Genomic DNA, 54503 nt, shown 5'->3' on the forward strand with positions numbered 1-54503 from the left:
AAGTAGTTGGACCGTACCACACCACCTGTCCTTCGTGGAGAAATTCTTCCGGAAACACACCTTTGACCACATGGCTATCAAGCAGTGGTCAGCACGTAATGTCCTTGAGGCCCTGAGAGAAAAGGAGACGGCAGATCCTGTCGGATGGTTCCCTGAGCAGACTGTCAATGTCATTTGGCAGAATGCCTCATCACCAGAACTCACACACAAGCACCAAGACCTGGCTTGGCTGGTGGTGAGAAGGGCACTCCCCATCAGATCCTTTATGCACGCTCGAGGTCTCAACCTCACCGCACGCTGCCCTCGAAGCGGCTGCGGGGCTGATGAGACGGTCGCACACCTCCTTGTGGAATGTGCCTTTGCAAAGAAGGTCTGGAACGAGATGCAGTGGTATTTGTCGCGGTTCGTCTCGGGCAGCTCAATGACGCAGGACTCTGTGCTCTACGGGCTGTTTCCGGGAACGCACACCGAGACAAATATCAACTGCTGCTGGAGGGTCATCAACTCGGTGAAGGACGCACTTTGGTCCGCCCGAAACTTGCTGATCTTCCAGCTGAAAGAATTGTCCTCGACCGAGTGTTGCAGACTGGCACATTCCAAGGTCCAGGACTACGTGCTCAGGGACGTGCTCAAGCTTGGGGCAGCCGCCGCCAAGGCACAATGGGGAAAGGCCACCATGTAAAGCGTCGCAACCGAGGCAGACCGAGGGCCGGGTAACTGCAGAATACCCTCGGCCTGCGTAACTGTGTGCCAACCTGAAAAATAACGGCACACAGTAAACTCTGACACATGTATATAGTTTTAAGAAATGAAATGTAACGAAATGTAATGTTTTGTAAATAAGCACTGTGTTGTACTGTAAAAATGATTCTTTTTTGCACTGTTCATGACTTTTGGATCTGTAATTTTGCAATGTTTTATCGGAGAGTTTTTCTTTGTGAATAAAGTATATTTTTGAAATTAAAAAAAAATGAGGCAAAAAGGAAAAAGGCTTCTCGGCCTTTTGGCTAAGATCAAGTGTATGGTCGGCAGCCCATTGTCGGCCGCACTTGGTCGAGGTCATTGGGTTACACTGAAGCTTCATATGTTTCATATGAAGCAATTTTTAAAAGCGGCATCTCGGCCTTTTGGTTAAGATGCAAATGAGCTCAAGTCTTGGAGGAGGAACCTCCCCCTTCTCCAATCAGCTTGGCTCATGTAGATCAGGCCCAGGACAGGGTGGTTTGGTCGCTCGCCCTGTCTTGTCAACCTGGATCTGAAATGTCTCAACTTGTTGAGACTCTGAATTGGATTTGATTTGATTGAATTGGAAAAGTATTAAAAAATGAGGCAAATGTGGAACCGAGTAAGAAGAGTCTCAGTGAACAGGGAATTGAGTAGAGATGTTGCAGGATTGTGTTATTGACCATGTCAATGGCTGGAGTGAGATCGGGGAGCAGGAGGAGAGACAATGTTCAAGATTCACTGTCAATGGGAGGGACATTTCTAAACTGTTGCATTCTGGGTCCCTGCTTCTGATGAAAACTTGGTTAGATTCGATGACCGGCACTCTACCACCTCACCCACATGGAATCGGAGCAGGCGAGGGTCCAACAACTCTCCGTTGACCTCGGGCGGAAATTTCCGGTCTCGTCTGACCAAACTTGTAAAATCCCGCCCAATGTTTCAGGTCTGGGAATACGAAGATGGATTTCACGGATTAGGAAAGCTCATGGATCCCACCATCAGACTCACCATGGACTACTCTCCGGAATCGTTTGCATTCTTGGACACACGCATCTCCATTAAGGACGGTCACCTCAGCACCTCACTGTACCGCAAGCCCACGGATAACCTCACGATGCTCCACTTCTCCAGCTTCCACCCTAAACACGTTAAAGAAGCCATCCCCTATGGACAAGCCCTCCGTATACACAGGATCTGCTCGGATGAGGAGGATCGCAACAGACACCTCCAGACGCTGAAAGATGCCCTCATAAGAACAGGATATGGCGCTCGACTCATTGATCGATAGTTCCAACGTGCCACAGCGAAAAACCGCACCGACCTCCTCAGAAGACAAACACGGGACACAATGGACAGAGTACCCTTCGTTGTTCAGTACTTCCCCGGAGCGGAGAAGCTACGGCATCTCCTCCGGAGCCTTCAACATGTCATTGATGAAGATGAACATCTCGCCAAGGCCATCCCCACACCCCCACTTCTTGCCTTCAAACAACCGCACAACCTCAAACAGACCATTGTCCGCAGCAAACTACCCAGCCTTTAGGAGAACAGTGACCATGACACCACACAACCCTGCCACAGCAACCTCTGCAAGACGTGCCGGATCATCGACACAGATGCCATCATCTCACGTGAGAACACCATCCACCAGGTACATGGTACATACTCTTGCAACTCGGCCAACGTTGTCTACCTGATACGCTGCAAGAAAGGATGTCCCGAGGCATGGTACATTGGGGAAACTATGCAGACGCTGCGACAACGGATGAATGAACACCGCTCGACAATCACCAGGCAAGACTGTTCTCTTCCTGTTGGGCAGCACTTCAGTGATCACGGGCATTCGGCCTCTGATATTCGGGTAAGCGTTCTCCAAGGCGGCCTTCGCGACACCCAACGGCGCAGAGTCGCTGAGCAGAAACTGATAGCCAAGTTCCGCACACACGAGGATGGCCTCAACCGGGATATTGGGTTCATGTCCCACTATTTGTAACCCCCACAGAGTTTCACTGGCTGTCTTGTCTGGAGACAATACACATCTTTTTTGCCTGTCTTGATGCTCTCTCCACTCACGTTGTTTTGTTTCTTAAAGACTTGATTAGTTGTAAGTATTCGCATTCCAACCATTATTCATGTAAATTGAGTTTGTGTCTTTATATGCTCTGTTTGTGAACAGAATTCCCACTCACCTGAAGAAGGGGCTTGCAGCTCCGAAAGCTTGTGTGGCTTTTGCTACCAAATAAACCTGTTGGACTTTAACCTGGTGTTGTTAAACTTCTTACTGTGTTTACCCCAGTCCAACGCCGGCATCTCCACATCATATTGTAGCAAGGACAGAGGGTGAGGGGTGAGTATTATTGGGAAGATTTTTATGAAAGTGGATATGTAAAGGAATTAGACATAGCATGAGGAGAGTGAACCATGGACAATGTGAGGCAGGTGGAACACAGGAAAGAAAGATGTGAGAGAACAGTTTAGGGTGATGGGCGGTGGGAGAGGGGTCAATGGAAGAGGAGGAGGGTCCAATAGAGAAACAGTCTCACTAAATAAAACAGCAGCTCTTGTGGAATTTACAGCAAACCCCAAAGACAGATGGAGTTCATCTCGGGAGAGAGGTTCTGTCCAGAAGCTGCACCGTATCAGAGTAAAACTCAGAGGGCAGCACTACAGTGAAATATTGTCCAAACAGTCTTGACTTTAAAATGTTTCCTTCAATTTACAGAGATTGAATGAAAGACCAGAGACACCAAAATGAAGGTTACTGGGGGTGAAATTGGAATTTGGGGGAGACACAAACTCAGTGAAATTGCAGTTTTCCATTGTTCGATAACTTGTCAGATATTCTGTCCAAGGAGGTGAATATCGGGCAGAGCGCAGAGAAGTGACTGATTCGCCAACTTTACAGCAATATCCAAGTTCTGTGTCACCAAATAGCTGTAAATAACTGAAACCAGATCAGAGAAAGTGGCTCAGAGTCTAGATTGAAGTGAGTGATAGCGGGTGACCCGGCAAATATTTATCTCTCAAACAACATCACAGAAATAAATGATTTAGCCGTTATCACATTGTGCAGAGACTGAGTGATTCCCACAGTGCAACAATGAATGTGATCAGTTTTGGTGAGTTATCCATGGATAACAGCACGGGAGCATAAAAGGCAGGATATATAAATGTTGTTCTTTGTTTTTGTTGTCTCTTCTAACAGTTTATATTCAGAATGCGAATGAGTTATCCTGCTTGCAGCTGATCACCCCTCACCTTTCCAGACACATTCACAACACTTTATTTTCCCCCCTCCCCACTCCCCCCCCCCCCTCACCTACCCTGACATACCACCACACACTTTACTTACCTCCATGGTCAATTTGCCTGAACTCCTTCCGTCGCCATCTCCATCATGGCTCATTGAGCACGTTTACAACATTGCAAATCTGTGGGTAACTCGCCAGCGATGTCGCGCTGCAGTCCACCTTTCTATCTTTCACCCCGCCAGTGGATTAGACATTTCACAACATTCGTGGGACCGGCTATATTCACAGCCGGGTGTCCCTGGTGAGGGAGCATGCAGTGTCCATGGACACCATTGAAGCCTTCCACGTTCATTGGGCACCGCAAGGGCTGGGGTGTGTTATTGACCCTTTTAATCACCTTTTGATTTGATGTTTTAAGTTTCATTTTTTATATTATTTATTAGTGTCACAAGTAGGCTTACATTAACACTGCAATGAAATTAATGTGAAAATCCCCTGTGAAAATCGCCACATTCCGGCGCCTGCTTGGGTACACTGAGGGAGAATTTAGCATAGCCAATATACCTAACCAGCACGTCTTTCAGACTGTGGGAGGAAACCGGAGCACCCGGAGGAAACCCATGCAGACATAGAACATAGAATAGTACAGCAAAGTACAGGCCCTTCGGCCCCCGATGTTGTGCCGAACCTTTTCCGAAACCAAGATCAAGCTATCCCACTCCCTAAAATTCTGGTGTGCTCCATGTGCATATCCAATAGCCGCTTGAAAGTTCCTAAAGTGTCCGACTCCACTGTCACAGCAGGCAGTCCATTCCACACCCCAACCACTCTCTGAGTAAAGAACTTACCTCATACATCCTTCCGATATCTTCCACCACAAACCCTATAGTTATGCCCCCCAGTAACAGCTACATCCACCAGAGGAAATAGTCTCTGAACGTCCATTCTATCTATCGCCCTCATCATCTTATAAACCTCTATTAAGTCACCTCTCAACCTCCTCCACTCTAAAGAGAAAAGCCCTCACTCCCTCAACCTTTCTTCATAAGACCTACCCTCCAAACGAGGCAGCATCCTGGTAAATCTCCTTTGCACTCTTTCCAGTGCTTCCACATCCTTCTTATAGTGAGGTGACCAGAACTGCACACAATATTCCAAATGTGGTCTCACCAAGGTCCTGTACAGTTGCAGCATAACCCCACGACTCTGAAACTCAACCCCCCTGTTAATAAACGCTAACACACTATAGGCCTTCTTCACGGCTCTATCCACTTGAGTGGCAACCTTCAGAGATCTGTGTATATGAACCCCAAGATCTCCCTGTTCCTCCACATTCCTCAGAACCCTACCTTTGACCCTGTAATCCGCATTCAAATTTGTCCTACCAAAATGAATCATCTCGCACTTATCAGGGTTGAACTCCATCTGCCATTTTTTGGCCCAGCTCTGCATCCTATCAATGTCTCTTTGCAGCCTACAACAGCCCTCCACCTCATCCACTACTCCACCAATCTTGGTGTCATCTGCAAATTTACTGATCCACCCTTCAGCCCCCTCCTCCAAGTCATTTATAAAAATCACAAATAGCAAGGGACCCAGCACTGATCCTTGTGGTACACCGCTGGTAACTTGTCTCCAGTCTGAACATTTTCCATCCACCACCACCCTCTGTCCTCTATGAGATACAGTAAGAGTTTTAACAACACCAGGTTAAAGTCCAACAGGTTTATTTCGTAGAAAATGCTATTAGCTTTCGGAGCGCTGTTCCTGAGCAGCTGATATATCTCATCTGGCCCAGGGGACTTATCGACCTTCAGGTTTTTCAAAATTGCTAACACATCTTCCCTCAGAACATCTGCCTCCTCCAGCCTCTCATCCTCAAAAACATGGCCCCTCTCCTTGGTGAACACTGAAGAAAAGTATTCATTCATCGCCCCTCCTATCTCTTCTGACTCCATGCACAAGTTCCCACTACTGTCCTTGACCGGCCCTAACCTCACCCTGGTCATTGTTTTATTCCTCACATAAGAGTAAAAAGCCTTGGGGTTTTCCTTGATCAGACCCGCCAAGGACTTCTCATGCCCCCTCCTAGCTCTCCGAAGCCCTTTTTCAGCTCATTCTTTGCTAACTTGTAACCCTCAATGGACCCAACTGAACCTTGTTTTCTCATCCTTACATACGCTTCCTTCTTCCTCTTGTCAAGACATTCAACCTCTTTTGTGAACCATGGTTCCCTCACTCGGCCATTTCCTCCCTGCCTGACAGGGACATACCTATCAAGGACACGCAGTATTTGTTCCTTGAACAAGCTCCACTTTTCATTTGTGCCTTTCCCTGACAGTTTCTGTTCCCACCTTGTGCTCCCTAATTCTTGCCTAATCGCATCATAATTACCCCACCCCCAATTATAAACCTTGCCCTGCCGTACGGCCCTATCCCTCTCCATTGCAATAACGAAAGGCACCAAATTGTGGTCGCTATCTCCTAAGTGCTCTCCCACAACCAAATCTAACACTTGGCCCGGTTCATTTCCCAGTACCAAATCCAATGTGGCCTCACCTCTTGTCGGCCGATCCACATATTGTGTCAGGAAACCCTCCTGCACACACTGCACAAAAACTGCCCCATCCGAACTATTTGACCTACAAAGGCCTCGAACAAGACGTTTTCCTCGGACTCGAATAAGAACTTACCCCAGTCTTACTCTTCTCCGAATAGGAAGTTGCCCATGATAACTGACAGGAGCCGCCCCGAAAACAAGATAGATATTCCCAATTAACTGGCTGCCCCTCAGTTAACTCCCCGCTTCAATTACCATCGGCACGGCCCAACCCTCGGCCGGTGGCAATGCTCGAGAATTCAAAATATCGATGGGAGACGTAAAGACTCGGATAAAGCACTCGCCGGAGTGTTTCAAAATAGCAGATTAGAATTGACTTGTCCAAACCAGAGGCGGAACACCAAGACTGACAGTGATCCTGTTTATTTCCTGAGTTCTCCAATCACTTGACTCCACCATTACTGAACTGAAATAGTTCTATTAGAACGACACCACCTTGATGTCAATCATATTCTTGTAGCTGAAATCAAAGCCAGTTAAATGTTGCAGCAAATATCAAAGCTTACACATTGAAGTAAAATCATACTGCTTGTATATGTTCTCCATAATTGTAGATTTCAGTGTGAGCTTTCCAGTTAATCTTTCCCAGGTGCATGGGAAGTTTCAACAACGGGATTGAATGAAATCAGTTTTTGAAGGGGAATTGATTAGGTCGCAGTAGCAGAATGCATTAAAATCATTGGATGATCCAGCACAGGGGGAGACCATTCGGCTCAGAGTGTCCGGACCTTCAGAGACAGTCCCCACTTCTTGGGCCGTTTTTAATGGGGAATTCTTTCCTGCAGCACCGGGATTCTGTCAGCAGGTGGCAGCGGTGCGCTTTGTAACAATGAAAGACTTGAGTCCACACAGAGTCTGAATCCATCCCAGAAACTGACTGCACCCGCAATGAATCACTCAGAGCAGCAGCACCACCCGTCACAGTTAAATCCCACAGAATGTTCCCCGATAACGGCACTCTTTCATCATCTTCATTAATCCTGCAAATAAAATGACACTATAAATTCACAATGAACAGTGCAGATATTCTCTCCGGTAAATACTGCAGCCGATGAAGCAGATTGCGTTGTTCTGCAAGGTGCCGAATTTCGTGTGTATTGTTGGAGCTGCACTTTACCAGGCAAATGGAGAATATCACTTCACAATCCTGACTTGTGCCTTTTATAGGGGGCAAATTTTGGCAGATGAGTTCCCTACTGCAGAATTCCCAGCCTCTGATCTTGTCCAGCAGTTTTTATATGATCCGTCCAGCTAAGTTTCTGGTCAATGCCACCACAGGTTGTTAATGGTGAGGGACTCAGCGCCGGCGATGCTGCTGAATAACAAGAGGCGCTGGTTAGCTTCTCTCTTGTTGAACGATGGCGTTTGAGTGACGCGAATGTTACTGACAACTTATCATCCCAAGTCAGGATGTGGCCCAGACACAGACTGTTTCAGTACCTGAGGAGGTGTGAATGGTACTGAGCACTGTGCAATCATCAGTGAACATCCCCACTTCAAACCTAATGTCGGAGAGAAGCTCAGTGAAACTCTCCGCCTGGTGTCTGGAAGCCATGGGGAGTTTCAGCGCTTTCTCATTCAAATTGCTGAGGTCACATTTCTGTGGGTGAATCTCGCCCCGGTTCTCTTCAGCTCCCTGCTGTGTTACTGTATTTACTCTGCAGTGAGTGAAGGTTATATATCAGACGTTAACCGACACAATCCTCAATAAAAACATAAAATACAGGAAGCACTCAACAGATCAGGCAGCATCAATCGAGAGAGCAACAGAATTCACTTTTCAAGTCGATGGTCTTTCATCGGAACTGGAATATTTTACAGAGTAAACAATTTCTCAGCAAGGACAGTGTCAGGGAAAAGGGCGGAGAGGAACAACAGGGAGAGGTCTATGAAATGGTGGAAGACAGGAGAGGTTAAATGTCTGAAGGTGTAACGGTACAAAGTCTAAGAGAATGGGGAATGGGACTGGTTCCAGAGCAGTGTTAATGGTTACAGCAGAATGGTAACGGTGGTTCGAGTCTGAAGTTCCTGAATTCAATGCTGAGGCGGAAAGGCTGGAAAGGGCAGAATGGCAATATTCCTAATTCCTGTCAGGAACAACTAACACTGCATTACCAGAGCTGTGCATAAGCGGCTGTTGGAAAGAGAGCCGTGTCGATGTCCTTTTAGCAACAGTTAATCAGTTAAAGGTGAACTCAGTAAATGAGGAATAATAATTATAGAAGAACGAACTTTAGATGGAACATATCGAGATCACAGTCGATTTTATTGTGTTCAGTGACTCTGTGATCCTCTGGGGTGTCTGAATGAAATCCGTGGAGAGTTCAGTGTCCAACATTTCATCCGGCAGAATGAATCCCATTGAGACATTCATCAGATGAACAGACAAACCATGAGTGCAGTAGATTGGAGTTGACTTGCACAAGGCAGAGTCTTGATACCAGGCCTGCAGCGATCCTGTTCAGTTCCTGAGTTCTCCAAACACTTGTGCTCCACGATTACTGTTGTTAAATCCCCCTGTCAGCACAACAATTTATACTTAAATAGTTTGCATTGCGGGTTTCTAAGCCAACTAAATATAGCAGCACGTATTGAGTTTTTGCAGAATTTTAATGCGTAAATCCTTCTCACAGAATGGTGAATATTAATGTGACAATCTCCTGATAATCTTTCTCACAAATAGTCAGGGACCATCTCACCAAACAATGGGATTTACTGAATGGGATTTGTTAATCTGGATTTGATCAGATCCAAGTTTATGAATAAATAACAATCCCAGTCTGATACAACACAGAAAGAGGCCATTCTGTCCATCGAATCTGTGAATCTTCAGAGACAGTCCCCATTTCTTGGGCCGTTTTTCATGGGGAATTTTCCCTGCAGCACTGTGATTCCGTCAGCAGGTGGCAGCGGCGCGCTTTGTAACGATGAAAGACTTGAGTTCACAGAGTCTCAACCCATCCCAGAAACTTACTGCACCCGCAATGAATTACTCACAAGAACAGGAACAGCCGTCAAGTACAGAGATTGTCACAAATGACAGAAACTTCCCACATTTTTTTTGGCTGGAAATGAATGTCAGTAAATTCCACTGGGCTCCGCACCTTGTCACCCTGGAAAGTTACAATGTTCCCAATATCTACCCCCAGAGAGAATTCACATTTTCCGACACTTTAATGTATAAAATTGCTGCATGATTTCACTCATGAATGTCTCCGGTCAGATTTTAACGATGAAAACAGAACTCCCCCCAGTGCTGATGATGGGTGAGAGAATTTCCCAAAATCGAGGAGAATTCCATCCGGCGGGAGGATTGTCGCCAATGACACAAACGTCCCAGATTTTCCATGTGTTGAAATGAATGTCAGTAAATTCCGCTGGGCTGTGTAAGGGGTTTCCATGTCCCCCAGGACAGATTGCCCTTTCTGTTCTCCACACAGGAGCTTTTTAACACCCAGGCAGTAACAATAAAACCCAATGTTCAACACTGTCAGATATATGAAACATTTTACACCAGAATCAGACAATATCTCTGCAATAAAACAAGATATTGATTTCCAATCCACATCGATCTCTCTACCTCCATCCGCCATTTTCCCAGCTTTATAAAAATGCCTGTTAATGAATCTGATCCACCGGAAAACTTCACAGCCTGTGGTTTTTCTTGCTGGAATAGCGCGAGTGTTGGGGGAAACTCTTCAAATTCAATCCCAATAGGATGTCGTTTCACCCCCTCCCATTTCCCATTGGTCTGTCCCACAGTCCTGCCCCCTCACCCTGTGATGTGTTTCCTCTTTCTCAGGGACTGGGAGGGCAGCACTGTCAATGTTTCAACTCTCACTCCCTCAACCACTCGATGTGACAGCGAGTTCCACATTCTCACCACTCTCTGTGTGAAGAAACTTCGTGAGAGTTTTAACAACACCAGGTTAAAGTCCAACAGGTTTATTTGGTACCAAATACCATTCGCTTTCGGAGCGCTGCTCCTTCGTCAGATGGAGTGGAAATCTGCTCTCAAACAGGGCACAGAGACCCAAAATCAAGTCTAACTGTGCTTACCCCAGTCGAACGCCGGCATCTCCACATCATGAACAAGAACAACAAAGAACAAAGAACAATACAGTACAGGAACAGGCCCTTCGGCCCTCCAAGCCCGCGCCGCTCCCTGGTCCAAACGAGACCATTCTTTTGTATCCCTCCATTCCCACTCCGTTCATATGGCTGTCCAGATAAGTCTTAAACGTTCCCAGTGTGTCCGCCGCCACCACCTTGCCTGGCAGCGCATTCCAGGCCCCCACCACCCTCTGTGTAAAATATGTCCTTCTGATATCTGTGTTAAACCTCCCCCCCTTCACCTTGAACCTATGACCCCTCGTGAACGTCACCACCGACCTGGGGAAAAGCTTCCCACTGTTTACCCTATCTATGCCTTTCATAATTTTATACACCTCTATTAGGTCACCCCTCATCCTCCGTCTTTCCAGTGAGAACAACCCCAGTTTACCCAATCTCTCCTCATAACTAAGCCCTTCCATACCAGGCAACATCCTGGTAAACCTCCTCTGCACTCTCTCTAAAGCCTCCATGTCCTTCTGGTAGTGTGCGACCAGAACTGGGTGCAGTATTCCAAATGCGGCCAAACCAATGTTCTATACAACTGCACCATCAGACCCCAACTTTTATACTCTATGCTCCGTCCTGTAAAGGCAAGCATGCCATATGCCTTCTTCACCACCTTCTCCACCTGTGATGTCACTTTCAACGATCTGTGGACTTGCACACCCAGGTCCCTCTGCGTATCGACACCCTTTATGGTTCTGCCATTTATCGTATAGCTCCTCCCTACATTATTTCTACCAAAATGCATCACTTTGCATTTATCAGGATTGAACTCCATCTGCCATTTCTTTGCCCAAATTTCCAGCCTATCTATATCCTTCTGTAGCTTCTGACAATGCTCCTCACTATCTGCAAGTCCTGCCAATTTTGTTTCATTCGCAAACTTACTTATCACCCCAGTTACACCTTCTTCCAGATCGTTTATATAAATCACAAACAGCAGAGGTCCCAATACTGAGCCCTGCGGAACACCACTAGTCACAGGCTTCCAGCCGGAAAAAGACCCACTACCACCCTCTGTCTTCTGTGACCAAGCCAGTTCTCCAGCCATCTAGCCACCTCCCCCTTTATCCCATGAGATCCAACCTTTTGCACCAGCCTACCATGAGGGACTTTGTCAAACGCTTTACTAAAGTCCATATAGACGACATCCACGGCCCTTCCCTCGTCAACCATTTTGGTCACTTCTTCAAAAAACTCCACCAGGTTAGTGAGGCATGACCTCCCTCTCACAAAACCATGCTGACTATCGTTAATGAGTTTATTCCTTTCTAAATGCGCATACATCCTATTTCTAAGGATCTTCTCCAACAACTTTCCCACCATGGACGTCAAGCTCACCGGCCTATAATTACCCGGATTATCCTTCCTACCCTTCTTAAATAATGGGACCACATTAGCTATCCTCCAATCCTCTGGGGCCTCACCTGCGTCCAGTGACGAGACAAAGATTTGCATCAGAGGCCCAGCGATTTCATCTCTTGTCTCCCTGAGCAGCCTTGGATAGATTCCATCAGGCCCTGGGGATTTGTCAGTCTTTATATTCTCTAACAAACCTAACACTTCCTCCTTTGCAATGGAGATTTTCTCCAACGGTTCAACACTCCCCTCCGAGACACTCCCAGTCAATACATCCCTCTCCTTTGTGAATACCGACACAAAGTATTCATTTAGGATCTCCCCTACTTCTTTGGGCTCCAAGCATAATTCCCCACTTTTGTCCCTGAGAGTTCCGATTTTTTCCCTGACAACCCTTTTGTTCCTAACGTATGAATAAAATGCCTTGGGATTCTCCTTAATCCTGTCTGCCAAGAACATTTCGTGACTCCTTTTTGCTCTTCTAATTCCCCGTTTGAGTTCTTTCCTACTTTCTTCGTACTCCTCGAGAGCTCCCTCCATTTTTAGTTGCCTGGACCTAACATACGCCTCTCTTTTCTTTTTGACCAGTCCCTCAATTTCCCTGGTTATCCACGGTTCTCGAATCCTACCCTTCCTATCCTTTTTTACAGGCACATGCCTGTCCTGCAGCCCTAACAACTGTTCCTTAAAAGACTCCCACATGCCAGATGTGGATTTACCCTCAAACAGCCTCTCCCAATCAAGAGCTGCCAATTTCTGCCTAATCCCACTAAAGTTAGCCTTCCCCCAATCCAACACCTTACCCTTGGGACACCACTCATCCTTTTCCATCACTATCCTAAAGCTAACAGAATTGTGGTCACTATTTGCCACATGTTCCCCTACCGAAACTTTGAAGACCTGACCGGGCTCATTCCCCAGTACCAGGTCCAGTATAGCCCCCTCTCTAGTCGGGCTATCTACATATTGTTCCAAAGAACCCTCCTGTACACATTTTACAAATTCCTCCCCATTCAGAGTCCCTGCTCTCAGCGATTTCCAGTCTATACCAGGGAAATTGAAGTCTCCCACTACAACAACCCTATTCTTCCTGCACCTATCCAGTATCTCCTGACATATCCGTTCTTCCACTTCCCTTGGGCTGTTGGGGGGCCTGTAGTACACCCCCAACATAGTGACTGCGCCCTTCCTGTTTCTAAGCTCCACCCAGAGTGACTCGTTACACGGCCCCTCTGAATTGTCCTCCCTCTGCACCGCTGTAATATGCTCTCCAACTAATACTGCTACTCCCCCACCTCTTTTGGCCCCTCCTCTGTCTCGCCTAAAACACTTGTACCCCGGAATATTCAGCTGCCAGTCCTGTCCCTCTTTCAACCAAGTCTCCGTCACCGCAACCACATCCAAATTCCTCGTGAGCATTCAGGCCCTAAGTTCGTCTGTCTTACCTGCTACGCTCCTTGCATTGAAGTATAAGCACTCCAGACCTCCAGGCCCAGTGAGGTCATCCTCCCCCAGAGTGCTCTTCTTCTTTGCCAGCCTTGTCCCAGCCCCAAGCTCGTCCCCAGCCTCTACACTTGTAGACCTAATATTTTGATCCCCACCCCCCTGCCATACTCGTTTAAACCCCCCCGAACTGCACTAGCAAAACTCCCAGCCAGGATATTCGTGCCCTTCCAACTTAGTTGTGACCCGTCCTTCTTGTACAGGTGCCATCCTCTCCTGAAAACTTCCTATTGATCTAGGAAAATGAAGCCCTCCCTCCTGGACCAGTCCTTTAGCCAAGCATTGGGCGACACGGTAGCACAGTGGTTAGCACTGCTGCTTCACAGCTCCAGGGACCTGGGTTCGATTCCCAGCTTGGGTCGCTGTCTGTGTGGAGTTTGCACATTCTCCTCGTGTCTGCGTGGGTTTCCTCCGGGTGCTCCGGTTTCCTCCCACAGTCCAAAGATGTGCGGGTTAGGTTGATTGGCCATGCTAAAATTGCCCTTAGTGTCCTGGGATGCGTAGGTTAGAGGGATTAGTGGGTAAATATGTAGGGATATGGGGGTAGGGCCTGGGTGGGATTGTGGTCGGTGCAGACTCGATGGGCCGAATGGCCTCTTTCTGTGCTGTAGGGTTTCTAAGTTCTAAGTTCATTCAATTGTACTAACTCCCTATTCTTTGCCTCACTGGCACGATGCATTGGGAGCAGCCCAGAGATGGCCACCCTGGAGGCCCTACTTTTTAGCCTATTTCCCAACTCCCTGAATTGCTCTCGTAGGATCCCCCTGCTCTTCCTATCTACGTCATTTGCACCAATGTGTACAATGACATCCATTTGTTTATCTTCCCCTTTTAATATGCCTCCTATCCGCTCGGAGACATCCATGACCCCAGCACCAGGTAGGCAGACTACCATCCTGGAGTCCCGTTTGCACCCACAGAATCACCTGTCTGTGCCTCTAACCGATGCATCCCCCACCACTATTGCTCTCCTAACCCCTCTCTTTCCTTTCCGCGCCACAGAGCCTGACTGTGTGCCAGTGACCTGGTCACTGTGGCTTGCCCCTGGAGAGTCATCCTCCCCCACACTATCCAAAACAATATACTTGTTTTGGAGTGGGACAACCACAGGTGACCCCTCCTCTAATTGCTCACTCCCCTCCCCTCTCACACCTGTCGCCGAGCCCTTCCTATTATGAGAGACAGCCACTGGAATACTCTCTGGTACGTTACCCTTCTGACCTTTACTCCTCCTAACTGTGACCCATGTGTCTTCCTCCCGATGCCCGGGTGTAACTCGTTGCCTATAACTCATGTCAATTATTGTCTCATTCTCCCTGACGAGACCAAGGTCAGCAATCTGCAGCTCCAGTTCCGTGACACGGTCCCTCAGGAGCTGCAGTTCCACGCACCTGGCACAAATGTGAACCTCTGGGAGGCTAGGTGTTTCCAGGAACTCCCACATCCCACACTGGAAGCACCGAACTGGCCTATCACTCATAGTTACCCTTATCCTATATAGGTTTGGATAAAAATAACTTTCCTTGCCTCGCCCTGTCTTCTGAAGCCCTGTGAGCCAAAGCCCTTATAGCTCACACTCTGCTTCCCACACACTCTGCTGCCCGCTCCCGACGCTGCCCGCTGTATAGTGCGGCCTGCTTTTTATGCTCCAGTCGAACAAAGAGGTCGAACCCCCCAGGTAACTGACTTTTATACTAAGAACTCAACCTCCCAGAATCCCCTTCAGCTGACCTCACTTCCTTTAATTTAAAACCTTGAAAAAAACCCGCGAAACAAACAAGGAATACAATTAAATGAATAAATGAAGAAACTCCGCCGAATATTGGAGGAGAGATTCCACTTCAAATGTTCCCTCATCAGTTAAAAGCAAATTACTGCGGATGCTGGAATCTGACGAAGGGACATCCAGACTCGAAACGTTTGCTCTGTTCTCGCTCCACAGATGCTGTCAGACCTGCTGAGATTTTCCAGCATTTTCTGTTTTTGCTCCGTCATCAGTTGATGTTTCTCTGGGTCCGGGTCCCCGGGAGGGATTCATAAATATATATGAAACTGAAAGTTATTATTTCTAGATAATAAACCAAACTTCACAGATCGAACCCGCGAAATATCTTCCCGAAACCTGCTGTGTAAAATATCTCCTTGACATTTATGGGATTTGATGTTTGAATGTGAGCGGCTGCAGTGATGAACACAATTCAGTTTCTAGATCTGGATCTCACACCGAGTTTCACCAGAGTGGTTTTAATCGGCAGTGGGTTCAGACTGGAGAAAAATGCAATGGAATCTCGATCCCTCCCATCTCCACCTCTTCTCCCCATTCTATCTCTCCATCTGTCTCTCTCTCTTTCCATTGGCAACATCCCCGGGAGCCCAACCCGCCCCCGACAGAGTTCAATGATTCCCCTCCGTTATCCTTTAAACCCCGCCAGTTTTTATCTCTGGTGTGAAAGTGGAGAGGACATGGCCCACTCTGTAATAATAATTCCCTGAGTGATACAGTGAACTTTATCGGGAAATAGCTGAACTGAGGATGTGCGGCAGGAACACCGAAACTGAAAGCGGTTTGAATCAGGAAGTGCTGAGAGTGAACATGGCTTCCAGACAACAGCTCCAGAGTTTGACCGAGGAGACAATTTGTCCCATTTGTCTCGATATCTTCACAGATCCGGTAACACTGGATTGTGGACACAACTTCTGCCGCTCCTGTATCACCCAGTGTTGGGAAAAGAAGGAGATAAACCCCTGCCCGGAATGTCGAGAGGAGTTTCCGGAAAGAAACCTCAGGATAAATCGGGCCTTAGCGAATCTGGCCGAGAAAACTCGACAACTAAAGCTGAATCCGAAAGAGAAGGAAAGTAAACTTCACTGTGAGAAACATCAGGAAGAACTGAAGCTGTTTTGTGAAACTGACAAGAAATTGATCTGTTACACTTGTGTCGTTTCGCGGGAACACAGAGAGCACCGCTTCCTGCCTTTCGATGAAGCTGTTGAAATCTACAAGGTAAAAGGGAAATATTATTTACCTGATAGTTTTATCACATTTTCAACATCCAGCACTTTCATTCTGTGATTTTTCTCTCCCAATCCCAGGATCAGCTCAAATCTTCCTTAGTTTCTCTCACAGAGAAAAAATCGGTGGTTCTGGAAACGGAACAGAAACAGAAAGGGAAGATTTCTGAAGTTAGGGTAAGGTCTCCCTGTGCTGATTTTCTGGGATCTCGGTTAGTTTTGTTCCCTTTATCGCGGGACATTAATTATGTTTGGAAGGTTTGCTAAGGTTACTGGGGACGGTTTAAACTAGAATGGTTGGGGGGTGGGAATCAAAATGTGGTGACTGGGAGAGAGGAGGTTCGAGTAAAAATAAGAGGTGCTGGTCGGCAGTGTGAGAGGGAGGATAGGCAGGGGAAGGGGAGCTCTCAGACCGAAGGGTTGAGGTGTGTTTATTTTAACGCAAGGAGTATAGTGAACAAAATGGATGAGCTTAGAGCGTGGATCGCTGCTTGGAAGTGTGATGTGGTGGCCATTACAGAGACTTGGTTATCTCAGGGTCAGGACTGGGTACTTCAAGTACTGGGTTTCAGATGATTCAAGAGGGACAGGGAAGGAGGCAAAAGAGGTGGGGGAGTGGCACTGTTGATCAGGGATAGTGTGACAGCTGTAGAAAAGATGGATGCCACAGAAGGATTGTCTACGGAATCTCTGTGGGTGGAGGCTAGGAACAGGAAGGGATCGGTAACTTTACTGGGTGTTTTCTATAGGCCGCCCAATAGTAGCAGAGATGTGGAGGAGCAGATTGGGAAGCAGGTTCTGGAGAGATGTGATAATCATGATGTGGAGATGCCGGATAATCATGATGTGATAATAACAGAGTGGTCGTGATGGGAGATTTTAATTTCCCAAATATCGATTGGAATATCCCTAGGGTAAGGGGTTTAGATGGAGAGGAGTTTGTTAGGTGTGTTCAGGAGAGCTTCCTGGCACAGTATGTGGATAAGCCTACAAGAGGATAGGCTGTGCTTGATTTGATATTAGCGAATGAACCTGGGCAGGTGTCAGATCTATCAGTGGGAGAGCATTTTGGGAATAGTGATCATAACTCTATCTCCTTTACACTACCATTGGAAAGAGATAGGATCAGCCGAGCTAGGAAAGTGTTTATCTGGAGTAAGGGCAACTATGATGCTATTAGGCAGGAAATTAGAGGCATAAATTGGAAGGAGGTTTTCTCAGGGAAATGTATGGAAGAAATGTGGCAAATTTTCAAGGGAAATTTGTCTGGAGCTCTGCACGGCAATGTTCCGGTGCGACAGGGGAGTTATGGTAGGTTACAGGAACCGTGGTGCACGAAAGTTGTAACGGATTTAGTCAGGAAGAAAAGAAAAGCTGACAAAAGGTTCAGGGAGCTAGGTAATGTTAGAAATCTAGACTAGTAGGAAGGAACAAAAGAGGGAAATTAGAAGAGCCAGGAGGGGACAAGAGAAGGCCTTGGTAGACAGGATAAAGGAAAACCCCAAGGCATTCTACAAGTATGTGAAGAGCAAGAGGATAAGATGTGAAGGAGTAGGACCAATCAAATGTGACGGTGGGAAAGTCTGCATTGAACCGGTTGAAATAGCAGAGGTACTCGATGAATACTTTGCTTCAGTATTCACAGTGGAAAAGGATCTTGGTAGTTGCAGTGCAGACTTGCAGTGGACTGAGAAGATTGAGCATGTGGGCATTAGGAAAGAGGGTGTGTTGGAGCTGTTGAAAAGCATCAAGTTAGATAAATCGCCGGTACCGGATGGGATGTACCCCAGGTTACTGTGGGAGGCGAGGGAAGAGATTGCTGATCCTCTGGCGATGATCTTTACATCATCAATGGAGATAGGAGAGGTTCCGGAGGATTGGAGGATGGTGGATGTGGTTCCACGATTCAAGAAAGGGAGAAGAGATAGCCCAGGAAATTATAGACCGGTGAGTCTAACCTCAGTGGTAGGTAAGTTGATGGAGAAGATCCTGAGAGGCAGGATTTATGAACATTTGGAAAGGAATAGTATGATCAGAAGTAGACAGCACGGCTTTGTCCGAGGCAGATCATGCCGTACGAGTCTGATTGAGTTATTTGAAGATGTGACTAGACACTTAGATGGGGGAAGAGCGGAAGATGTGGTCTATATGGATTTCAGTAAGGCGTTTGATAAGGTGCCCCATGCAAGGCTTATGAAGAAAGTGATGGGGCATGGGATACAAGAGGACGTTGCTTTGTGGTTTCAGAACTGGCTTGCCCACAGAAGGCAAATAGTGGTTGTAGATGGGTCTTTTTCAGAGTGGAGGTCGGTCACCAGTGGGGTGCCCCAGGGATCTGTTCTGAGACCCTGGCTCTTTGTGATTTTTATAAATGACCTGGATGAGGAAGTGGAAGGATGGGTTGGCAAGTTTGCTGATGACACAAAGGTTGGAGGTGTTGTGGATAGTGTAGAGTGATGGCAGCAGTTGCAACAAGACATAGATAAGATGCAGGACTGGGCGGAGAAGTGGCAGATGGACTTCAACCCAGATAAGTGTGTGGTGGTTCATTTTGGCAGGTCGAATAGGATGGAAGAATATAATATTAAGGATAAGACGCTTGGCAGTATGGAAAAGCAGAGGGATCTTGGGGTCCGGGTTCATAGGACGCTCAAAGCGGCGTCGCAGGTGGAGGCTGTGGTTAAGAAGGTGTATGGAATACTGGCCTTCATCAATAGAGGAATTGAGTTTAGAAATTCGGAGCTAATGTTGCAGCTGTATAGGACCCTGGTTAGACCCCAACTGGAGTACTGTACCCAGTTCTGGTCGCCTCATTCCAGAAAGGATGTGGAAGCCATAGAAGGGTGCAGAGGAGATTTACGAGGATGTTGCTGGGATTAAGTGGTGTGCTTTATGAGGATAGGTTGAGAGAGCTAGGTCTATTCTCCTTGGAGAGGCGAAGGATGAGAGGTGGCCCGATAAAGGTGTAGAAGATGTTGAGAGGTATTGATAGAGTGGATTCTCAGAGGCTTTTACCCAGGGCTGAAATGGTTGTCACGAGAGGCCACAGGTTTAGGGTGCTGGGGAGTAGGTATAGAGGAGATGTTCGGGGTAAGTTTTTCACTCAGAGGGTGGTGGGTGTGTGGAATCGGCTGCCGGTAGTGGTGGTGGAAGCGGATTCGATTGAGTCTTTTAAGAGACTTTTGGATAGGTTCATGGAGGTTAGTAAGATAGAGGGTTATAGATGAGCCAAGAAGGCAAGGAAATTGTTTGGCGCAACTTGTGGGCCGAAGGGTCCATTTGTGCTGTAGCTTTTCTATGTTCTCTGTTCTATGTTTCACGTTTCATTCGGTAGGAACAGTCGAGCAGTCTGCAGACCCACATCACATCCGAGTTCACTAAAATGCACCAGATTCTCACTGAGAAAGAGCAGCGTTTACTCAAAGATCTCAGGGAAGAAGAGGAGAGGATTCTAAAACCAATGGAAAGAAACCTTCGAGAGATTCAGGAGAATTTAAATTCTATTGAGGGGAAACTCTCAAAGATACAGAAACAGATGGAGCAAAAAGACGAGCTGATATTTCTGAAGGTGAGGGAATATATTGCGGCTCAGTTCAGGGAAACTTCACACAGTCACTAAATAACTGATGATAACTGTGAAATTAATATAGAATTTACTGAAAAATACTAACCGAATTGAACAGAATTTTGTGTCCCTTCCTGAACCGTTTTCCTGTAGTCTCAGATCTAACGGGCTCCCACACTGTCTGCAGATTCCCGGGAATACCTGTGACCTCCTGAGAATGAGTTTTCTTGATCTTCACACTTGCTTTGTGATTATTTCCGTGTTTAATTTACTCCTGGAGCTCCCATTGTAATCCAGTTCCAGTTCCATGTTGTGAGTGTGTGGGTGTGTCTGGTACGGTGTGTGAGAGTCACTGGGGCCGATTCTCCCAAAACAATTCGAAGTGCCGAATTTGCATAAAAACTGGAGTAACTCCCGCTGGGTCTTTTGTAGTGGGATTTTCAAAATGAATCGCCCAGGGGGCCAGGCTGGCACTGCCCAAGGTGCACACCCCGACCTCCTGTGGGGGCCTCCATGGCCTCTGTTCCTTCTGGTGGGGTCGGGCCGCCTGCTCCCCGTTCGTGGGAGCTGTTGTAAAACCTGCTGGGGTGAACCACTCCTGGCAGGGGGAGACACAATAGCGGGTCCGGAGACTCTAATCCCGGACCCACTAATTAGATGTAAATAGGAACTTAAATATGGAAATCAGCTCGGCGGAGTTGATGACGCCACAAATCTTCGTCTGGGAGATGCGTGGAGGCCGTGGCGCCGAGCGGGGAGCCCGCTAAACAACCTCCACTGATGTCCCCCAGCCTGTTGCATTGCTGGAGCATCGCAGTGGGCTGGAGAATAACCCCCACTGTCTGTCAGCAGGACTGATATCCAGTTCCAGTTCCATGTTGTGAGTGTGTGGGTGTGTCTGGTACGGTGTGTGAGGGACACTGTGTCTGTGAGTGGGACTGATGTTCAATTCCAGTTTATTTGACTCTCCACAATCTTCCTTCCAAAATGCATCACTTTACATTTCCGTGTGAAATCTCATCTGCTCTGAGTCTGCTCATTTCACCAGCCTGTCTAACTGCTCCTGAAATCTGTCACTGTCACCCTCACTGTTCCTGATTCATTTCTTTCAGGAGGAAGCTTGTCGGAAGAGAAGGTAGGACATGTTCTTTACTGAAACTCTGCAGTTTGTTAAATAAACTCAGTGAAGTGTTATTATGTATTTATTTATTGGTTGTTGTCACAACTTTAAATGGTTGGTCATTAGTTCCCAAGACACCACACACTGCAGGAAATGATAAGCTCCGCGTATACACACTGACGAGAGCTTTATGATAACTCACTTTATTACAGTGATTTTACAGAACTGTTCTACAATATTGTAATAAATAACCGGGAAGTGTAAATAATACAATCTGGTTCCCAGGCCGGAAGTGATCACTTGCCCGATGTTGGCTGTTTGTGTCTGTGACCTTCCCACTGACCCTGAGAGAACCGCATGGTCCATGTTTCCAAGGAGTGGGTCACCCATGTCCCTGCATGGAGCCTGACCAACCTGAGAAAGTCTCACGTTAAAGGGGGAACGGATTCTAATTTTACACTAAATACAAACTGGCTCTGTGTCGTTAACAACTACAACACTTGTATTTATATCGTGCCTTTCTTGGAAATTAATATCCTAAGGAGTTTCACAGGAGCGTTATAAAGTAAATTGACACAGAGCCAAATAAGGAAATATTAATCTGGATGACGGAGATGGATTTCAGAGAGTGTCTTAAAGGAAGAAAGAGAATTAGAAAGATAGAGAGGATCAGTGAGGGAATTCCAGAGCTCAGGACCTTGGCAGCTGAAGGTTCAGCTCTCAATGGGGGAGTGACTGAAATCAGAGATGTTCAAGGGGCCAGAAGTAGAGGAGAACAGGATTCTGGGAGGGATGTGGGGCCCAGGGATTGCAGAATTGGATATTCAGCTTTGGGATGTTTCCAGCCTTTGTGTTTGTTCTACAAACTTTGTTTATAATACAGCAAGTGGACAGGCTCAATGTTTATCATTTCCTGCAGTGTGTGATGGCTGTTATCAGGTTTTGAACCTTTTTCAAGACATGGCTGTTTCCATTCTCTGCCCTTGAATTTAAAAGTTATTCCTTTCTCAGTTAGAGAAACTAGATTAACATTTCACTTTGTACATTTTCTCAATCATCAAAAATGCTGAAAACTTGACCATTTAAATAAGTTCTAAAATCTTCTAACAAAGACAAATTCATAGCATCATTTTTACCATTTACAGTATTAGTGATGACGATCAGGTACTCTCAGTATCTGCTGCCGCCCTCTCTATCAGGAAGTACAAAGACCTTTTACAGTACAGAGCATGGAGAGAAATGATAAACTTCATTAACCCCGGTAAATCTCTCACATTAATTTTATTGATTATCAATTCAGTTGTAAATATATTGAATGGGCTCCAAAGATCCAGATTAAATACTCACATTTCCAGTTGTTAATACCTGGAGTCTCCCCATTCTCATATTTCTCTTTCTGTGGGTTCCTCTGGGTAAGTGTCTGAAGCCATCAGCACTGTGTGTCAAAGCAGTGAAGGGATCTGTATAGCCAGAGGAATAGAGCACCAATCTCAGGATGTGAAATGGAATTTCTCTCGGAGACTGGACTGCTCCCTTCTGTCATTCTGGGAAACATTTTTTTATCATCATTTCTCAGGAAGACACACAGACATTAGAGAGCAAGTGATAAATGACAGATAATCTGTTTGGTGGAATTGGACACATTAATCAAGAGGAGGGGCTGCAGAAACTGCGAGTCTGCACTGGATAAGAGAGGGAGTGTGGTGATCTTATTGAAATGTTCAAGGTTTGGAATAAAAGGGAGATTATAAACATCCACGTGTTTGACACGGTCACAGAGACTAGATCAAAGTAGGTATAGCTTTTAAATCTAGAATAGGGAGGGTGACAGGGCAGTTTGGATTGAGTGAGGTTGAGTTTTTGAGTGACTCCATTGAGGCAGTGAACCAGTGAACCCACCGCTCACTCTGTGAATTTGATCAGAGGCTCAATCCATTCTGAGGGCTGATCTTCAGAACAGTATCACTGTCCAGTTTCCCACTGGTTTGCAGTGTGGGAAAATGTACTGTCGTTCCTGAAGAGGGAACAGGGGACAAGAAATCCTCATGAATACACAGTGGGGGTGAGAGAGAGAAAGGAGCAGCAAGCAGCAGTGAGAAAAATAACTCACCTCCTGGTCACAGAGAAATCATCAAAAGCTCCCTTCATTCCTGCAGTGTGAGCCTAAACACTTCAGAACCAGTGGAATAATTTTGAGGAACAGTCAGTGTTTGAATGTAGAAAATGAGAAAACCAATTTGCAAACAACAAGATCACAGGAACAGCATTGTGATAATGATGAAGTTTTCTGTTTTGATGATGTAATTTCCGGTATAAATATTAGGCAGGAAACAGAGCAAATAAACTCCTTACTTCATTTCCAATGGGGTTTCCAGTGGTCCCTTTCAGACCAGGGATTAAACCATTGTATAGATTGTTCTTCTGGGTGGGGCATCACCATGCAATGGAAGATCAAGATTGTATTGAGTCTCCAGTTATATCAAATGTCTCCAGTTTGTACAGACAATGTGACTTCGCCTTATGTTTAGTGTAGGGACACTGGATACCTATTTTGCTGCTACATTATTGTGGGGGTTTCATCTCTGCAATTCTTTACATTCTGATCAGTCATCTAACCTGCCATTCATCTTTGCTCAGTTATAAGCTTTTTCCATCAATTTGAGCCTTTCCTTAACTTCTTTAGTGAACCACAGATGGTGGATCTTCCCATTGGGGATTTTCTTTCCAGTAGGAATATATTTATTCTGAATATTCTGAAATATCGTCTTAAATATCTGCCATTGCTTCTCTATCGATATATCCCCAAGCCTGGGGACCCAGTTCACTACAACTAGCTTAGCTTTCATGACCAGATCGTTGCTCCTATTAGAAACATAGAAACATAGAAAAATACAGCACAAACAGGCCCTTCAGCCCACAGGTTGTGCCGAACACGTCCCTAGCTTCTAGGCCTACCTGTAACCCTCCATCCTATTAAGCTCCACGTACTCATCCAGGAGTCTCTGAAAAGACCCTATTGAGTTCGCCTCCACCACCACTGACGTCAGCCGATTCCACTCGCCCACCACCCTCTGTGTTAAAAAATTACCCCTAACATCTCCCCTGTACCTAACCCCCAGCACCTTAAACCTGTGCCCTCACGTAGCAGAAATTTCCACCCTGGGAAAAAGCCTCTGAGAGTCCACCCGATCTTTGCCTCTCAACATCTTATACACCTCTATTAAGTCTCCTCTCATCCTTCGCCTCTCCAAGGAGAAAAATCCGAGCTCCCTCAGCCTATCCTCATAAGGCATGCCACTCAATCCAGGCAACATCCTTGTAAATCTCCTCTGCACCCTTTCAATCTTTTCCACATCCTTCCTATAGTGAGGCGACCAGAACTGAGCACAGTACTCCAAGTGGGGTCTGACGAGGGTCTTATATAGCTGCATCATTATCCCCGGACTCCTCAACTCAATCCCTCGATTGATAAAGGCCAGCACACCATACGCATTCTTAACCACCTCCTCCACCTGCGGGGCCGATTTTAGAGTCCTATGGACCCGGACCCCAAGGTCCTTCCGATCCTCTACAATACTAAGAATCTTTCCCTTTATATTGTACTCCTTCATCCCATTTGACCTACCAAAATGGACCACGACGCATTTATCTGGGTTGAAGTCCATCTGCCACTTGTCCGCCCAGTCTTACATCCTATCTCTGTCCCTCTGTAACTTCTGACATCCTACCAGACTATCCACAACCCCACCAACCTTCGTGTCGTCGGCAAACTTACCAACCCATCCCTCCGCTTCCTCATCCAGGTCATTTATGAAAATGCCAAACAGCAAGGGTCCCAGAACAGATCCCTGGGGCACACAACTAGTGACCGACCTCCATTTAGAAAAAGATCCATCTAGACCCACTCTGCCTCCTTTGGGCAAGCCAGTTCTGGATCCACAGGGCAGCAGCCCCTTGGATCCCATGCCCTCTCACTTTCTCTAGAAGCCTTGCAGGGGGGACCTTATCGAACACCTTGCTAAAATCCATATAAACCACATCTACCGCCTTCCCTTCATCAATGTGTTCAGTCACATTTTCGAAGAACTCCAGCAGGCTCGTAAGGCACGATCTGCCCTTGACAAAGCCATGCTGAGTATTCTTGAGCATACTAAACCTCTCTAAATGCTCATATATCCTGTCCGTCAGGATCTTCTCCATCAGTTTACCAACCACTGAGGTTAGACTCACCGGTCGGTAATTACCTGGGCTATCCCTATTCCCCTTCTTGAAAATAGGAACAACATCCCCAATCCTCCGGCACTTCTCCCGTCTCCATCGACGATGCAAAGATCATTGCCAGAGGCTCTGCAATCTCTTCCCTCACCTCCCACAGTAACCTGGGGTACATCCCATCCGGACCCGGCGACTTATCTGTCTTGATGCCATTCAAAAATTCCAGCACAACCTCTTTCTTAAAGTCCACATACTCAATCCTTTCAGTCCACCGCACGCCCACAGTACATCCACCCAGGTCCTTCACCTCTGTGAAAACCGAGGCAAAATACTCATTGAGCACCTCTGCCATTTCAACTGGTTCCGTACAGACTTTCCCGCCTTCACCTTTTATAGGCCCTATTCCATCACGTCTCATCCTTTTACTCTTCACATATTTATAGAACGCCTTAGGGTTCTCCTTAATCCTACCTGCCTGGGCCTTCTCGTGACCCCTTCTGGCTCTCCTAATTTCCTTCTTTAGTCCCTTCCTACAAGCCATATACCGTTCTAAATCCCTATCTTCGCCAAGCTCTCGAGCCTTTTGAACGCTTTCCTTTTCTTCTCGACTAGAAATTCAAGTTTCAAATACCGATCTTAGATCCTCTCTTTTCCCTTTCAAACTGGATTTCAAATTCAATCATATTGTAGTTGCTGCTACCTAGTGCTGCCTTCACTCTGAATTCACTCATTATTCCTTCACAGTGCACAAAGACAAGTCTAATATAACCTACTCTCTGGTTAGTTCCAGAACGTTCTGCTGTGAGAAACTTTCTCGAAAGAATTCATTGAACTCCCCATCCAGGAAACTACAGCCTGATTTCTCTGGTATATATTTAGATTAAAATCGCCCATGATTATTACTGTCTCTTTATCTGTGACCCACATTGTGGCTACTGTTGTGAGGATTGTCGACCACTCCCACTATTGACTTATTTCCCCTCCTATTCCTCATCTCCAAACCAATTTTATATTCGGATCTCCTGAACCAAGGTCATCTCCAGCTTTTGCACCAATGAGGTCCTTGATAAGCAGTGCTACCCCTCCACCTTTCCCGAGCTTTCTATCCTTCTTGAATGTCATTAAATGTTATCCTTTCGTCCTGCAGCAATGTCTCTGTAAAGTTATCAGATCATATTCATTTACTTCAATGTGTGTTATCAATTTGTTTACTTTGTTATGAATGTTGTGTACATTCACATGCACAGCTTTTAGTTTTAACGTTTTATTACCTTTGTACCATCTAGTCTTGATTATTGGTGTATTCTAAGGTTTTATCTCTTTGTCCATTCCTGCTATTCTATGATCCTCATTTCCCATATTATTATGATGGTTTCTTGCCTTGAATCTACCCCTGGATTTACCACATGTACGCAATTTGGATCCTTCACCCTCCGAGTTTAGTTTAAAGCTCTCTTTACTTCCCGAGTTATGCAATTTGTTGGAACACTCATTCTAGCAGTTCAGTGTAGACCGTCCCAACAATCAGGCAGTGTGCGGGGCGGCAAGGTAGCACTGGTCAGCACTGCTGCTTCACAGCGCCAGGGACCTGGGTTCGATTCCTGGATTGGGTCACTGTCTGTGCGGAGTTTGCACGTTCTCCCTGTGTTAGCGTGGGTTTCCTCCGGGTGCTCCGGTTTCCTCCCACATTCTGAAAGATTCGGTGCATTGACCTGAACAGGTGCCAGTCTGTGGCGACATGGGGAATTTCACAGTAACTTCATTGCAGTGTCAATGTAAGCGTTACTTGTGACTAATAAATAAACTTTAACTTGACTACCGTCCGGTGGCTCTGACATCCATCATTATGAAATGCTTTGAAAGGTTAGTCATGGCACAAATCAATTCTGGCCTCCCAGATTGCCTGGATCCATGATAGTTCACTTATCACTGCAACAGGTCCACAGCAGACGCCATCTCCCTGGCCCTGCACTCAAACCTGGATCACCTCGATAACAAAGACACCGATGTCAGACTCCTATTCATTGACTACAGCTCAGCCTTCAACACCATTATTCCGACAAAACTCATCTCCAAACTCCGTGGCCTTTGGCTTGGCTCCTTGCTCTGCGACTGGATCCTAGACTTCCTTTCGTACAGGCTGCAATCAGTAAGGATAGGGAACGACATCTCCTCAATGATCATCCTCAACTCCAGTCCTCCACAAGGCTGTTCTCAGCCCCCTACGATACTCCCTATACACTTATGACCACGTGGCCAAATTCCCCTCCAGCTCGATTTTCAAGTTTGCTGATGACACGACCATAGTGGGTCAGATCTCAAACAACGATGAGACGGGCTACAGGAAAGAGAGAATCTGGTAAAATGGTGTGACGACAATAATCTCCCTCAATGTCAGTACAACGAACGAGAGTCATCGACTTCAGGAAACGTAATAGAGGACATGCCTCTGTCTACAACAACAGTGAGGAAGTGGGAATGGTCCAGAGCTTCAGGTTTCAAGGTGTTCAGATCACCAACAACCTGTCCTGGTCCCTCCATGCCAATGCTATAGTTAAGAAAGTCCACCAACGTCTCTACTTTCTCAGGAGGCTTCGGAAATTCGGCATGACTGCCATAACTCTCACGACCTTTTTGGTATGGCTCCTGCTCTACCAAGACCGCAAGAAACTACAAAGGGTTGTAAATGTAGCCTCATCCATCACGCAAACCAGATCCCCATCCATTGACTCCGTCGACACTTCCCGCTGCCTCAGTAAAAGCAGTAAGAGTTTTAACAACACCAGGTTTAAGTCCAAGAGGTTTATTTGGTAGCAAATACCATTAGCTTTCGGAACGCTGCTCCTTCGTCAGATGGAGTGGAAATGTCGAAGGAGCAGCACTCCGAAAGCAAATGGCATTTGCTACCAAATAAACCTGTTGGCTTTTCACCTGGTGTTGTTAAAACTCTTACTGTGTTCACCCCAGTCCAACGCCGGCATCTCCACATCAGTAAAAGCAGCCAGCATAATCAAGGACCCCATGCACCACAGACATACTCTCTTCCACCTTCTTCCGTCGGGAAGAAGATACAAAAGTCTGAGAACACGTACCAACCAACTCAAGAACAGCTTCTTCCTTGCTGCCATCAGACTTTTGAATGGTGCTTTCATATATTAAGCTGAGCTTTCTCTTCACCCTATCTGTAACTGCAACACTATATTCTGCATCCTACCCTTTCCTTCTCTCATATGTACTCTATGAACAATATGTTTCATCTGTGCAGCCTGCAAGAAACAATATTTTTCACAGTATAAATGTGACAATAATAAATCGAATCAAAACAACCCCACTATCCCCAATACTGGTGCCAATGCCCATGATCCAGACACCAGCCTTTGAGCATTCATCTTTGTCATCTCATTTTCCCTCTGCCAGTTTACATGTAGCTCAGGTAATGATCCAGAGATTATTACCTTTGAGGTTCTGCATCTTAATTGGTACCGAGCCTCTCATGGTGACGATGCCCTTTACAGATATCCCAAATATCCCTGCTTGCGTGACCACTTCCCTCCAACCTCAGTGTTCCCACCCAGCCCACAATATCACCCTGATTGAACATTAGTGGAGTGGACCAGGACAATGTTCTTTGCTTGTCCTGTCTATGTCTTTGGTACCTACACAGACCATGCCAACTGGATCCTCCCACTTACAATGAAAATTCTTCTCCAGCTCTGAGCACATGCTCACTTTTGCTGCAGAGAACAGTATCTGTGTCCCACACTATATTGTCCCCTACTGCCACCACATTCCTGTTTGTTATCCCCCACTTGATAGGCTTCCTGTATCATGGTGCCATGGTTACACTGCTCATTCACTTTGCAGCCTTTGCTTTCATCCACACAGAGTGTAAGCACCTCAAACCTTTTCAACAACTGCAAAGTCTGAAGCTCCTCCATTACTCTCTGCTCAGTCCCTTTACCTGTCTCACTCTCGGTCACATCCTCCTGTCCGTCACTGCTGACCAAAACAGATGACCCGATTCTAAGAGGTGTGACCATATTCCGGAACAAATTGTCCAGGTATTTCTCCCATTCCCTCACATTGTGCAGTGTCTGCAGTTCAGCCTCTAACTCACTAATTCTGATCTGGAAGTCCTCCAGCTGCTAACACTTTCTGCAGATGTGTTTGTCATGGAACACCTGGACGTCCAAAATCTCACATTCCTCAGCTGCAACACAACACCAGTCTTGCATTGTTCCTCATGTTATCCAGTTAAATTTAATTAAATTCCTCACTTAATTAACTTAGAATAATTCCAATGATAATCACATTTCTTTCCCCTGTGCATTTCATTCCCGCATGAACCTAATTCGCTGCTCACTCAGTCTCCATCCCAGTCCAGTGCAGTCACCTGTCTCATGCACCTATTACTGGCCATGCATTTTGAAAGGTCAGTCTTACTTGTAGACCCTATGATGAGTCGCTTGCTAGTTTTACTTCCTGCTGCACTGATTAACACTCATGAACCAACTGCTTTCAGGTGATTGACAGATAACTGCCACTCCAGATTGTTCTCTCATTAACATAGAAACTCGAAGCAGGAGTAGGCCATTTGGCCCTTTGAACGTGCTCAGCTTTTTATTTTGATGTGGAGATGCCGGCGTTGGACTGGGGTGAGCACAGTAAGAAGTCTCACAACACCAGGTTAAAGTCCAACAGGTTTATTTGGCAGCACAAGCTTTTGGAGCCCCAAGCTTTGACCATGTCTGGTCATCAAATTCAATATCCTGATCCTCCTTCTCCCCAAGTCTCTTGATCCATCAGCCCCAAGAGCTATATCTCATTTCTTCTTGAAATCACACAACATTTTGACCTCAACTACATTCAGTGGTCGTGAATCCCACAGATTCACCACCCTTTGGGTCAATAAATTTCTCCTCACCTCAGTTCTAAAACGTTTACCCCTTGTCTTCAAATTATGACCCCTCATTCCGGACTCCTCCACGATTGGGAACATTCTTTATGAATCTACCCTGTCTGACCCTGTTAGAATTTTATAAGTTTCTATGAGATCCCCTCTCACCCTTCCAAACACCAGTGAATATAATCCTAAACGACTTAGTCTCTCCTCATATGGCAGACCTTCCATCGCAGGAATCAGCCTGGTAAACCTTCGCTGGACTCCCTCGAAAGCAAGGACATCCTTCCTCAGATAAGAACACCAAAACTGCACACAATACTCCAGGTGTGGCATCACCAATGCCCTATACAATTGCAGCAAAACATCCCTATTCCGATACTCAAATCCTCTGGCTCTGAAGGCCAACATATCAAAGAACAAAGAAAATTACCCCACAGGAACAGGCCCATCGGCCCTCAAGACTGCGCCGACCATGCGGCCCGACTGAACTAAAACCCCCGACCCTTCCTGGGACCATATCTCTGCATTCCCACACGATTCATGTATTTGTCCAAATGCCCCTTAAAAGCCACTATCACATCTGCTTCCACTACCTCCCCGGCAGAGAGTTCCAGGCACCCACGACCCTCTGTGTAAAAAATGTGCCTCGTACATCTCCAATAAACTTTGCCCCTTGCTTCTTAAACCTGTGCCCCCTAGTAATTGACTCTTCCACCCGGGGAAAAAGCTTCTGGTGATCCACTCTGTCCATCCCCCTCATAATCTATCAGGTCGCCCCTCAACCTCCGTCATTCCAGTGAGAACAAACCAAGTTCCTCGAATCTCTCCTCATAGCTAATGCCCTCCATACCAGGCAACATCCTGGTACATCTTTTCTGTACCCTCTCCAAAGCCTCTACATCTTTCTGGTAGTGTGGCGACCAGAATTGAACACTATATTCCAAGTGTAGCCTAACTAAGGCTCAATGAAACTGCAACATGACTAGCCAATTTTTAAACTCAATGCCCCGGCCAATGAAGGCAAGCATGCACCTGTACACCCAGATCCCTCTGCCTATCAATACTCTTAAGGGTTTTGCCATTTACTGCATATTTCCTATTTGTATTAGACCTTCCAAAATGCATTACCTCACTTTTGTCCGGATTAAACTCCATCTGCCATCTCTCCGCCCAAGTCTCCAACTGATCTATATAAAAACATAAAAACGAGGAGCAGGAGTAGGCCATCTGGCCCCTCGAGCCTGCTCAACCATTCAATAAGATCATGGCTGATCTTTTTGTAGACTCAGTTCCATTTACCCACCCGCTCACCATAACCCTTAATCCTTTACTGTTCAAAAATGTATCTATCCTTGCCTTAAAAACATTCAATGAGGTAGCCTCAACTGCTTCACTGGGCAGGGAATTCCACAGATTCACAACCTTTTGAGTGAAGAAGTTCCTCCTCAACTCAGTCCTAAATCTCTTCCCCTTATTTTGAGGCTATGTCCCCAAGTACTGGTTTCACCCACCAGTGGAAACAACTTCCCTGCTTCTATCTTATCTATTCCCTTTCTAATCTTATATGTTTCTATAAGATCTCCCCTCATTCTTCTGAATTCCAATGAGTATAGCCCCAGTCTACTCAGTCTCTCCTCATAAGCCAACCCTCTCAACTCCAGAATCAACCGAGTGAATCTCCTCTGCACCCCCTCCAGTGCCAGTATATCCTTTCTCAAGTAAGGAGACCAAAACTGTACACAGTACTCCAGGTGTGGCCTCACCAGCACCTTTTACAGCTGCAACATAACCTCGCTGTTTTTAAACTCCATCCCTCTCGCAATGAAGGACAAAATTCCATTTGCCTTCTTAATTACCTGCTGCACATACAAACCAACTCCTTGAGATTCCTACACAAGGACACCCAGGTCCCTTTGCACAGCAGCATGCTGCAATTTTTTACCATTTAAATAATAGTCCATTTTACTGTTATTCCTACCAAAATGGATGACTTCACATTTACCAACATTGTACTCCACCTGCCAGACCCTCGCCCACTCACTTAGACTATCTATATCCTTTTGCAGACTTTCAACGTCCTCTGCACACTTTGCTCTGCCACCCATCTTAGTGTCATCTGCGAATTTTGACACACGACACTTGGTCCCCAACTCCTAATCATCTATGTAAATCATAAACAATTGCGGTCCCAACACTGATCCCTGAGGCACACCACTAGTCACTGATCGCCAACCAGAAAAACACCCATTTACCCCCACTCTTTGCTTTCTGTTCGCTAACCAATCCTCTATCCATGCTAATACATTACCCGTAACACCGTGCATCTTTATCTTATGTAACAGTCTTTGGCACGGCACCTTGCCAACTGCCTTCTGGAAATCCAGAGACACCACATCCACAGATTCCCCATTGTCCACTGGACATGTAATGTTCTCAAAGAATTCCACCAAATTAGTCAAACATGACGTTCCCTTCGTGAACATATGCTGCGTCTTACCAATGGGACAATTTATATCCAGATGTCTCGCTATTTCTTCCTTGATGATAGATTCAAACATTTTCCCTGCTGCAAAAGTGAAGCTGACCGGCCTATAGTCATCTGCCTTTTGTCTACCTCCTTCTTTAAACAATGGCGTCACATTTGCTGTTTTCCAATCTGCGGAAACCACCCCAGAGTCCAGCGAATTTTGGTAAATTACCACTCGTGCATTTGCTATTTCTCCCGCCATCTCTTTTAGTACCCTGGGATGGATTCCATCAGGACCAGGAGACTTGTCTACCTTTAGCCCCATTAACTTGCCCAACACTACCTCTTTTGTGATAATGATAGTTTCTAGGTTCTCACCTGCCATAGCCTTCCTGTCATCAATCTTTGGCATGGTATTTGTGTCTTCCACTGTGAAGACCGACACAAAATACCTGTTCAATGCCTCAGCCATTTTCTCATTTCCAGTTACTAGATCCCCCCTCTCATCCTCCAAAGGACCAATGTTTACTTTAGCCACTCTTTTTCGTTTTATATATTTGTAGAAACTTTTGCTCTCTGTTTTTATATTCTGAGCTAGTTTACTCTCATAATCCATCTTACTTTTCTTTATCGCTTTTTTCGTGGCTTTCTGCTGACCTTTAAAGATTTCCCAATACTCTGGGCTCCAACTAATCTTTGCCACTTTGGATGCATTTTCTTTCAATTTGATACCCTCCTTGATTTCTTTCGTATCCATGGCTGATTATCTCTTTTTCTATAGTCCCTCCTTATCACTGGTACATACTTTTGCTGAGCACTGTGAAAGATTGTTTTGAAAGTCCTCCACTGTTCCTCAATTGTCCCACCATAAAGTTTTTGCTCCCAGTCTACCTTACCCAACTCCTCCCTCATCCCTTTGTAGCCTCCTTTGTTTAAGCACAAGACACTGGTATTGGATTTTACCTTCTCACGCCCCATCTGTATTTTAAATTCAACCATACTGTGACCGCTTCTTCCGAGAGGATCCCTAACTGAAAGATCATTAATTATTCCCGTCTCATTACACAGGACCAAATCTAGGATAGCTTGCTCCCTTGTCGGTTCCATTACATACTGTTCAAGGAAGCTATCGCGGATACATTCTATGAACTCCTCCTCAAGGCTGCCTTGACCGACCTGGTTTGACCAATTGATATGTAGATTATAATCCCCCGTGATAATTGCTGTACCATTTTTACATGCATCAGTTATTTCTTTGTTTATCCTGCTGTATCCTCTGATGGTCCTCACCACTATCTGCAGATCCACCAACCTTTGTGTCGTCCGGAAACTTACTAATCAAACCAGTTACATTTGGCTTCTTTACTGCCTGCTGTACCTGCACGCTTACATTCAGCAACTAATGTACGAGGACACCAAGGTCTCACTGAGTATCCGCCTCTCTCAATTTACACCCACTCAAGTAATAATCTGAATTCCTATTAGTGCTACCAGAGTGGATAACTGCGCATTTATCCACATTATACTGCATCTGCCATGCATATGCCCACACACTCAGCCTGTCCAAATCATGCTGAAGCATCTCTTCATCCTCCTCACAGCTGGGCCTACATTCATTTTTGTGAATCTTTTTCACTTTACAAACCGATAGAAACTTTTACAGTCAGTTTTTATGTTCCATGCTAGCTAACTTTCACACTCTATTTTTCCCTTCTTAATCAATCCCTTAGTCCTCCTTTGCTGAATTTTAAACTGCACCAAATCCTCAGGCCTATTGCTTTTTCTTGCCAATTTGTATGCATCTTCCTTGAATCTGATAATATCTCGAATTTCCCTTGTAAGCCATGGTTTCGGCACAATTCCCTTACCATCTCTTGCACCAAACAGGAATAAACAACTTCTGGAGTTCACCTATTTGTTCTTTAAATGCTTGCCATTGCCTGTCCACTGTCTTTACTTTCAGTAATGTTCCCCAGTCGATCATGGCCAATTCATGCCTCATACCATCATAGTTACCTTTATTGAGATTCAGGACCCTGGTCTCAGAATCAACGACATCACTATCCACCTTGACAAAGAATTCAACCATATTATGGTCACTCGTCCCCAAGGGCTCTCTCACAACTAGATTGCCAACTAATCCTTTCTCATTGCACAACACCCAGTCCAAGGTGGCCTGTTCCCTTGTTGGTTCTGCAAGTTATACAAGCCAGTATAACTGATTGAAGGAAATCAGGAAGGCTTATGGAATGTTGGGCCTTATTTCAAGCGGGATGGAGTATAAGAGAAGGGAAATGATCTGATTTTGATTCTGAATCTATAGTTAAAAATGAGAAGGTGTGACCAGAACTTACCATGTGAATTTAATTTGCTACTCACACAATCATTGTCTTCATGAGACCGCTAGAAATAAAAACAGGAGTCGGCCATTCAGCCCCTCAAGCCTGCTCTGCCATTCAATAGGATCCTGGCTGAGCCGACATTCCTCACATCCACTTTCCTGCCCTTTCCCCAAAGCCTTTGCTTCTATTCCTGATCAAGAATCTATCTATCTCAGCCTTATATATACACAAGGACCCTGTCCCCACCGCTCTCTGTGGCAAGGTGTTCCAAAGACTCACACCCTCATCTCAACTTTCCCGCCTTAACACCATAACCCTTGATTCCCTCTCTGATTAATAATCTGTCTCTCTCAGCCTTGAACATGCTGATCGACCCAGAATCTACAACTCTCTGCAGTTAAGAATTCCAGAGATTCATTACCCTCTGAGAGAAGAAATTCCTCTTCATCTTCATCTTAAGCTGATGCCTCTTTTTCTGAGACTATGCCCTCTGGTCCAAGACTCTCCCATGAGGGGGAACATCCTCTCAGCATTTACCCTGTCAGGCCCCTTAATAATCCTCTATGTTTCATTGAGATTACATTTCATTCTTCTAAATTCCAACGAGTCGAGTCCCAAATTGTTTTAACTTTCCTCATGGCAATCCCTCCGTACCGGGGATCATCCTAGTGAGCTTTCCCTGAACTGCCTCCAATGGAATAATGACGTTCCTCAAATAAGGGGAACCAAAACTGCTCACAGTGCACCAGATATGGTCTCACTGGTACCTTGTACAGTAGCAGCAAGATGTCCCTACTCTTATACTCCATCCCCTCTGAAATAAGGCCCAATATTCCATTAGCCTTCCTGATTTCCTGCTGCCGCTGTGTGCTAGCTTTCTGTGTTTCGTGCACAAGAACCCGCAAGTCCCTTTGTGTTACAACTTTCTTCCATTTTTCTCCATTTAAATAATACTCTGTTCATTTGTTCTCCCTTCCAAATTGAACAACTTCACATTTTCCCACATTCTACTCCATTTGCCAACTTTTTGCTCACTTACTTAACCTATCAAGATCTCTCTGCAAACTGTTTCCCTCTCGCAACTTGCCTTTTCACCTATTTTTGTCATCTGCAAAATTGTCTACATTTGCTTCCTTCGTCCAAGTCACAGTAAGAAGTCTCACAACACCAGGTTAAAGTCCAACAGGTTTGTTTGGTATCACAAGCTTTCGGAGCATTGCTCCTTCATCAGGTTCATACAGTCCATTTGCTCCCTTCATCCACGTAATTTATATATATTCTAAACAGTTGCTTTCCCAGCACTGATCCCTGTGGAACCTCACTAGTTAGAGGTTGCCAACCTGAAAATGAACCCCTTATCCCCAATTGCTGTTCCATGCCCCTTTGACAATTCTCGATCCATGCCATATACTACTTCCAACACCACGGACTTAACCATCTTATAACTTAACCTCCTGTGAGGTATGTTGTCAAATGCCTTCTGGAAGTCAAAATACAACATATCTACTGGTTCCCCTCTATCCACACTGCTTTAGACCTTCTCAAAAAACTCTAATAAATTATTCGGACATGATTTCCCTTTCATGAATCCGTGCTGACTCAGCCTGATTAGATTATGACTTTATAACTGTGCCCCTATTACATCCTTAATTGATTCCAACATTTTTCCAACAATAGATTCCTCGGGTGGATGGAGCTATTACAAGGGGGCATAACTATAGGGTTCATGGTGGGAGATATAGAAAGGATATCAGAGGTAGGTTCTTTACGCAGAGAGTGGTTGGGGTGTGGAATGGACTGCCTGCAGTGATAATGGAGTCAGACACTTTAGGAACATTTAAGCGGTTATTGGATCGGCACATGGAGCACACCAGGATGATAGGGAGTGGGATAGCTTGATCTTGGTTTCAGATAAAGCTCGGCACAACATCGTGGGCCAAAGGGCCTGTTCTGTGCTGTACTGTTCTATGAATCTATGAATAGATGTTAGGTTAATCGGCCGATAGTTACCTGCTTTTTGCCTCCTTCGCTCTTTGTATAGCGGTGTCACATTTGCAGTTTTCCAATCCTCCGATACTTCTCCAGAATCAGAAAGGATTTTTGGAAAATGACAACCAATGAATCCACTAACTGTGTAGCTACTTCTTTTAGGATCACTCCGGTGTAGTCACCTTCCTCCTCAGACACCCCTTATGGACAGCCCAAACATCTCTGGTTCCCTGACCCCAAACCCCCACCTCTCTCTCTCGCCCAGTCCACAATGTCACCCTGATTGAACAACACTCGCTGACTGGACCAGGATGGCTTTCTGAGCCCAGCAATAGTGAGAATGTTTGTGGACACTATGGGTATGCAAGAGCTCCCCAAAGAGCTGGAACTATCACAGACAATGGGTCTGGTAAAGGACAGGCATTTATCCAAAGATCAGTGTTAAATTTACAAGTTGTGTTTTGGTCTTGGGATACCTTGACAATATCACAGCTGACCTGTCATTTCTACAGGAGTGTGGGATGCCACACCTCAGCACTTACAGTCCATGGTCATGATGGTGGTCTGATTGATCTGATCAGGAGGACATGATTCCTGTTCCTGCAGCCTGGATATTCTGCTGTGGAGAGGGAACTTCACCATCTCTGATGTTGTGGAGGTGATGGGCAGTCACCTCCTCATATCAGATGTATTGTACAAGAATGCTCCGCTCTGGTTATTCACTGTGTACACCCCAGCTCAAAACAGCAAGTGACCGGCCATCCTTCAGCAGCTCACACTGCTGCTGGTGAATTCCAGGCCGGTCACTCTGGACAGTGACATGAACATCATCGATATAGCTGGACGATCCAGCAGTGCCAACAGCAAACTGTGTGTCACATCCAGTCTCATGATGAAAATTGTAAAAGACCCCAAGCTGCACAATGTCTTTAGCAGCCCAGTAGACAGAGTGCCGCACAGATTCACCCACTCGAGGCCAGACGGATCTGCCCATTCCAGGATAGAATTCCTGTTTTATCCCAAATGTTCACAGTGAGATCGAATGGTGTCAGGCAGGTGTAGAGATTCTGCTTTCGTTATATAGGACATTAATGGGACCATATCTGGAGCACAGTGAAAGGGTGGAGATCCTTGGAAGCCCTCTTTGATGTAGATTGTGAATAGCTGAGACCCAAGCACTGATCATTGTGTTTTCCCACTAGTAACAGGCTGCTCACCTCAAAATGAGCATTTATCCCTACTCTCTCTTTTCAGTGTGTTAATCAGTTTCCATGTACATATACTGGCATGTACTGCATGCTAGTACATTCCACCAAATTTCATCTGCTTTAAAGTTATTTACTAACCTTTTGTGTGGGATCTTATTAAAAGCTTTCTGAAAATTTAAGTACACCAGGTCCACCTTATCTATTCTGCTTTTACATTCTTCAAAATCTCCAACCAGTTTGTGAAACTGATTCCCTTTCATAAATCCCCATTGACTGCGCCCAAATTCACCATTATTTTCTCAGTGTTCAGTTATTACATCATTTGTTACAGATCCTAGCATTTTCCCTCTGACTAATGTCGGGCTAACAAGTTTTTCATTCCCCATATTCTCTCCCTTCTTTCTGAAACATTGGAGTTACATTTGCACCTTCCAATCTGCAGGAACAATTCCAGAGTCTGTAGAATTTTGAAAGATAACCACCAATGCATCTACTTTCTCTCCAGTCACTACTTTCAGCATCTGAGATAGAGACCACCAGGTCTGGGGAAATTTATCTACTTCGAATTTCATTCATTTCTCTATTTCTACTATTCTTATAAGCATCAGAGCATCTTGTAGTTCCTCATTAATGCCAGTCACCTGATCCTCCATTATTTATGGGAGGTTTTTAATGGTGATCATTGACATTTGGACAGATTATTGAGAAAGTCTGTGTGTTCTGTCTTGGTCATGTCATCTAACATGAGGTTTCAGGTGTGTCTGAGACCAATGCCTGGAGCTGTGAGGTAGCAGCCTAACCAACTGTTACCACCACCACTGTGCCACCTCTAAAATGATTGTGTTTCTTTCAAATTATGGAATCTTATGACTTTATCCTCTTAGTGAGTCATTAGGATTTCCTGTTAATTCATGCTAACCTCGTTCATTATTTATGTGTAAGTTATATAGTATTAATTGTTCGCTTCATTGATTCTTTAATACAAAAATTATTCCTCACTTCACCACTTACTCTAATTCAAGGTCCTGGGGAGTCAGAGCCTATCCCGACAGGCACTGGGAGTTAAGCAGGGTACACCCAGAACGGGACACCAATCCATCGCAGGGCATACACTCACACACAAAAACTAAGGGGCAATTTAACATGGCCAATCCACCTACCCGCACACCTTTGGAGTGGGGAGGAAACCGGAGCATCCGGAGGAAATCCACGCAGACACAAGGAGAACGTGCAAACTCAACACAGACAGTGACCCAAGGCTGGAATTGAACCCATGTCCCTGGAGCTGTGAGGCAGCAGTGCGAACCATTATGCCTTGGTGCTGCCTCTAAAATTATTGTATTTCTTTCAAATTATGGAATCTTATGGCTTTATACCCTTCTTTAGTAACTGGGATTTCAAATTTGCTCTGTGCACCAAAAAATATTGATTGTTCCTATTCTGAATCGAACAAAATATGGAGCCTCATCCAATATTGTAACAAATTTGGGGTCTGTTCTGGTATCACACCGAGAAACTGCAGAACTCTCGGGTCGAGAGGGATCTGGATGTCCTGGTGTAGAAATCACAAAACGTTAGTCTGCATGTACAGCAAGTAATTAGGAATATAAATGGGATGTCGGTGTTTATTGTAAGGAGAATCAAGTATAAAAATTGTGCCTGCAGGGGTACAGGGCCTTAGTGAGGCTGCATTTGGAGTAATGTGCACTATTTTGATCTCCTTACATAAGATCATAAGACACAAGAACAGAGGTAGGCCATTCGGCTCATTGAGTCTGCTCTGCCATTCAATGAGATCAGGACTGGTCTGATGTGATAATCCTCCAACTCCATTTTCCCACCTTATTTCCATAACCCTGATTCCATTATTGATTAAAAACCTGTCTATCTCAGCCCTAAAGATATGTCCCAGCCTCTACAGCTCTCTGCGGTAAAGAGTTCCAAGGATTCACTACCTCTGAGAGAAGAAATTCCTCCTCATCTCTGTCTTAAATGGACAACCCTTTGCTCTGAGAATATGCCCTTTGGTCCTGGACTCTCCCACAAAGGGAAACAACCTGTCAGCATCCAAGCTGTCAAGCCCCCTGAGAATCCTATCTGTATCATTCTTCTAAACTCCAATGAGTACAGGCCCATCCGACTTAGCCTCGATTGATAAACATATCCCTCCATATTTGGAATCAATCTAATGAACTTTCTCTGGACTGCCTCTAATGCTGGTATGTCTTTTCTGAGGTAAGGGGATGAAAACTGTATTCCAGGTGTGGTCTAACTGGTCACTTGGACAGTTTTAGCAAGACCTCCCTATTTTCATACTCCATTCCTTTTTAATAAAGGTCAATATTCCATTTGTCTTCCCTAATATTGCTGAACTTGCATGCCAGCTTTTTGTGATCTTTGCACAAGGATCCCAAATCCCACTGTGCTGCAGCTTTCTGCAGTCTTTCTCTATTCAAATAATATCCAGCTCCTTTATCTTCCCACCAATGTGCATAACTTCACATTTTCCTGCATTATTTTTCATCTGCCAAGCTTTCACGCACACACTAATTTTTTTAAAATCCCTCTGTAGACTCTGTCATCCTCACCACTTGCCTTCCCACCTATTGTTGTGTCATCCTCAAACTTAGCAATAATACATTCACTTCCCTCATCCAAATGATTAATATAGATAATCCAAGAAATTACCATTGAATTAGAGACTGATTCTTGGGATGAAGGCGGTTATGTTATCATGAAAGCCTGAGCAGGTTTGGCCGATACCCATTGGAGTTTAGGAGAATGAGAGGTGATCTTATTGAAACATAGAAGACACTGAGGGGACTCGACAGGATTGATGCTGAGTGGATGTTTCGCTTGCGATGGCGTCTTGTACAATGGACAGTTTGAAAATGAGCAATCTCCCATTTAATACAGAAATGAGATTTTGTTTTCTGTCAGAGGGTGATTTGTGTTGGAATTCTCTACCCCAGTGAGCAGTGGAGGCCGGAGCACTGACAATATCCAATCAGATCAGTCATGATCTTGTTGAGTGGCAGAGCAGGCTCGAGGGGCCGAATGGCCTACTCCTGTTCCGAATTCTTTTGTCCTTAGAATTGATTTTTTGTGTGATATCTTACAGACTCGCATTGTGTACAATCTGTACAGTGACATCTACACGATGCTTCACAGAGATATCACCTCCCACCCGCTCTCTCCAGCTTTCTCTCCTCCACTTCTGTCCCCTCTCCCTCTCTCCTCAACCTTGACCTTCCCTCCCACTCTTCTTCTCAGTCTGTCTTCCCTCTCTCAAATTCTCCTTCCCCAACCCCACTGTCTCTCCCTCCTTCCTCTCCCTGTCCCTTATGCTCTCCTCTACTCACATAACCTCCCTTCTCCCCGCTAACTTCTTTCCACCAACATTCTCTCTCCCCTTTCTCCCTCTCTCACTCACCTCCCGCTCTCCGTTTGTCTCTCCCTGTTTAATTCCTCTCTTCTTCTTACCTTGGGTGGCACGGTGGCACAGTGGTTAGCATTGCTGCCTCTCAGGACCCGGTTTCGACTCCTGGCTTGGGTCACTGTCTGTGCGGAGTCTACACGTTCTCCCCCACGTCTGCGTGGGTTTCCTCCAGGTGTTCCAGTTTCCTCCCACAGTCCGAAGACGTGCTGGTTAGCCGTGCTAAATTCTCCTTCAGTGTACAGGCGCCGAAGTGTGGTGATTTTCACACCAACTCCATTGCAGTGTTAATTTAAGCCTACTTGTGACAATAATAAACTTGAAACTCAATCTGTCCCGCAATCTCTCTCCCATTCCCCACAACTGGGCGGCACGGTAGCACAGTGGTTAGCACTGCTGCTTCACAGCTCCAGGGTCCCGGGTTCGATTCCCGGCTCGGGTCAATGTCTGTGTGGAGTTTGCACATTCTCCTCGTGTCTGCGTGGGTTTCCTCCGGGTGCTCCGGTTTCCTCCCACAGTCCAAAGATGTGCGGGTTAGGTTGATTGGCCAGGTTAAAAATTGTCCCTTAGAGTCCTGGGATGCGTAGGTTAGAGGGATTAGCGGGTAAAATATGTGGGGTAGGGCCTGGGTGGGATTGTGGTCGGTGCAGACTCGATGGGCCGAATGGCCTCCTTCTGCACTGTAGGGTTTCTATGAACCATCCCATCTCTCTGCCAGGCACTCACTTGTCCCTCCTGCTCCCTGACCCTGCTCCCCACCCACTCTCCCTCAGCACCTTCCCACTCTCCCCCATCTACGCAAAATTTCTCTCCACCTCACCTCCTATCCCCTTCCCTCATCATTCTGCAATACTTCTCCCCCTCACTCTCCTCTCTTCAGACGCTCTCCCCTTTCCCTCTCTCCCACATTCTTCCCTGCCCCTCCTGCTTTATTTCCCATCCTGTCTTTCACACGGAAGGGTCTGTTTATTTCTTCAGAATAAACTTGAGCACGACTGGTCCAAAGTAAATACTCCTTTATTTAAGCGTCTTTTATAAGCATTTTACAGAAAGCGAAATAAAGATTACTTTCGTATAAGCAGTCTCCAGCTGCACCAACAACTTGTTTCTGTGACCATGAGTAAGCTTCTGTACATTGTACTTTCAGAGAATACATCTAAGTCTCCAGGCTAGACCCAGAATTTCAAGCTGATGTGACCAAATTAGCTGAAGTTAGCTTAAAGCACAGCACAATTAGTTACATTAGGCAGAAATACCTTAAAATGAAGCCTTTTAACTGGGCAAACTATCTAGAAGATCCCACACAACATTCTCTCTTCTCTCCGACTCTCTCTCACACCATCCTATTCTTCCTCCCACGCTCTTGCTCTCATTAACTATCCTCGTTTCTCTTTCTCACACTCTCCCACTTTTGTTTTCATGCTCTCTCTCACTCTCTCTGCCACCCTGAGCTCTGTACCCCTCCACCTTGATGTCTCACAGCCTCCCACACGACCTGCCTTCCAGATGCTCTCTCTTCTCTGCCCTTTCTTTCTCACCCACTCTCCCAATCCCTGTCATCTGCTCTGCCGTTCTCTCTCCTGCTTCCACTCAAAACGTCCCACTCTGACTTGCCCTCTCCCTCATCCCGCTCTCTCTCCCTCTTTATCCTCCTGCTCCCTCCAGTCCCTCTCATTACTGCCTGTTTTCTCTCTTCCCAACTGCACCCCTCCACCTCCTTCTCTTCCCCCTCCCTATCTCTCTGTCACTCACCCTCTCCCCTCTTCCCTGCCTCTCCTTTCTGCTCTCTTCCCACTCCTCTCCCCTCCCTCTGGCTCCATGAACCCATCACATTCCTGCTGTTTCTCCCCCACCCCTCATTCTCCCCTCCCCCTCACAACCCTCTCTCCTCTCTTCCTCACTCCTCACACTCTCTCCCCTCCCCACCCCCTCTCTCTAAATCACTGACTGTGTTATTGTAACTTTCCCCAGCTCCAGCCTCTCTGACTCTGGATCCGAACACAGCGAATCCCCGGCTCATCCTGTCTGAGGACCGGACCAGTGTGAGACTCGGAGACAAACAGCAGCCGCTCCCTGACACCCCGGAGAGGTTTGATTCCTGGCCCTTTGTCCTGGGATCAGAGGGATTCACATCAGGGAGACATTACTGGGAGGTGGAGGTGGCGGGGACAGCGTGGGGTCTGGGAGTGGCCCGAGAGTCTGTGAACAGGAAAGGGTTAATCCCCCCGAGACCTGAGTCCGGATTCTGGATTGTGGGGCTGAATACTAGAGGATGGTTTGATTCTATGTTGCTGCCGATGGTGGAGCTGTTTCCCGGAAGTGGTTATTTTGCCCTCACCTCCCCCTCAGAGACCCCCCTCACCCCGAGTGTGAATCCCCGGAAGATCGGGGTTTTCCTGGACTATGAGGGTGGACAGGTGTCATTTTACAATGCGGACAACATGTCCCATCTCCACACTTTCACCCACACTTTCACTGAGAGAATCTTTCCCATCTTCAATCCGGGATGGACTATCAGGAAAAACTCGGGGCCGCTGACAATCTTCGGGGTTAAAGGTCACTAACAGATCCATCCCATAATTTCACACCGTCTCCCTGCCTCCTGCCAGCTGTAAACTGATGGAACCTGTTCATATTGTGGTTATTATATAGAATTATAATTTACATTGGGGGCTCCATGGTTACATTTGTAAAATGATTCTTCAAACAAAACAATCTGAGAATCACTGGAATAGAAACAGTTTTTCTCAAAGATTCCACAGCTCATCATTAAATCCAAGAAGCAGAAACTCTACATGTTGTTTGTGTCGTCACTGAGTGAGGGGGCGGGGTTCCGGGGAATGGAGAAGCCGATTGGCCGGAGCTCCTGTCACTCTGAGTGAGGGAGGCGGGATTCCGGGGAATGGGGAGGCCGATTGGACGGAGCTCCTGTTACTCAGTGAGGGGGGCGGGATTCCAGATATTCGGAAGGTGATTGGTTAGAACGCCTCACTTTGAGCGAAGGAACCGTTTTCCGGGGAGTCTGAATGCCGATTGGTCAAAGCGCCCGTCAGGAAAGTGTGGGAGGCGGACTTTCGGGGACTCCTGCAAACCGATTGGTCAGCGCGCCTGTCATTCACAGTGAAGGGCGGGGTTCGCGAATACCGAACATGGATTGGTCAGAGCTCCTGTCACTCAGAGTAAACGCTGCGGGGTTCCGGGGAATGGGGACGCTGATTGGTCGGTGTGGCTGTCATTTCCATTGAGGGAGGCGGTTCCGGGGAGGGACTGTCGATTGGTCGCTATAACTGTCAATCAGAGAAGAAGCGGGTGTCCTTGGCATCGGGGAGGCGATTGGTCACTTAGACTGAGGGAGGCGGGTTTCATGAAGCCCAGAAGCCGATTGGTTCGCGCTCCTGTCACTCTGAGCATGAATACTGATTTCTGGAGGATTTGAAAGACGATTGGTCAAAGCGCCTCTCAGACATCGTCAGGGAGGCGGGATTTCGAGTAGATGCGGATTCATCCGGGATCGTCAGCACGGATTCGTGCTGACTATACATTTAAATTAGTCCTACCAAAATGAATCACCTCACATTTATCAGGGTTAAACTCCATTTGCCATTTTTCAGCCCAGCTTTGCAGCCTACAACAGCCCTCCACCTCATCCACTACTCCACCAATCTTGGTGTCATCAGCAAATTTACTGATTCACCCTTCAGCCCCCTCCTCTAAGTCATTAATAAAAATCACAAAGAGCAGAGGACCAAGCACTGATCCCTGTGGCACTCCGCTAGCAACCTGCCTCCAATCCGAAAATTTTCCATCCACCACCACCCTCTGTCTTCGATCAGACAGCCAGTTACCTATCCAATCGGCCAACTTTCCCTCGATCCCACACCTCCTCACTTTCATCATAAGCCGACCATGGGGGTCCTTATCAAACGCCTTACTAAAATCCATGTATATGACATCAACTGCCCTACCTTCATCAACACACTTAGTTACCTCCTCAAAAAATTTCAATCAAATTTGTGAGGCACGACTTGCCCTTCATGAATCCGTGCTGACTATCCCGGATTAATCCGCATCTTTCTAAATGGTCGTAAATCCCGTCCCTAAGGACATTTTCCATCAATTTACCAACCACCGAAGTAAGACTAACCGGTCTATAATTACCAGGGTCATTTCTATTCCCTTTCTTATCTGTGGATAACTCGCCAGCGATGTCGCGCTGCAGTCCACCTTTCTATCTTTCACCCCGCCAGTGGATTGGATGTTTCACAACATTCAAGAGACCGGCTATATTCACAGCCGGGTGTCCCTGGTGAGGGAGCATGCAGTGTCCATGGACACCATTGAAGCCTTCCATGTTCATTGGGCACCACAAGGCTGGGGTGTGTTACTGACCCTTTTAATCACCTTTTGATTTGATGTTTTAAGTTTCATTTTTTAATATTATTTATTAATGTCACAAGTAGGCTTACATTAACACTGCAATGAAGTTCCTGTGAAAATCCCCTGTGAAAATCACCACATTCCGGCGCCTGTTCGGGTACACTGAGGGAGAATTTAGCATAGCCAATATACCTAACCAGCACGTCTTTCAGACTGTGGGAGGAAACCGGAGCACCTGGAGGAAACCCACGCAGACATGGGGACAATGTGCAAACACCGCACAGACAGTGACCCAAGCCGGGAATTGAACCCAGGGCCCTGGCGCTGTGAGGCAGCAGTGCTAACCACTGTGCCATCTCATTTGTGCTTTGTTTTTGTTTCAGGTGATCCCCCTTTCAGGGGTTGCCCTTCTTGCTTTAGCCCTCAATTTGTTAATTTAGTTTACTTGGTTTGCCAACAAGAATGGCATTGAACTCATTGATTCCAGTTTATTTATTAGTGTCATAAGTGCAATGAAGTTACTCATAGAATCATCAAAACCATACAGTACAGAAAGAGGCCATTCGGCCCATCGAGTCGGCACCGACCACAATCCCACCCATATCCCACAATACCCCCACATATTAAACCGCTAATCCTTCTAACCTACGCATCTCAGGACACTAAGGGCATTTTTTAGCATGGCCAATCAACCTAACCCGCACATCTTTGGACTGTGGGAGGAAACCGGAGCACCCGGAGGAAACCCACGCAGACAATGTGCAAACTCCACACAGACAGTGACCCAAGCCGGGAATCGAACCCAGGTCCCTGGAGCTGTGAAGCAGCAGTGCTAACCACTGTGCTACCGTGCCGCCGTTACTGTGAAAATCACCTGCCATCCGAGTCTTGGTTCTCTGAAAAACTGAACATTCACTCTGCACTGCCTTCACACCCTTCCTTTTTAAATTTGGGGTATTGTTCAGCACAAGGATGTTTATTTTTATCTTTGCAGCTCCGGAGTTTGAATAATTGAATACAATACTGTCTGAACCCCCTCTTATCCAGTGAAGATTCCTGAGTTTGATACTGCAGTAAGAAGTTTAACAACATGGGAGATGAGTTTTACCCCAGTCCAACGCCGGCATCTCCACACTTTGATACTGCACACAGACATCAGTGGTTATTTATTCTGGGAGCCAGTTTATCCCTTTTCAGCTGTGTTTATAAATCAATAAAATGAATATTAAAACATACCAGGACTAACGGAGCCTATCATTTTCTCTGCGTTGTGTACTTTGTACTTCTCCACGCACACTGTGGGATTTTCCGGTCTTGGGGCTGGAAAATCCCGCCGTGTGTGTGACTCAAGTCTTTCATTGTTACAAAGCGCACTGCTGCCACCTGCTGACAGAATCTCAGTGCTGCAGGAAAGAATTCCCCATTAAAAACGGCCCAAGAAGTGGGGACTTTCGAAGGTTCACAGGCAGGATGGGCTGAATGGTCTCTTTCCATTGTGAGGTCACATTATGATTTTTATATAATCTAATATTTAGATCGGATCAAATCCACATTTTTAAAATTAACTTGAACTGAAGATTGCCATGTGAGTTGAGAATGAATCGACTCGGCCTCTGTTCAAATAAGGGGGTTGACACAGGGTAGGTGCTGGAAGGATGGTTCCCCTGGCTGGGGAACCAGGGTCTTTAGCAGCTTGATGGTGATGCTCCTGGAATAATAATCCAGACTCTAACCAGTGGAGAGTTTTCCCCCCATTGCCATTGAGTTGTGTTGTGTTTTGCTGCGGCTCCTTGTTGCCACACTGGGTGAAATGCTGCCTTGATGTTCAGGGCAGTCACTCTCACTCCACCTCTGGAATTCAGCTCTTTGCTCCGGCTCGGGGAGATGTTCAGTTTGGCTTCCTCCAGGAGCACTCGGCTCCACACCTCATTGCAGCCTCGGTGCAAACTCTGAGGAGGCCATGGAATGGAGTGAAACTGGACATCCCATGAGAAAGTGTTGGCCTCATATGAAAGGAGGAGTTGAATGAGCGCCCATGATGCGGCTCTGGGCGGCTGAGGGGGGAAAGCGGGTGCGCGGGAGGAAAAGCTCCGGCCAGAGCGCGAGGAGCGGCCGCGCGCTGACCTCCAGCCCAAGGTCAGAGCGCGGGAAGAAGCGCGGCTCTGATTGGAGGATCAGGCAGCGTCAGCGGGGGCAGGGGGAGGGGCTGGACTCAGCACAGCATCACGTGTTCCACAGGAGCAGGCTGAGGGTAAGGGAGTTTGTTCCTGCATTTGATTGATTTATTTATTTTTCTGTTAAATTTGTGTTAAACATCGGATGGTCTTTTTTCCAAAAGCAGGAGAAGCCTGGAAAGGTTTTTGGAGGGTTTAAAAGCAGGCCGCACTTTTGAGCGGGCAGCGTCGGGAGCGGGCAGTGAAGTGAGTGGGAGGCAGAGTGAGAGTTGTAAGGGCTTTGGCTCACAGGGCTTCGGGGGAAAGGGCGAAGCAGTGGCGGTTTTTTCTTTTCCATTCCTGTAAAGGAAAAGGGTAGCTATGAGTGATAGGCCAGTTTGTTGCTTCCGGTGTGGGATGTGGGAGTTCCTGGAAACACCTCGCCACCCAGAGGTTCACATTTGCGCCAGGTGCGTGGAACTGCAGCTCCTGAGGGACCGCATCAGGGAACTGGAGCAGCGGCTTGATGACCTTAGTCTAGTCAGGGAGAATGAGAGACAAATAGACGTGAGTGAAAGGCAAGTGGTTACACCAGGGCCTCAGGGGGAAGACACGTGGGTCACAGTTAGGAGGAGTAAAGGTCATAAGGGTAACGTACCAGAGAGTATTCCAGTGGCTATCTCCCATAATAGGAAGGGCTCGGCGACAGGTGTGAGAGGGGAGGGGGGTGAGCAATTAGTGGTGGGGTCACTTGTGGTTGTCCCCCTCCAAAACAAGTATATTGTTTTGGATAGTGTGGAGGAGGATGACTCTCCAGGGGTAAGCCACAGTGACCAGGTCACTGGCACACAGTCAGGCTCTGTGGCCTGGAAAGGAAAGAGAGGGATTAGGAGAGCAATAGTGGTGGGGGACACATCGGTTAGAGGCACGGACAGGTGATTCTGTGGGTGCGAATGGGACTCCAGGATGGTAGTCTGCCTACCTGGTGCTGGGGTACTGGATGTCTCCGAGCGGATAGGAGGCATATTAAAAGGGGAGGATAAAGAAACGGATGTCATTGTACACATTGGTGCAATGACGTAGATAGGAAGAGCAGGGAGATCCTACGAGAGCAATTCAGGGAGTTGGGAAATAGGCTAAAAAGTAGGGCCTCCAGGGTGGCAATCTCTGGGTTGCTCCCAATACCTAGGGCCAGTGAGGCTAGAAATAGGGAGATAGTACAATTGAACGCTTGGCTAAAGGACTGGTCCAGGGGGGAGGGCTTCATATTCCTGGATCACTGGGAAGTTTTCAAGAGAGGAGGACAGTTGTACAAGAAGGACGGGCCACAACTAAATTGGAAGGGCACGAATATCCTGGCTGGGAGTTTTGCTATTGCAGTTCGGGTGGGTTTAAACTAATATGGCAGGGGGGTGGGGGTCAAAAAATTATGTCTACATGTGTAGAGGCTCGGGATGAGCTTGGGGCCAGGACAAGGCTGGCAAAGAAGAAGGGGGGAGGATGACCTCACAGGGCCTGGAGGTCTGGAGTGCATCTACTTCAATGCAAGGAGCGTAGCAGGTAGCAAGGAGCGTAGCAGGTAAGACAGACGAACATAGGGCCTTATTGCCCAAGGGAGGTCATGTCTCACTAACCTGGTGGAGTTTTTTGAAGAAGTGACTAGAATGGTTGATCATAGAAACCCTACAGTGCAGAAAGAGGCCATTTGGCCCATCGAGGAAACGGACATGGAATCTACGGAAATAGGGCAAACAGGTAGGGAGGTCATGGAACCTTTACAGATTAAAGGGGCGGAGGTGCTCACTGTCTTGAGGCAAATCAGAGTGGATAAATCCCCAGGACCAGACAGGGTATTCCCACGGACCTTGAGGGAAGCTAGTGTTGAACTTGCAGGGGCCCTGGCAGACATATTTAAAATGTCAGTATTCACGGGGGAGGTGCCGGATGATTGGAGGGTGGCTCATGTTGTTCCGTTGTTTAAAAAAGGTTCCAACAGAAATTCGGGAAATTATAGGCCAGTAAGTCTGACGTCGGTGGTGGGCAAGTTATTGGAAGGTGTGATAAGGGATAGGATCTACAAATATTTGGATAGACAGGGATTATTAGGGAGAGTCAACATGGCTTTGTGCATGGTAGGTCATGTTTGACCAATCTATAAGAGTTTTTCGAGGAGGTTACCAGGAAAGTGGATGAAGGGAAGGCGGTGGATGTTGTCTACCTGGATTTCAGCAAGGCCTTTGACAAGTTCCCTCATGGGAGGTTAGTTAGGAAGGTTCAGTCGCTAGGTATACATGGGGAGGTAGTAAATTGGATTAGACACTGGCTCAATGGAAGAAGCCAGAGAGTGGTTGTGGAGGATTGCTTCTCTGAGTGGAGGCCTGTGACTAGTGGTGTGCCGCAGGGATCGGTGATGGGTCCATTGTTGTTTGTCATCTATATCAATGATCTGGATGATAATGTGGTAAATTGGGTCAGCTAGTTTGCTGATGATACAAAGATTGGAGGTGTAGTCGACAGTGAGGAAGGTTTTCAAAGCTTGCAGAGGGATTTGGACCAACTAGAAAAATGGGCTGAAAAATGGCAAATGGAATTTAACGCCGACAAGTGTGAGATATTGTACATTGGAAGGACAAACCAAAGTCGAATGTACAGGGTAAATGGTAGGACTCTGAAGAGTGCAGTTGAACAGAGGGATCTGGGAATACAGGTACAGAATTCCCTAAAAGTGACGTCACAGGTGGATAGGGTCGTAAAGAGGGCCTTTGGTACATTGGCCTTTATAAATCGGAGTATCGAGTATAAAAGTTGGAGTGTTATGGTAAGGTTATATAAGGCATTGGTGAGGCCGAATTTGGAGTATTGTGTACAGTTTTGGTCACCTAGTTACAGGAAGGATGTAAATAAGGTTGAAAGAGTGCAGAGAAGGTTCACAAGGATGTTGCCGGGACTTGAGAAGCTGAGTTACAGAGAGAGATTGAATAGGTTGGGACTTTATTCCCTGGAGCGTAGAAGATTGAGGGGAGATTTGATAGAGGTGTATAAGATTTTGATGGGTAAAGATAGAATGAATGCAAGCAGGCTTTTTCCGCTGAGGCGAGGGGAGAAAAAAACCAGAGGGCATGGGTTAAGGGTGAAAGGAGAAAAGTTTAAAGGGAATATTAGGGGGGGCTTCTTCACGCAGAGAGTGGTGGGAGTGTGGAATGAGCTGCCAGATAAAGTGGTAAATGTGGGGTCACTTTTAACATTTAAGAAAAACTTGGACAGGTTCATGGATGAGAGGGGTGTGGAGGGATATGGTCCAAGTGCAGGTCAGTGGGACGAGGCAAAAAATGGTTCGGCACAGACAAGAAGGGCCAAAAGGCCTGTTTCTGAGCTGTAATTTTCTATGGTTCTATGGTTCTATGGAGTCTGCACCGACCACAATCCCACCCAGGCCCTATCCCCACATATTTACCCGCTAATCCCTCTAACCTACGGATCCCGGGACACTAAAGGGCAATTTAGCATGGCCAATTAACCTAACCCGCACATCTTTGGACTGTGGGAGGAAACCGGAGCACCCGGAGGAAACCCACGCAGACACAGGAAGAACGTGCAAACTCCACACAGACAGTGACCCAAGCCGGGAATCGAACCCAGGTCCCTGGAGCTGTGAAGCAGCAATGCTAACCACCGTGCTACCGTGCCGCCCCGATGAGGGTAGGGCTGTGGATGTTGTCTATATGGACTTTAGCAAAGCGTTTGACAAAGTCCCTCATGGTAGGTTGGTGCAAAAGGTTGGATCTCATAGGATAAAGGGGGAGGTGGCTAGATGGGTGGAGAACTGGCTTGGTCACAGAAGACAGAGGGTGGCAGTGGAAGGGTCTTTTTCCGGCTGGATGCCTGTGACGAGTGGTGTTCTGCAGGGCTCTGTATTGGGACCTCTGCTGTTTGTGATTTATATAAACGATCTGGAAGAAGGTGTAACTGGGGTGATCAGTCAGTTTGCGGACGACACGAAAATGGCTGGGCTTGCAGATAGTGAGGAACATTGTCAGAGGCTACAGAAGGATATAGATAGGCTGGAAATTTGGGCAAAGAAATGGCAGATGGAGTTCAATCCAGATGAATGCGATTTGATGCATTTTGGTAGAACTAAGGTAGGGGGGAGCTATACGATAAATGGCAGAACCATAAAGGGTGTAGATACGCAGAGGGACCTGGGTGTGCAAGTCCACAGATCCTTGAAGGTGACGTCACAGGTGGAGAAGGTAGTGAAGAAGGCATATGGCATGCTTGCCTCTATAGGACGGGGCATAGAGTATAAAAGTTGGGGTCTGATGTTGCAGTTGTATAGAACGTTGGTTCGGTCGCATTTGGAATACTGCCCCCTGTTCTGGTCACCACACTACCAGAAGGACATGGAGGCGTTAGAGAGAGTGCAGAGGAGGTTTACCAGGATGTAGCCTGGTATGGAAGGGCTTAGTTATGAGGAGAGATTGGGTAAACTGGGGTTGTTCTCACTGGAAAGTCGGAGGATGAGGGGTGACCTAATAGAGGTGTATAAAATTATGAAAGGCATAGATAGGGTGAACGGTGGGAAGCTTTTTCCCAGGTCGGTGGTGACATTCACGAGGGGTCATAGGTTCAAGATGAGGGGGGGGAGGTTCAACACGGATATCAGAAGGACATATTTTATGCAGAGGGTGGTGGGGGCCTGGAATGCGCTGCCGGGCAAGGTGGTGGAGGCGGACACACTGGGAACGTTTAAGATTTATCTAGATAGCCACATGAACGGAGTGGGAATGGAGGGAATGGTCGAGTTTGGACCAGGGAGCGGCACGGGTTTGGAGGGCCGAAGGGCCTGTTCCTGTGCTGTATTGTTCTTTGTTCTTTTTTTGTACGTGGTGGGAAGCGCGAGTGGGGGAGGGGAGCCCGGGAAAGGCCTCGGAGCCGCGGGCTTTAGAAAGTGACAATGTCCCAAATTCAGCTGATTCAGCTTTCTCACCACATTCTGTGATCCTGAGTGTCACTGATTCACCAGCTCCATTCACACATCACACACACTGATTGACACCCACACTGCAACATTACATTGCGCTCTTCACCTTGTTATTCCTCTGTTCAGATCATTCCTGCCCAACAAACACACAGGGAAAATCATCAAATGATCCCCAGTTTGACTTGTAAGGAGTGGTTACAGTGGATTATGATGTGGAGATGCCGGCGTTGGACTGGGGTAAACACAGGAAGAAGTTTAACAACACCAGGTTAAAGTCCAACAGGTTTATTTGGTAGCAAAAGCCACACAAGCTTTCGAAGCTCTAAGCCCCTTCTTCAGGTGAGTGGGAATTCTGTTCACAAACAGAGTTTATAAAGACACAGACTCAATTTACATGAATAATGGTTGGAATGCGAATACTTACAGCTAATCAAGTCTTTAAGAAACAAAACAATGGGAGTGGGGAGAGCATCAAGACAGGCTAAAAAGATGTGTATTGTCTCCAGACAAGACAGCCAGTGAAACTCTGCAGGTCCACGCAACTGTGGGAGTTACAGATAGTGTGACATGAACCCAATATCCCGGTTGAGGCCGTCCGCGTGTGTGCGGAACTTGGCTATCAGTTTCTGCTCAGCGACTCTGCGCTGTCGTGTGTCGCGAAGGCCGCCTTGGAGAACGCTTACCCGAATATCAGAGGCCGAATGCCCGTGGCCCGCTCGACAATCACCAGGCAAGACTGTTCTCTTCCTGTTGGGGAGCACTTCAGCGGCCACGGGCATTCGGCCTCTGATATTCGGGTAAGCGTTCTCCAAGGCGGCCTTCGCGACACACGACAGCGCAGAGTCGCTGAGCAGAAACTGATAGCCAAGTTCCGCACACACGCGGACGGCCTCAACCGGGATATTGGGTTCATGTCACACTATTTGTAACTCCCACAGTTGCGTGGACCTGCAGAGTTTTACTGGCTGTCTTGTCTGGAGACAATACACATCTTTTTAGCCTGTCTTGATGCTCTCCCCACTCCCATTGTTTTGTTTCTTAAAGACTTGATTAGTTGTAAGTATTCGCATTCCAACCATTATTCATGTAAATTGAGTCTGTGTCTTTATAAACTCTGTTTGTGAACAGAATTCCCACTCACCTGAAGAAGGGGCTTA

At 46.5% G+C, this 54503-nt stretch overlaps 1 protein-coding gene across 2 annotated transcripts; it reads left to right on the forward strand.

The window, feature by feature from the left end:
- Positions 1 to 16144: 16144 nt before the first annotated feature.
- LOC144496782 (zinc-binding protein A33-like) lies at positions 16145 to 44629 on the forward strand. 2 transcript variants are annotated; one of them, XM_078217324.1, is made up of 6 exons: positions 16145 to 16582; positions 16672 to 16767; positions 19925 to 20158; positions 21268 to 21290; positions 22421 to 22536; positions 43807 to 44629. In XM_078217324.1, the coding sequence occupies exons 1-6, from the start codon at positions 16172 to 16174 to the stop codon at positions 44397 to 44399; spliced, it is 1473 nt and encodes a 490-aa protein (XP_078073450.1). In that variant the 5' UTR covers positions 16145 to 16171; the 3' UTR covers positions 44400 to 44629. The 2 variants fall into 2 exon arrangements, with proteins under 2 accessions (XP_078073450.1, XP_078073448.1); XM_078217322.1 differs by lacking the exon at positions 22421 to 22536 and adding an exon at positions 26275 to 26357 and having other exon boundaries at positions 16146 to 16582.
- Positions 44630 to 54503: the final 9874 nt, after the last annotated feature.

The sequence above is a fragment of the Mustelus asterias genome, chromosome 8, assembly GCF_964213995.1.
Source record: "Mustelus asterias chromosome 8, sMusAst1.hap1.1, whole genome shotgun sequence".
Lineage (NCBI taxonomy): Eukaryota > Metazoa > Chordata > Chondrichthyes > Carcharhiniformes > Triakidae > Mustelus > Mustelus asterias.

Coding starts and splice junctions, on each gene's coding strand:
- LOC144496782 (XM_078217324.1), top strand. CDS start 16,172: ATGGCTTCCAGACAACAGCTCCAGAGTTTGACCGAGGAGACAATTTGT. Junction 16,768..19,924: donor GGAAGATTTCTGAAGTTAGG/GTAAGGTCTCCC, acceptor TTCATTCGGTAG/GAACAGTCGAGCAGTCTGCA. Junction 22,537..43,806: donor GATAAACTTCATTAACCCCG/GTAAATCTCTCA, acceptor AACTTTCCCCAG/CTCCAGCCTCTCTGACTCTG.